Here is a 72,089-nt window from a genome sequence, read left to right as displayed (position 1 = left end):
ACACAACCCACATTCCTTTGCAATCAAAATGCAACAGACAACCACATACAACCAACATCCCAGAGAGTTCAATATAGCAAGAATAGGAACCCATTTACACTTCAGTACACACATTGCACAACATACAAAACACACACAATAGCACTGCAAACAACCCACAACACCTGTCACCCACTCGCATCCGAGCACCTACACCTCACCATTTACCTAACTCTGCAACCATTCACTTTGACACAACCACACCACGTTTCACGGATGAGGATCTGGTCATCCTGGTGGATGACATTGTAAGGGTAGAGCCACACCTGTTTGGAGCACAGGTCCAACAAACATCTATTGCCAGGAAAATGGAGTTGTGGCAAAGGATAGTCGACAGAGTCAATTCTGTATGCAGTTTTCCACGCACAACGGAGGACATCAGGAAGAGGTGGAATTACCTCATGGGGAAGGTACGGTCTATGGCAGCCAGACACCAACTAGCGGTATTGAAGACTGGCCATGGGCCCCCACCTCCTCCCCCTACTTTGATATCTTGGGAGGAGAAGGTCTTGAACATCCTGCATCCTGAGGGCCTGACAGGAATACCTGGGGGAGTGGAGTCTGATAAGTGCAACCAATATTCATGTCACACATTTGTCTTGTACTGCATGCTCCTTCACCACCTATACCAACCCCAATTTACACACCACCCACTACAACTCTCTCCTAATCACCTAATATGCCTTCCTGGAATGCCACATGCCTACAAAACTCATTTGGCCCCACAGCCCTTGGAAATTGCATGTAAAGTACTTGCTAATTATAGCACTACATCTTCCAGAATGCAATATCCCAACATTTTCAAAACCAGTATACTGCACCATATATTACTTGTCATGCATGTCAAACCAATTTCCTATCCAGCCCATCTTGATTGTTCTAGAAAGGAACAGTACATGGCAATGACAGTAATGCAATGGCTCACTCACACTAGATCCCAAGCAAAATACAGCTATAGCTGAGTGCCCGTATATAATGGCCACAGATCAAAGATCCCAAGCTAGAAATATACTCATATGGTTTTGGAAAGTCAGATGGCTGAATGGATGCACATGCAGTACAGCTTGATACAGATAAATGTCCATTACAAACTTAAATACCGTATTTCTAGAAGGACACCAATGTGCATTGTACAACTCTTATTTGTGCCTGTTATCATACCAGATGGTTCACTAGGTAACAGAGGTGAACAGCCATGTCAATTATCAGACAATATCAGATGCCATCAGCAGTACAATCACTACCAACATAGTTTACCAGCATAAAACATGGTGTATGGATTTGAAGTTACAAAGTTTCATGTTGTACTAAGTTACATAGTGCAGCAACTGTCAATGTCATTGCTGGAGATCATGTTAAGGCACTGTCTGCATCTCACGCAATCGCTACAATACCCTCATTGTAACCTGACCTCTGTGTTCCACTCCCTCCACAGGTAACCTTGCCAGTGTCACCATGGAGAGGGTACCAGAGACTGTCACTACCCCTCTGGATGAAGGCTCAGTGAGGACAACAACCCTGGATATCCGGACAGTGACGAAGAACCTGGCCTATCTGGGACACATGATGAGTCAACAACTGTTAGCCTCATCTTACCCACATCAACTCCTCCCAGCCCTGTGACATCTCACCTACCAACCTGTGTCCAAAGGACTGTTTCATCCATTGTGTGCCCCAAAGTACAGGTATCTGAGTCTCACCTTGCCACCCCTGACAATGATGGACCTGCCACCACTGGAAGTGGGCACACTGTGCCAGGGGTACAGGGATGTAGAGGCAGGGTGTGTTGGAGGTATGCTGTGGGACAGAGGATGACATCTCAAAGGGACACTACTGACAAGCAAACCATCTACCAAGTCTTTGGAGCCTACCAATGTTCCCAAGGCATGATGGGCCAAGTTATCATTATATTGGGGGAAATCTAAAAGCTACAGAGGGACAACCTCCAGGAAATCATGCAGCAGTGACAGGCACAAAATGCCCACTTGGCTTCCATTGCAGGGGTGCTGAGAGACATGAATACCACACTGAATAGGTTTTGTACCCAACGTCTGGCCCCCTCCACTAGCAATGATACATCAGGCCCTTATATATCTGCAGCTGCTAGTGGAATAGAGGCCCTGTCAGGGGAAGGACATGCCACAGACACCCCTCCCTCTGTACTTGAAGAACCCCCCCATCCCACAAACGTGGACATCCACTCAGACATCCAGCAGAAGCAGATGCTAAAACCAAACCCACTGCCAGGAAGTAAACCTCTCCTGAACTGTTCCCCTTGTGTGCCACAGATACACCTTTTGACTGTTCTGTAACCAATCTCCATTTTCCTATGGCACAAGGACACTAGACTTTTATTCCCAAATGGTGCTGCAGCTTCACTGATGATGTCATTCACCGTGACTAAAGCTATCACTGTTTTTGTGTGTGGTTTACGTAAATAGTCACATATGTTTTTTGTATTTCCACAATAAATCACACTTAAAAACAGGTCCTGTGTACGTCTCATTTATCATCCACGTACAATAGTTATACATGCCATCTCTAGTCTGATCATGTCCCTCTGTATTGTACACCCATTGTTATAGACCTCATACATGGACTCCATCAGCAGAATACTCATTACAATAGGATTGTAACAGGACAGATTCCAAATAGGCTGTAAACTACAACTATACACAATCAGTGATAGATATGCTAACAGCAAAAAGAACATGACTGAGAGTAGCATCAGAGTGTCTGCTAAGGTGTAACAAAATGCTAAACTATTCGATATAGAAGTTAAGGTCATGTAAGTCTACCAACAAGGCAGGAGGCACACAGATTGGTTCTTTGTAACACCTGGTAAAGCCTTGTCACATACTCACACCATAGCTTCCAAATATATATATCCCATGGTACAGACAGAGATCAGTACTGATTAACCCATTCCTAGAAATATTCACTTGCATTGGTCACATACCTGTGGGCTTGTCACTCACCTATGTCAGTCCACAGTGACATATACATTGGTCTCCAAAGTAGGAACACACTGACAGCTAGATACCAGGTAGATTACATACAACTGTTACCATTGTGATGGGAGAGGATATGGTCCTACATTTACACATGAATCAGACACAGATCCAGACACAAATGACAGAATTTAACAACCCCCTGAACCCTACAGGTGACCTTGATGGGAAACCACTTTCCACCCATGTGTCCTGATAGTCAAACAATGTTAGTCACACTCCACATAATCAAGACTCATAGTACCTAGTATCGGCCATGTCCACTTCTAATGGCTGCCTGCAATTCCCATCTGCTTCTGACACTGTCTGTCGTTTGCCAAGGTTGATGAGCCAAACAGGATCTAGGTACAGTATACACTCCTTAAATCAGAGAAGTCATGTCCACAAGTGTAACTTTGCAACTGCTATTACAATACATGATACTGTAGACCACTCTGTTCTGTACACAATACATATTTTAAGTTTGCATGCACAACTCTCTCATAGGCATTGGAGCTATCTACAAACCCACAGATGTTGCAAGAAAGGAGGTGACATGCTACCCATCTACTTTAGGTTGCAAATTGGAACCACAACAATATGGCTACTTCACATACCTTTTAGTCAATTGAAGTACTGATTGATGAGATCTGCCCTAGAGTCTTCTGCTTCATCTTCTTCTGGCTCTCCATCACTTGGCAAATCTGAATTTCCACCCACAGGTTCTGCCTGCTCCCCTTCATCTGGTATAAATGGTATCTGTCATCTTGAGGCAAGATTGTGGAGCATGTAGAAGGCAACTATTATATAGGAGGGCTCCTCCTGATATGTCCAAGCCACCTAACTCTTGCCATCAGGATCCCAAATGTCCGCTCAATGACACGCCTTGCCCTTCCATGGGCCTCATTGTCGTGGACTTCCCCTGGTGTGGTTGAGTACCTCAGGTTTTTTTGGATGGCCAGGGTCACCTGTGAACAAATTGGTAGAACAGCACACACATATATGTGGGACATGCAACATTGTGATGGCAGGAGTCACATATTGCAAACACACATTTCATTTCAGTTGTAACTTACCGACCAGTAAGTGGAGTCATGTCATCAGCAGTGGGACATTGCTCTTCCGCAAGATGAAGGAATCATGGACTGATCCTGAATACTTAGCAGTGACTTCTGAAATGTACTGGTCTGTCAGACACACCATCTGAACGTTTATGGAGTGGTAGTTTTTCCTGTTCCTATACACCTGTTCAATGGCACTGGGGGGAACCAAGGCTACATGGGTGCCATCTATTGCTCCAACCACATATGGAATGTGTCCCATAGCATAAAACTCAGCCTTCATGTTGGCCAAATACGTAGGTTGGGGAAACCTGATGTAGCTGTCCAGGTGTTTCAACAATGCACACAGTATATCCCTCAAAACCAGACTGAACATTGGATGAGACATTCCAGCAGTTAGGGCCACTGTATTCTGAAAGGACCCAGTGGACAGGAACTGTAGCACTGACAAGACTTGAACGATGAGAGGTATGCTATAGGGATTGCAAATGACAGGCATCAGATCGGGCTCCAATTAATCACAAAGATCCATGATAGTATGACAATTCAGCTGATATGTCTGGATACAATGTCTCACCTCAGTGGTGTGCAGGTCTACTAGTGGACAGTACACTGGTGGCTGTCATCCTCTCCTCATGGCAGGAAAACTGTGTGAAACAATGTCAACTAAGTATGTGACATGGTGCATGCAGATATCTTGTAAAGTCAGATCAACAACTCACACATATCTGCTGACGAGGTAGGCTTCAAACTCTGATATCTATAGTACAGCACATAGGTATGCTCCCGATGATACCCTCCTTGGTGCACATTCCTCCAAATAACTTTTGAACTACACATACAGTACATATTCAGCTGTTAATGCACATGGTTGTAAGCCCAAACAATTGGACATGTCTTACACATATTGTTGCACATTATCTATTTTTTTCAAATCACAGAGAAACATCTGAGTAGATGTATATTGCTATCACCACATGTCCTCTAGTAACACAGCATTTACTGCACAGATGCACAAATTGACAACTAAACATGAAGGCAGTGCTTACAGTTGTACTGTATGGTATGGGGTATAGTTAATTATGCAGATTATAAAACTCTCCCATACATGAAATGTGCTTAAAATGGAAGCTGTCTGACTTGCTCTACTGGACATATGGACGTGACCTAAGTCCACAGGCGGAAGTCGTCATGGCGGTAGGCCCCCACAACCATGGTGGAAATTGCCATTGGAAGACATTGCTGCCTTTGGTGGACTTGGGCCACTGGCGATGTCCGCCGGTGGTGACGGTCATGTACGTGGCAGACATGACCGCCATCTTCTGCAGTATTGCTCACTTGACTCTTGACACTGCTATCAGCAAGACCTTCACTATTTGAGCTGCTGTGTACTGCCTCTGGGAGCTATCATGCCACCTCCTGCAGGTGATAGGGCTGCAGCCTTCACCACTGAATAGCTGGATAGGTTCGTGGAAGAGGTCCTAGTCCTATATGAGCAGCTTTATGATGCACCAGAGGAGCAGGTGCAATACCAATGTGTGATAGGTGTGATGTAGGATGGTGTAAAGTAGTAAAGGTGTTCATGCACGCATATGATAATTTGTAAATGAATGTGAGTTGAGAGGATGGGAATGTGTGCCTAATTGCTGTCACTGAAGTGTACTGTCCACTAGTATTGGTATGGTGCATGTGGACATGACTTTTTACTTTTGTCTGTTTCATCCATGCGGGTCAACGCCCATCAGAAGAAGGAATTTTGAGTGCTATTGCCAAGCAAGTGCAAACACAGGGGTCCACAGCCGGTGAAGCACCCACTGCAGTAAGCAGTGGGAAGAACTGAGACGCTGGGCCCAGAAGGCCGCAGAGGCCGAGATGGGGATGTCCTTCCAACGAGGGTGGGGTGCCCATCGGACCTTGACCACCCCATAATTTCCTGCATTTTGGCAGTGGCCTTCCCTGAGGTGGATGGGCATCTGAGGACAGCAGAGCAGCCACAAGGGGGTAAGTACTGACAGAACCCATGTTCTTGCTCTGACAGTTGAGTGTATGATGTCTATGTATTACAGCTGTGATGATGTGGTAAGTGCTACAAGTATGGTGACTACTAGGAAGACATGATACTACAATTGCCAACATAAAAACACAGATGTGGACATTGTATTGTGCATGGAAAGATGTTAATCACCTTTGTCTACCAAATAGCATGACTGCATGTGGAGATGCACATGTGACTGTGTCATATGTGTAACTCTACTCAGCCATACATATTTGTAACCTCCTGTGTCATCCTTCCCACCTATTGTTCCCAAGTCCATTTACCCAAATGGCAACTTGTGTAGCTCTTTGGTCTCTGACCACTCCTATTCCACGGGGTCTGCTCTATGTGCAATATTAGGTCTGACAGATGAGTAACAGGACCAAGTAATCCTGTGCTCTGAAATACTTGGACACCTCATGTGAGGCTGTCATCCCAATCAGGCTTTTGGAATGGCCAACTTACCACTCTCCCTATCAGTTTTACGGAGGTGTCCCCATTGTCATGTCATATTCACACATTGCGAGATGTGACATTTGATCTGGGTGGACATCCTACAATGTAAAATTAATGTTAACAATATTACATTGAGATTTCATGGTTTTACATTGACTCTAGGTGTATGTGTAATTCATGGGTACATTAGTAATCAGTTGTGTAAGTGTTTGGTCTGGACTAAGGTAGTAGGAATCACAACTATGGACAGTTGTTAGTGTTGTAGGTGTTCAGATGTTGTCATTTAGAGGTTCTTAATGAGCATATATGGTGGAATGCTGTGAGCCCTTCATGCACATTGTTTGGTGTCCATTGTATTTTTGGTGTTACTATCCTCCCTGTGGTAGTCTGTGGATGTATCCTCTGTGCTACATAGGTCCCTATTAGAGTACATAGAAGTGTTGTCTTTGTGACAAGTAATTAGATAAGTGGGTTCAGATACTCCTAATGAATAATTACCCAATATTTAGATAGGTGTTTCAATGACATGCTATGTCATTTTGTGATGCACACTGTATGGGTATGTCATATATAGTGTGTTCATCTGAGGTGTTTGCCATTGTGCAAGTTGTGCACAGAACGATAAGTAAGGCATGTGATTGTAAACAACATCCTGTGTTGTATTTGAAGTGAGATGAGATTACTTTCTTGGAACATGACTACTGGTGATGGACTGGGCAGGTGTGGAGTAGGGAGACGCATGATATTGTGTTGTGATGGACAGTGATGATCGTACGGGGATAGATTTTAGATGTAGCCTATCCATCTTGTGCATAATGCTTTTTAAGCTACAGCTGAACTGATGGATTGTGATGTAGTGATCAGATGTTTGGCTTATTTTGTGGGTGAGACCACGGTCATATGGGAATGTTGGAAGTATCTTGTTGTGACATGATGTAGGCTCTGAATGGTTTGTAAATGGAGCTTTATTTGACATGATGTGTTGTTACTTTTGTGCATGTCATAATATATGTGTGTGAAAAGAATGTGATGACCCTCTCTCTATCCCTCTCTCTCTCTATCTCTGTTTGTGCATCACCATTGGCAGGAAAAGGAGATGTGGAACAGACAAGTGGAGAATCTACTGGCCACGGGATCTGGAGTGCTGAGACAACAAACACAGAGGGACCCAGTGGCCCGGAAGCAAGGGGAGTTCCATGAGGAAGGCAGGATCCATGTCTTTACCTTCAGAATCCTCCTCTAGTGGACAATCCCTGGTGGTGGCCGACCCATCTGGGACCAGCCCAGGACCATCTCTGTCCGCCACCCTCCTTACTACCACCACCCTCCCTGTAGTTCCCCATCTAGTTGGTTGTTTCCCCTGACTCAAGAGGGTGGGTAACTCCTTCGCCTCAGGCACCTCTGCCTCTGTCAGCCCTGCTGCCATCAGTGAGGAGGTTATTGACATCCTGAGATCAATTTCTGTGGGTCAGTAAACCATTGTGAAGGCCATCCAGGGGCTTGCAACTTAGATACAACAGAGCAATGCGTTCTTGGAGGCCATTCACCGTGCACTGGCTGGCCTGCAGAGATCCTTTCAGGCTTTGGCCTCTGCACTGACGGTAGCCAGTCACCCTTTGTTTTCCATCCCCCCTCCACCTTGCTCTTCCCAATCCCAAACCCCTCTTCCCCGACTCAATCAAAGCACACAAACAGACAAGCATGCATCCACCTCAGCATCCAAGGGTAGCTCAGACAAACACAAGCACCACAAGACACACCACCGGCATGCACACAAGCAACATACACCTGTACACACTTCAACAGTCACAACCTGCCCTGACACCCCCACCACCCCAGCACCACAGATACAACTCCTGACACACCTGCAGACACCACACCAACATTCAAAGATCCAGCCACTACACCTATCTTACCCAGAGACAGCATGACTGCAAACCCTCAGACATCCACCCTAGTCACTACATTCGCAGACACTACTACCACAGACATGCGTACATACAGCAAATCCACTTTATCTTCAGTCAGTATCCCAACACTCACCCACTCACCACGGCATCTCCCTACGCCTCCACCACCTTATCCCAAGACACATAAATGTCCACACTCACCCACCCAACAGACACCCACCACCCACAAGCATACCTCGTACAAACATGCACCCAAGACATCCATATCAACACCTCTTACAGCCACTCCTTCTCCTTCCACACCCAAACCCTTTTGCTATGACTATCCCCGTGAGTATAAGAAAGCTTGTCTTTCAGATTTTGCCCTTTTCCCTACTCATCTTCTACCCCGTGATACCCCTAAATGTTCCGTGCACCATTCCCAAGTTCGGCCCTTCCACCTCCAAGCCCTCCCCTGCTCCCTTTGCAAATTCCCATGCCCCTCCACGGATGAGAAGTCACACCTAAAAGCAAGCCATCCCCCAAACCTAAGTCCAGGGCCAACCCCCCTCAAAGGTCTGATCCCTCCAAAACCCAACCCCTCCTCCGCCCCCCAGATAACTCCTGAGGTGTCTGCCTGCCCCATTGATGCCACTTTTTGTGGACGTTACATGGCAGGCAGGTTTCAAGTTTGGGGGCACACATCTGTGCACTGTGTGCATGCAGCATGTCTGCATTGTGGACTGGCCTATGGCCTTTGTTATGAATACATTGTGTTTTAAAAAAAATAATAAGTACTTGAACAAACTATTGGCTGGTTTCCTGGTTACATCTTTGTCATGCATTTCTTTTCCTAGTATGGAGTTGTTCCAGGCTGACACTAGTGGTGTGTTTGTGTGTGTGTGTGTGTATGTTCTGCTTAGGCTAAGTGTGTTGTTTGTGCAGTATGTGTGGTTGTGTCCTGTTTTTTTTATCCAAAAGTGGTCGGGTATGTGTTGTGTCATGGACATTTGTGTGTTCAAGGGATTAGTTGTGTTGGTATTGTGTGTTGTTGGTGCGGTGATGTGTTTTTTGGTGTGTTGTGTGGATTTGTGTGCATTGAATGTGTGAGCATTATGTGCATGAAATGTTGAACACGGTGTTCTTTGCAGGTCTATTAGTAGGAAGTATGATAGTATATTTGTATGTGTGTTTTGCATGTTGGTGTTACATTGTAAAGTTTATGTGATGTGTCCCCGGGTAGTGTTCCCGGTGTGTCTCTACCAAGTGATTGTAGTTGGTGAGGATGTGTTGTTTGTGTAACTTTTTGCTGTGTTGTGTGGTAGTGTGTGAGTGTGAGCCTGCGCGGTGTTTCTGTGCATACCTGAGTGTGTTTGTGATGATTGTGTGTGTGTGTTTGGTGGCCGTGGCATGTTTGTTGTTTATATGAGAGTGTATGTGGCTGTCTGTGAGTGTGCGTGTTGTTGTGCAGTTACATGTGAGTATCGCCCTAGCACCCCCTTCCCGAATGTATGTTGTGGGTGTGTACAGAAATTGGCGATATACAACAATAACAATGTGTACTTACAGTTGCTGTTGTCACAGATTCCATAGTCGTTGGGTGAGCAGGAGCAGCAGGAAGAAGTTTCGTTCAGGTTCTACGAAGGCTCAAGATGACTATGGCTTCCTAAAGGTGAGTGTCTCTTTTTACACAGTTGTTTTCTGCCTAGGTTTCCATGGTAGTGCGAATGCAGCGGAAACATTGGCGGTGTGCAACTTGTAACATGTCCAGCATAAACATGGTCTCTGACGGCCTGCAGGTGACTACCATCGTCCGTGGGGGTTAGACCGCACTGGAGGTGCCGGCGGTGCTTTGGCTCTATTCTGTTGGAATACCACCATGGTTATAATATGTCAGTCTTCTCCACCAGCCTGTTGGCAGTGTGACTCCCACTACCAACATAGCGGTCCTGGTACCGCCAAACTCATAATGAGGCCCAAAGTGTTGCGGTGAGAAGTACTCTCCAAAGTAAATCATCATTTGTGTTGAAACATTGCCTAAAGTAATAGAAAGTAATGCTAGATGCTACTTTGTGGCAAAGGGGCCTACCATAGGTGGTATGCCAGCATTCCCATTCTACCAGCCCTTCCTACTAACATCTGTAGACAGGGATTTGCTCCAAAATGATTATTTCTAAAAGCAAGTGGAATGGTGTTTTTTTTTAAATGTTCCAGTTTTTTCCACTTTTGCATAAGTGCTGCACTATGCAGGACACATGCAAAGTGGATATTGTATTAACGTATAGATTTTGTACTGGAAAGGTACTATTGCTACAAAATCTATGCTTGATAGAGCACATAAAACCCTTGCACTATAGCACAAGAGTGTGTGTCTGTGTGTGTGTTTGTGTGTGTGTGTGTGTTGGTGCATAAAAGCATAAAGTGCACCAGAACAGGGACAGAGAAAAGCAGCCCTACATCTTAGTAAATATGGGGCCAGATGTAGCAAGGTTTTTTGCTTTCGCAAACGGTGCGAATGCCCGTTTGCGAATGCAAAAAGCCAGTTCAGAATGTATGAAAGACATTCTGAACCCAATTTTAAGGAATCGCAAAAATATTGATTCCTTAAAATTGCGAATCTCTAAATAAGAAATTGCAAATAAGGATTCCTTATTTGCGATTTCTTAGCACATGTATGAAGCCATTCCTAAATGCGATTTGGGCATTTAGGAATCGCTAATTACCACCATGTCAAACTTGGTGGTAACCATGTGCAAAAAGTAAAAATGCATTTGAAATGCATTTTTAAAATGTACATGTAAAGCACACACGCCCTTTTGGCATGTGTGCACCTTACATGTCCCCCAAAAAATGTTTGGGGGCAGCAGAGGGGGCCTTAGGCCCCCAGCACCCTCGGGTTTTGCATTTCCAAAATTGCGATTTCTGGTTGAGAAATCGCAATTTTGGAAATGCAAAAAATTTGCAGATATGGGCCAACAGGCCCATAGGTGCGAATGGGGACAGATTCTCTATTTGTAATTCGGTAATAGCATTTGCGATTTTTAAGAAATCTCTATTACTGAATCACAAAAATCATACATACCTTTTTGCATTTCTGAAATAGCGATTTTTTAAAAATCGCTATTTGAGAATCGCAAATTGGTTGTATGATACATCTGGCCCTTGGTTCTCTCACCTTTTTCCAATGCAGCACAGTAACTTTGGTTGCTGAGATGTGCTGCACCAAAACTTAGCAAATCTGCTCCAAAGTCTCCCTCCATACACTCTAGAGTCCTCTTCCAGGTTTTATACTTATCAAACACATAAGTTCAGATCACTGTCAGAATATGATCCAACAGTTTCCTCACATGTTTGAGGACTAGACATCTTGTCTTATTGTCACTTAAGTAAGTACAGTATTTTGACAAGAATACTTTATGAAGTGCAACACAGACCTCTAGAGAAAGCCTAGGCATTGAACTATGTGAACAAATGTGATTAAATGCTTTATCCAGATTGTGATACCATATATAAAGTTAGATTCATCAGGCTATTGATGACGACCTTAGACAACCTGTCATCTCATTTTTGATAGCAGTAGCTTCATTTTGGGTGAGGTCATGTTCTCTTTCCTCCTTAAAAACGCATAGCTCTCTAGAGTGAAAGATTAACCTAATTGCAAATACATTTGTTAAATAAACTTCAGAGTACTTTGACGTCTATGAACAATTTCAACTCTAATTCTACATAGCCTGAAGTAACACTCAAACCTTAATAACACATTGAATAACATTTTTGAGAATTAGTCAAATGTGTTTTTGTTAAACGATACAGAATGTATGTTAACCGCTTGTGTGCCTAGGACGCTGGTTCCCCGGTGCCGAGAATGAGACCACCTCCCCTCCCCTGGGCAGGGATGGAAGGGGAATCGTTTCCCCTTCAACCCCCACCCCCCTTGTGACTCCCCTGTGGCATCTGATTTTGCCCCAAATGTCCAGCTAAGGGAATGTCGTGGGCTAGAGTTAGGAGGAACTTTCTGTACTCCTGAGGAATCACCAATCTCCTGGCAGCTCCAGGTTTTGGATCCCTTGCTTCAGTGTACAAGTGGTTGTCCTCCCAGTAAACTCTGTGAGAGTCACTGACATCCCCATTTGCTTGTTTGACAGCTTGCTGCCTTAGACCCTCTAGCGTGGGACAGGTATGCTGTGCCACACTCAGCTCCTCCCTGGCAGGCCCCCCCTTCACCCAAAAGCTCAGCAGTGTCTGCTTCCAGCTCCTCTGGTGTAGATTCTGCACAGAGTGGAAATTCTTCTTCCTCAGAATAAGAATCCACTGTAGAGGGAGGGATAGTAGGTAGAGCTTTACTTCTACTAGCCCTCGCTTTAGGGAGCACTTGGTCCATTCTTCCAGGATCCAAGTCACCCTGTCCTTTTTGCTTTTTGGCCTGAGCCCTGGTTAAAGCAAAAATATGCCCTGGAATGTCCAGCATTGCTACATGAGCCTCCAACTCCACTTCTGCCCAAGCTGATCTAAATCATTCCCTAATAGACAGTCTACAGGTAAATCTGAGGCAACCACAACTTTCTTTGGAACAGTAACCCCCCCCCAGTTGAGATTCACAACAGCCATGGGGTGGCTAAGTGTGTTGTTGTGAGCATCGGTTACTTGGTACTGGTGACCAAGTAGGTGTTGTTCAGGGTGGACCAGTTTCTCTATTACCATTGTAACACTGGCACCTGTGTCCCTGTAGGCCTGAACCTCAACACCATGTATTAGGGGTAGTTGCGTGTACTTATCCATGTTAAGGGGACAAGCAACTAAGGTGGCTAAATCAATAGCCCCCTCAGAGACTAACACAGCCTCTGTGGTCTCCCTAACAAGACCAACCCCAACTAAGTTACCAAAAGTGAGCCCAGCTACTCCCTTGGATTGGCTATTAGTAGGTTTGCTCCCACCACCACTGCTATTACTAGGGGCACTAGGTGTAGCAGCAGGGGTTGTAGTGGTAGGAGGCTTGGTGCTTTTCTTTGGACAACGGGGATCTGTTGTCCAATGGCCTTTTATTTTACATAAATAGCACCTTGGTTTCTTTTCTTTGTTTTGATTTGAAGAGGGTTTGGGCCCACCACCCCCATCAGAATGTTTTTGTGGGCCTGATGAAGACTCATTTTTTGATTTGTCCCCACCCTTGTCAGAAGACTTACCATCCTTCTTCTTGCCATCTTTGTCACCCCCTGTATGAACTTTTCTGTTCACCCTTGTTCTGACCCATTTGTCTGCCTTCTTTCCCAATTCTTGGGGAGAGGTCAGATCAGAGTCCACCAGGTACTGGTGCAACAAATCAGACACACAATTATTAAGAATATGCTCACTCGGGATTAAGTTATACAGGCTTTCATAATCAGTAACTTTACTGCCATGTAACCACCCCTCCAAGGCCTTCACTGAATGGTCAACAAAGTCTACCCAGTCTTGTGAAGACTCCTTTTTGGTTTCTCTGAACTTCATCCTGTACTGTTCAGTGGTTAAGCCACACCCATCTAGGAGTGCATTCTTAAGAACTTTGAAATCATTGGCATCACTTTTTTTTACAGTAAGGAGCCTATCCCTACCCTTTCCACTAAATGATAGCCATAGGATAGCAGCCCACTGCCTTTGAGGGACATCCTGTACAACACAGGCACTCTCAAGTGCAGCAAACCACTTGTTAATGTCATCCCCCTCCTTATAAGGGGGAACTATCTTATGCAGATTCCTAGAATCATGCTCTCTTGCAGGATGACTATTGGGAATACTGCTGCTGCCACCATGGGGTTCTAACCCAATGTTCTGTCTTTCTCTTTCTATTTCTAAGGACTGCCTATCTAAATCCAGCTGTTGCTTCTTGAGCTTCAGTCTGGTTTGTTCCACTCTCAATCTATTGAGCTCCCTTTCTAACACTCTGTCATCAGGGTGGGTGGGTGGGACATGCCTTGAAACAGAAGTGTGGTGAGAATGAACAGAAGGAGACCTGTCCCTAACAGATGGCACTCTAACAGCCTGGCTAACAGAAACAGCACTTCTACTATGATGAGAAGGAATACTCTTACTGTGATGTGAGGCAACACTATTACTGTGATGTGACTCTACATCAGTACCAGCTATGCTAGGTGGTCTGCTAATGGGCAGGCTAGGAAGTTTCCCTTCTAAATCTTTTGCTAGGGGTGCCCCAGGGTCAGATTGGGAACCATCAGCTAATTTCTCACCAGAAGTGCCACCTCTGGCTTTATCTTGTTCAACAAGCATATTAACCAACAGTTCTCTAGAGGGATTCTTACTTACACTTAAACCTCTTTCTATGCAGAGACTCTTTGCTCCTTTCCAGCTAAGGTGATCATAAGCAAGTTTGGACAGATCAACAGTTTGGCCTGTGCCAGACATTTTAGAAAGTGTTTAAGGGATAGAAAAAGTGAGAAACAAGTTTTTCAGAACTTTTGGAAAGACAGAAAAAAAAAACTTTAAAAACTTTTGAAGAACTTTTTAGAAAGTTTAGAGGTACTTTTCAGCACTTAGAAAAGAAGTGAGTAAAGAAAAGCAAAACTTGTTGGTTAGGTGTACATACACTGAACTTGTTTTGTATATTTTTCTCTTATGAAAAGTACAATGACAAAAGTGGTAAGTAGTTGCAAAGTACTTATCCCACCGCTGCACAACCAATGTAGGAGGCTGGACTGGCTTGTAGTGAGTACCAAGGGGTACTTACACCTTGCACCAGGCCCAGGTATCCCTTATTAGTGTATAGGGGTGTCTAGCAGCTTAGGCTTATAGAAAAGGTAGCTTAGCAGAGCAGCTTAGGCTGAACTAGGAGACGAGTGAAGCTCCTACAGTACCACTAGTGTCATATGCACAATATCATAAGAAAACACAATACACAGATATACTAAAAATAAAGGTACTTTATTTTTATGACAATATGCCAAAGTATCTCAGTGAGTACCCTCAGTATGAGGATAGCAAATATACACAAGATATATGTACACAATACCAAAAATATGCAGTATAGTATTAGAAAACAGTGCAAACAATGTATAATTACAATAGGATGCAATGGGGGCACATAGGGATACGGGCAACACAAACCATATGCTCCAAAAGTGGAATGCGAACCACAAATGGACCCCAAACCTATGTGACCTTGTAGAGGGTCGCTGGGACTGTAAGAAAACAGTGAGGGTTAGAAAAATAGCCCTGAAAAGTGAGTGCAAAGTGCACTAAAGTTCCCCAAAGAGCACAGAAGTTGTGATAGGGGAATTCTGCAGGAAAGACCAAAACCAGCAATGCAACAACAATGGATTTCCAGACGAGGGACCTGTGGAAGAAGGGGACCAAGTCCAAAAGTCACGATCAAGTCGAGAGTGGGCAGATGCCCAGGAAATGCCAGCTGTGGGTGCAAAGAAGCTGCTACTGGACAGTAGAAGCTGAGGAGTCTGCAAGAACGACAAGGGCTAGAAACTTCCCCTTTAGAGGATAGATGTCCCACGCCGTGGAGAGTTGAGCAGAAGTGTTTTCCTGCGGAAAGACCATAAATAAGCCTTGCTAGCTGCAAAGCTCGTGATTAAGGTTTTTGGGTGCTGCTGTGGCCCAGGAGGGACCAGGATGTCGCCAATTGCGTCAGGGGACAGAGGGGGTGCCCAGCAAGACAAGGAGCCCTCTAAGAAGCAGGCAGCACCCGCAGAAGTGCCGGAACAGGCACTATGAAGTGGAGTGAAATGGTGCTCACCCGAAGTTGCACAAGAGAGTCCCACGCCGCCGGAGGACAACTCAGGAGGTCGTGCAATGCAGGTTAGAGTGCCGTGGACCCAGGCTTGGCTGTGCACAAAGGAAATCTTCGTGAAGTGCACAGGAGCCGGAGTAGCTGCAAAACACGCGGTTCCCAGCAATGCAGTCTGGCGTGGGGAAGCAAGGACTTACCTCCACCAAACTTGGACTGAAGAGTCACTGGACTGTAGGAGTCACTTGGACAGAGTTGCTGAGTTCAAGGGACCTCGCTCGTTGTGCTGAGAGGAGACCCAGAGGACCGGTGATGCAGTTCTTTGGTGCCTGCGGTTGCAGGGGGAAGATTCCGTCGACCCACGGGAGATTTCTTCGGAGCTTCTAGTGCAGACAGAAGGCAGACTACCCCCACAGCATGCACCACCAGGAAAACAGTCGAGAAGGCGGCTGGATCAGCGTTACAGTGTCGCAGTAGTAGTCGTTGCTACTTTGTTGCAGTTTTGAAGGCTTCCAGCGCGGTCAGCAGTCGATTCCTTGGCAGAAGGTGAAGAGAGAGATGCAGAGGAACTCGGATGAGCTCTTGCATTCGTTATCTAAGGAAATCCCCAAAGCAGAGACCCTAAATAGCCAGAAAAGAGGGTTTGGCTACTTAGGAGAGAAGATAGGCTAGCAACACCTGAAGGAGCCTATCAGAAGGAGTCTCTGACGTCACCTGCTGGCCCTGGCCACTCAGAGCAGTTCAGTGTGCCAGCAGCACCTCTGTTTCCAAGATGGCAGAGGTCTGGAGCACACTGGAGGAGCTCTGGGCACCTCCCAGGGGAGGTGCAGGTCAGGGGAGTGGTCACTCCCCTTTCCTTTGTCCAGTTTTGCGCCAGAGCAGGGCTGAGGGGTCCCTGAACCGGTGTAGACTGGCTTATGCAGAAATGGGCACCATCTGTGCCCATGAAAGCATTTCCAGAGGCTGGGGGAGGCTACTCCTCCCCAGCCCTGACACCTTTTTCCAAAGGGAGAGGGTGTAACACCCTCTCTCTGAGGAAGTCCTTTGTTCTGCCTTCCTGGGCCAAGCCTGGCTGGACCCCAGGAGGGCAGAAACCTGTCTGAGGGGTTGGCAGCAGCTGCAGTGAAACCCTTGAAAAGGCAATTTGGCAGTACCCGGGTCTGTGCTACAGACCCGTGGGATCATGGGATTGTGCCAACAATGCCAGGATGGCATTGAGGGGGCAATTCCATGATCATAGACATGTTACATGGCCATATTCGGAGTTACCATTGTGAAGCTACACATAGGTAGTGACCTATTTGTAGTGCACGCGTGTAATGGTGTCCCCGCACTCACAAAGTCCGGGGAATTTGCCCTGAACTATGTGGGGGCACCTTGGCTAGTAACTTAGCACCCAACCTTTACCAGGTAAAGGTTAGACATATAGGTGACTTATAAGTTACTTAAGTGCAGTGTAAAATGGCTGTGAAATAACGTGGACATTATTTCACTCAGGCTGCAGTGGCAGGCCTGTGTAAGAATTGTCAGAGCTCCCTATGGATGGCAAAAGAAATGCTGCAGCCCATAGGGATCTCCTGGAACCCCAATACCCTGGGTACCTCAGTACCATATACTAGGGAATTATAAGGGTGTTCCAGTATGCCAATGTGAATTGGTAAAATTGGTCACTAGCCTGTTAGTGACAATTTAGAAAGAAGTGAGAGAGCATAACCACTGAGGTTCTGATTAGCAGAGCCTCAGTGAGACAGTTAGTCTTAACACAGGTAACACATACAGGGCACACTTATGAGCACTGGGGCCCTGGCTGGCAGGGTCCCAGTGACACATACAACTAAAACAACATATATACAGTGAAATATGGGGGTAACATGCCAGGCAAGATGGTACTTTCCTACAGTCAGCACGCTTTCGTGTGCTGACCTCATCAGAGGCCTTCCCCTCGCTTCCAGCGCTGATCGGAGGATCAGGTGGAGGGGACAGAGAAACCTGAAAGGAGAGGAAAGCCCTTTCCTCTCCTTTCAGGCTTCTCTGAGCATTTCTGCTGGCCGATCGTGATGTGATCGGGCAGCAGAAATGCCACTAGACACCAGGGAATTTTTTATTTTATTTATTTATTTCATAAGGAGAGCGGACCCTTGGGCAAGGGCCGCTCTCCAGGGGGGCAATGTGTTTTTTGGCTGTTTCTGCCCCCCCTGGGGGCAGAGGAAACCCCCCTAGGCACCAGGGATCATTTTTATTTTTTTTGTGTGTTTTTTTATTTGTGGGGAGCGACCCCTTAGGCAAGGGTCGCTCCCCTGGGGGCAACATTTTTTCTAGGCCATTTCTGCCCCCGTCGGGGGCAGATTAGCCTTTTTTTATTAGGCCAATCTGCCCCCAAGGGGGGGCAGAAACCACTAGACACCAGGGTTTTTTTTTTTTATATGTACACATAAGGGGTGCGACCCCTTGGGCAAGGGCCGCTCCCCAGGGTAGCAACTAATTTTACAGCTGTTTCTGCCTCCCCTGGGGGCAGATTGGCCTAATATAATTAGGCAGATGGGGCAGAAACCCTCTAGACACCAGGTATTTTTTTTGTTTTTTGTTTTAATTTTTTTATATGTGGGGAGCGACCCATTAGGCAAGGGTCGCTCCCCTGGGGGCAAAATTATCTTTGGGCCATTTCTGCCCCCCTTGGGGGCAGATTGGCCTATTTTTATTAGGCCGATCTGCCACGGGGAGGGCAGAAACCACTAGACACCAGAGATTTTTATTTTTTTGCGCCAATTTCACACAAGGGGAGCGACCCCTTAGGCAAGGGTCGCTCCCCAGGGGGGTCAAATTTATTTTAGGTCATTTCTGCTCCCCTTGGCGGCAGATCGGCCTATTTCTATTAGGCCAATCTGCCCCCGGGGGGCAGAAACCACTTAGGCACCAGGGATTGGTGTGTGTGTTTTGTTTGGGGGGGCAGCCCCTTGGGCAAGGGTCGCTCCCCATCAGGGCACATTACTGTTGGCCATATCTTTGGCTTACTTTTGGAAGGCCCATCTGCCCCCAAGGGGGGCAGAAAGCCCACCAGAGACCAGGGAAGATTTTTTCAATTTAAGAGGATTAGGGTATGGCCATACCGCCACCGCAAATAAATGGGGTCAAAGTTGTTCTGCCCAACAGTGGGCAGATGGGGCAATTACCCCCGATCCTGGGGGCAGGAAGTCTACTAAATGTGAGGGAATTTAAAAAAAAAATAGTGGGGGTGGTGGCTACCAACCAGTATGGGCATGGTTATGCCCCCACCCCAACTGAAGGGGGTAACAATCTTTCAGCTCTCCCCCGCACACTAAAACATTTTATCCCACGACAAGCAAGTGGACATTTTATTATTTGGGTTTTGGTTTTACATTTGGGCCATGAGAGCTTGGATAAGTCTCAAAATCGTCCCACTTGGAATGGTGAGGGCTGCAATTTTTTGACTTTGGGACGCTGCCATGTAGAAAAATACACAAGACCTAGACACCTCTGAAAACTAAACATCTGGGTGAGTCCAGGGTGGTGTGCTTCACATGCACCCCGCACCATTTCCTTACCCACAATGCCCTGAAAACCTCCAACTTTGCTGGAAATCACACATTTTTACCACATTTTTGTGATGGAACCTACTGTTATCTGCAGGAATCCACAAAATTCCTACCACCCAGCATTGTCTCATCTATATGGATAGAAATTCTGCCCCACTTGTCACCCTAAATATTTTTTTTCCAAACTGCCCTTTTGGACCCGCTTTGGTTACCCCTCATTTTAGACTTGTTTTTGGCTCTTCCCTGTCACAGGCACTTGGCCCACCTACACAAGTGAGGTATAAATTTTACCGGGAGACTGAGGGGAACGTTGGGTGGTAGGACATTTGTCCCAGTGCGGTGATCCCACACATAAATGTGGGGAAATTTGAGGTTTGCTGAGGATTCTGGGTAGGAAAACACTGGGGTGTCCACGCAAGTCACATCTCCCTGGACTCCATCGGGTGTCTAGTTTTCAGAAATGTCTGGGTTTGGTAGGTTTCCCTGTATGGCTGCTGCACCCAGGACCAAAAACACAGGTGCCCCCCGCAAAAACAGGTAGTTTTATATTTGATCATTTTGATGTGTCCCGATAGTGTTTTGGGGCATTTCCTTTCGCGGGCACTGGGCCTACCCACACAAGTGAGGTACCATTCTTATCAGAAGACTTGAGGGAACACTGGGTGGAAGGAAATTTGTGGATCCTCTCAGATTCCAGAACTTTCTGTCACCGAAATGTGAGGAAAAAGTGTTTTTTTAAGCCAAATTTTGATGTTTGCAATGGCTTCTGGGTAACATAACCTGGTGAGAGCCCCACAAGTCACCCCGTCTTGGATTCCCCTCGGTCTCTAGTTTTCAAAAATGCACACGTTTGGTAGGTTTCCCTAGGTGCCGGCTGAGCTAGAGGCCAAAATCCAGAGGTAGGCACTTTGCAAAAAACACCTTGGTTATCTGTATAAAAATGTGATGTGTCCACGTTGTGTTTCGGAGCATTTCCTGTTGCGGGCAGTATGCCTACCCACACAAGTGAGGTACCATTTTTATCTGGAGACTTGGGGGAACGCTGGGTGGAAGGAAATGTGTGGGTCCTCTCAGATTCCAGAAATCTCTGTCACCAGAATGTGAGGAAAAAGTGTTTTTTTAAGCCAAATTTTGAGGTTTGCAAAGGATTCTGGGTAACAGAACCTGGTGAGAGCCCCACAAGTCACCCCATCTTGGATTCCCCTGGGTGTCTAGTTTTCAGAAATGCGCAGGTTTGGTAGATTTCCCTAGGTGCTGGCTGAGCTAGAGGCCAAAATCCACAGGTAGGCACTTTGCAAAAAACACCTCTGTTTTCTGTATAAAAATGTGATGTGTCCACGTTGTGTTTCGGAGCATTTCCTGTTGCAGGCATTATGCCTACCCACACAAGTGAGGTACCATTTTTATCTGGAGACTTGGGGGAACGCTGGGTGAAAGGAAATGTGTGGCTCCTCTCAGATTCCAGAACTCCCTGTCACCAAAATGTGAGGAAAAAGTGTTTTTTTTTAGCCAAATTTAGAGGGTTGCAAAGGATTCTAGGTAACAGAACCTGGTGAGAGTCCCACAAGTCACCCCGTCTTGGATTTCCCTAGGTCTCTAGTTTTAAAAAATGCGCAGGTTTGGTAGGTTTCCCTAGGTGCCGGCTGAGCTAGAGGCCAAAATCCGCAGGTAGGCACTTTGCAAAAAACACCTCTGTTTTCTGTAGAAAAATGTAATGTATCCATGTGTTGTTTTGGAGCATTTCCTGTCGCGGGCGCTATGCCAACCCACACAAGTGAGGTACCATTTTTGTCGGGAGACTTTGGGGAACGCTGGGTGGGAGGAAATTTGTGGCTCCTCTCAGATTCCAGAACTCTCTGTCACCGAAATGTGAGGAAAAAGTGTTTTTTAGCCAAATTTTGAGGTTTGCAAAGGATTCTAGGTAAGAGAACCTGGTGAGAGCCCCACAAGTCACCCCATCCTAGATTCCCCTAGGCCTCTAGTTTTCAAACATGCACAGGTTTGGTAGGTTTCGCAAGGTGCCGGCTGAGCTAGAGGCCAAAATCCACAGGTAGGCACTTTGCAAAATATAAAACCTCTGTTTTCTGTGGAAAAATGTGATGTGTCCAAGTTGTGTTTTTGGGCATTTCATGTCACAGGCACTAGGACTACCCACACAAGTGAGGTACCATTTTTATCGGGAGACTTGGGGTAACATAGAATAGTGTTATTGCCTCTTGTCTTTCTCTACATTTTTTCATTCCAAATATAAGACAGTTTGTAAAAAATACATCTATTTGAGAAATGCCCTGTAAATCACATGCTAGTATGGGCACCACAGAATTCAGAGATGTGCAAATAACCACTGCTCCTCAACACCTTATCTTGTGCCCATTTTGGAAATACAAAGGTTTTCTTGATACCCATTTTTGACTCTTTATATTTCAGCAAATGAATTGCTGTATACCCGGTATAGAATGAAAACCCACAGCAAGGTGCAGCTCATTTATTGGCTCTGGGTGCCTAGGGTTCTTGATGAACCTACAAGCCCTATATATCCCCGCAACCAGAAGAGTCCTGCGGACATAACAGTATATTGCTCTCAAACATCTGATATTGCAGGAAAAAGTTACTGAGTAAAACGTAGAGAAAAATGGCTGTTTTTTTCACCTCAATTTCAATATGTGTTTATTTCAGTTGTTATTTTCTGCAGGAAACCCTTGTAGGATCTACACAAATTACCCATTGCTGAATTCAGAATTTTGTCTACTTTCCAGAAATGTTTAGGTTTCTGGGATCCAGCATTGGTTTCAGACCCATTTCTGTCACTGACTGGAAGGAGGTTGAAATCACAAAAAATCGTAAAAATGGGGTATGTCCCAGTAAAATGCCAAAATTGTGTTGAAAAATTGGGTTTTCTGATTCAAGTCTTCCTCTTCCTTAAAGCTGGGAAGCTGGTGATTTTAGCATCACAAACCCTTTGTTGATGCCAGTTTCAGGGGAAAAAACCACAAGCCTTCTTCTGCAGCCTTTTATCCCCATTTTTTTTTTTAAACTAAATTTTCACTGTAATTTGGCTAATTTCTTGGCCTCCTTCAGGGGAACCCACAAAGTCTGGGTTCCTCTAGAATCCCTAGGATGTTGAAAAAAAAGGACGCAAATTTGGCGTGGGTAGCTTTTGTGGACAAACAGTTATGAGGGCCTAAGCGAGAACTATTCCAAATAGCCAAAAAAAGGCCTGGCACAGAAGGCGGAAAAGGACTGGCAACGAAGGGGTTAAAAAGCAGCATTAGACAGCAGAGCAGAATCCCACAAGTCACACTGCATTTGTGTTTTCTTGTGAAAGAGAATCACATGCATTCTTTGCAAACATTACAGTATCAAACCAAGGAGTAAACAGCAGTTTATCCTCCCAGTAGTACTGCACATGAATTCGTAAAGTGACAAGGCCTTTGCACTCACTCTATTCTCCTAGAAGATCCGTGCCATAATAAAGAGTGTATTACACGACCTTTGAGTTTTGAAGCACTGACTGCAAAAATTAACATATCAAAGTATTATTATTTATCATTATTTGTCAGGTAGATCTTTTCAAATGTGACACAATAACTGAATGGAACATTTTTAAAACAAGTAACAATGGTGGTCATTACAACCCTGGCGGACGGTGTTAAAGCGGCGGTAAGACCGCCAACAGGCCGTCTGTAAAAAATTTGGAATTACGACCGTGGCGGAAACCGCCAACAAAGACAGCCACTTTAACACTCCGACAGCCACGGCAGTACAAACAAACAGCTTGGCAGACACCGCCAACAGACAGGCGGAGGACAAAGTACCGCCCACAGTATCACAACCTACCAATCCGGCACCTTTCAGGGGCGGATTCACCGCAGGCAAAAACACGGCAGAAACAGGACCTCTAAGGGAAAACGCTCACCTCTACACACCCCACGAGGAACCAGGACGCCATATGGAGCCAGAGCTGCAGATTCTGCCAGCCCTTATCTTCTTGCTCCTCTACCCGGAGCACGAATGCCGGCGGCGAACACCACGGTGAGTACTGCACCTATGACACAGGGGAGGGGGAAGGGAAAAAACAGGGACACACACATGCAACACGCAACACGCAACACCCCCACCCCACCCTCACCCACGACAACACCCACACTATTACATCATGATACATTATAGTTACACCCCCCTAACCCCCCCCCGGAAGAATGCAAAGACCAAAGAAAATGAGTGTAACCATTGTAATATATTAAAATGTAGTACGCAAAAATATACATATATATACTATTAACAAAGTATACACCAAGAATAGTAGTCCAGGTAGTGCTCCATTGAAGTCCGTGGAACACTGGGCCCACACAGTATGGGCGAGGCCCACACAAGATTGCCGACCATGACGGAGAGTACACTGCAGGGGCATCAGATACCAATAAAACAGGCACCTCAGGGGGAGGGAAAGGAGGGTCACCTCAGCCGGCTGAGTGCACGACACCAAATCCACGAGGGGGCCACATGCCCACTGTTCAATCCTGGGGAGTGTAAAGCCACAGTCTCTCAAGTCTCTACAGTGGGTGGTTTGACCACTGTTCAATCCTGGGGAGTGCAAAGCCACAGTCTCTCAAGTCTCTACAGTGGGTGGTTTGCCCACTGCTTCATCCTGGGGAGTGCAAAGCCACAGTCTCTCAAGTCTTTACAGTGGGTGGTTTGCCCACTGCTTCCTCCTGGGGAGTGCAAAGACACAGTCCCTCAAGTCTCTACAGTGGGTGGTTTGCCCACTGCTTCATCCTGGGGAGTGCAAAGCCACAGTCTCTCAAGTCTCTACAGTGGGTGGTGTGCCCACTGTTCAATCCTGGGGAGTGCAAAGCTACAGTCTCTCAAGTGGATGACAGTCTCCACTGGTTCTGGAGGGGGCTTGGTGCCCAGAGTGCTTCATCCTGCCAAGAACTGAGGTAGTGGATGTATCTCTCCACTGGTTCTGGAGGGGGCCTTGTGCCCAGAGTGTTTCATCCTGCCAAGGACTGAGGTAGTGGATGTATCTCTCCACTGGTTCTGGGGGGGGGGGGGGCTTGTGCCCAGAGTGCTTCATCCTGCCAAGGACTGAGGTAGTGGATGTATCTCTCCACTGGTTCTGGAGGGGTCTTGGTGCCCAGAGTCCTTCATCCTGCTTGTGGCGGACTCAGTAGCATCAGTGCCCTTAGCGCTCATGGGCCAGCGGTGCATGTGGCGGCGGTGCCCTGTTCAGCGGTGCTTGTGGCAGCGGTGCCCTGTTCAGTGGTGCTTGTGGTGGCGGTGCCCTGTTCAGCGGTGCTTGTTGCGGCGGTGCCCTGTTCAGCGGTGCTTGTGGTGGCGGTGCTTGTTGTGGCGGGGTCCTTTGCAGTGACTCAGCTGCTGGCGGTTCTTCATGGCCCAGCGGGGCTGGTGCTGGCAGTCCTGTCTGGGCCAGCGGGGCTAGTGCTGGCAGTCCTGTCTGACACAGTGGGGCTGGTGCTGGCGGTCCTCTCTGGCCCAGTGGGGATGGTGCTGGCGGTCCTGTCTGGGCCAGCGGGGCTGGTGCTGGCGATCCTGTCTGGCCCAGCGGGGCTGGTGCTGGCGGTCCTGTCTGGCCCAGCGGGGCTGGTGCTGGCAGTCCTGTCCTGGGCAGCAGGGTTGGTGGCGGCGGCCTGTTGGGCAGCAGGGTGTGTACTGCGGTGGCCTCCTGGGAAGCGGGATGATGGCGGTGGCCTCTTGGGCAGTGGGGCTGGTGGCAGTGGCCTCTTGGGCAGCAGGGCAGGTGCTGGCGGTGGCCTCCTGGGCAGTGGTGAAGATGGTGGTGGCCTACTGGGAAGCGGGATGATGGCGGTGGCCTCCTGGGCAGCGGGCTGGGGCCGGTGGCCTGTTGGGCAGCAGGGCAGGTGCAGGCCTCCTGAGCAGCGGGGATGATGGCGGTGGCCTCCTGGGAAGTGGGGATGATGGCGGTGGCCTCCTGGGCAGCGGGGCTGATGGCGGTGGCCTCTTGGGCAGCAGGGCAGATGCTGGCGGTGGCATCCTGGGCAGTGGGGATGATGGCGGTGGCCTACTGGGCAGCGGGGATGATAGCGTTGGCCTCCTGGGCAGCGGGGATGATGGCGGTCTTCTCTGCCGTGCTGCTATTCCCAGACCTACTGACTTTCTTGTGGCCCTTCCCCACCTTGGAAGGTGTTGCAGCTGACTCCACACTCCCACCTGTACCCCTGGGAGCGGATTTGGTGGCTGGAGTCTTCCCCCTCTCCCACCGGGCACTGGCCAACTTTTGATGCTTCACAGGTGGGGGACTGTCCGTGCTGTGGCTCTGTGCCACACTGGTGCCCTGGTGGCCAGTGCAGTCCAGATTCTGGTGACTACAGGCACCACTTGTCCCAGAGATCTTGTGGCTGAGGTGCTAGGTTGGGATCTGGAGAGTCGGGCTCTAGGATACGGACGGGGTGGGGGAGGTGTGGGAAAGAGGTCAAGGTTGGACAGGAAAGGTTTTTTGGAAACACTGGGACGGGTAGCTCAAGGGGGTTTGGGAGAGGAGGAAGAGGTTGTGGTTGTAGGAGGTGTTTGTTTGGTGACTTTGGGTGAAGGTGCATGCACTGGAGGCTGTCGTGAGTTGTATGGCTGTTGGGAGGGTGTGTGCCTGCATTTATGTATCTTGGGAGGTGGCATCACAGACACACTGGGAGAGGACACAGGAGATGTGTGAATGGCAGTGGGGGTGGTGACTGCACGTGAGCGGGGTGTGTGGTGTGTGTGCTGGTGATGGCAGTAGTGGTTGTAGATGTAGTGCATGCAGGTGTGAGTGTAGACGAGAGGTAGAGGGGATTGGGTCTGGGTGGAGGAAGTTGGATGGGGGAGGCTAGACACAGGGACAATGGCTGCCATCAGTGCTGAGGCCAGAGTCTGAAAAGCTCACTGAAGGGCCGCCTGACCAGAATGCATGCCCTCCAGGAATGCATATGTTTGTGTCAACTGCCTTTCTACACCCTGGATGGCATTCGAAATGGTAGACTGCCCAACAGTGAGGGACCTGAGGAGGTCAATGGCCTCCTCACTGAGGGCAGCAGGGGTGACTGGGGCAGGGGCTGAGGTGCCTGGGATGAAGGTGATGCCCACCCTCCTGGGTGAGCGGGCACGGGGCAAAGGCTGAGGGGCTGCTGGGAGGGCGGTTCTGGTAGAGGGGGTGGTGGCTGTAGCTGAAGATGTGGGGGGCACAGATGTTGCTGCCACCACAAGGGAGCTCCCATCAGAGGATGAGTCCGTGTCACTGGTGTCAGCTCCTGTCCCCACCGTGGAGCTCCCCTCGCCCTCCGTCCCACTGGTGAACTCCGAGTCCGTTGTCTTGGCCTCCAAGGCCATGTGGGATGCAGCACCCTCCTGCTCCGGTGCCACTGCTCCTCTGCCTGATGATGCTAATGCACACAAGAACAGGGAGACCACAAAAAGGGGGGGAAGACAGAAGAAAGACATGTTGAGTGCATGCATTACCGCTACCGTTGGCGGACACGACAGACACAGAAGCCCCCTGCACTACGCCGCACACTTGGGCTCCAATGTTCAATCCCTAGGACATGGCCTACAAGGCTATGGACGACATCTCCACACATGGATGACACAGGAGCCTGACTAGGTGTACTTGGCACTGTACACAGGTGGGGTGGGGTGCCACAGGGTCTGCCAGAACAAGGGGACCTTGCCTAATAAACTCGCCCTGGCCTAGGGAAACCCACAGCCCACCTCACCCACCCAGACACCTCCACTGCACGCAAGATCAGCAGAATGAGAGTGTACTCACCCCCTTGTGGCTGCTGTAATGCCCCTAAGCGCCCATCTAACTACAGGTACACCACCGCCAGGATCCTGATCATCAGGGGTGTTATGGTGCGACGGGCACCCCTCCCACGTTGGGAGGCCATCCCCAGCTTGGCCTCTGCCGTCTTATTGCTCCAGTGGCGAATGTCCTCCCATCTCTTACGGCAGTGGGTGCTCTGTCTGTGGTAGACCCCCAGGGTCCGGACGTCCTTGGCGATGGCACACCAAATATCTTTTTTCTGGTGGGCGCTGACCTACATGAATAGTACAGGGGGAAAAGAAAAGTTATTACCAAATGCACCGTCACAGTCATTGGCCCCCATCCCTACCCTTGCCATGATGCACATACACTCACCGTCGTTTCATGCACGCCTCAATCTTTCATCTACCCGACTCCACACAGGCATAGGTTCACGTGCCTCCATATGACAGGTGGATCCCTATTCTACCCACCAAAGAAGGTGTGCCAGAACATCGTGGCCTGCTGTTTGCTTCACAACTTAGCTTTGTGACAACAGGTGCCTTTTCTGCAGGAGGATGGTCCAGATGGCAGTGTTGTTGCAGATGTGGAGCCTGTGGACAGAGAAGAGGAGGAAGCAGAAGAAGAGGACATGGACAACAGGAACTCAGTGATCCGGCAATATTTCCAGTGAGACACAGGTAAGAATACAAACCTGCCTACTACATGTACTTTAACACTACTTCCTCTCTACTGTCTGTCATTTTCACCCAGTGTATGGTCACTGAGTTGTCACTTTCCCTTCCGATTTCACAGATCTGTGTCCCATAGTGTGACATCTGCTTTGTTTCCTCATGGACTAGAGCTATGTGACATAGGTATGTTGACATTACATTTGAAAGAGCATTTTGCCACTGTAATTGCTAATACACTATTTCGAATTCACAGACAGACTCCAGATTGTTTTGTGCTTCAAGGGTGTTTATTTAAGTGCTCAATATTGGAGGGGGTTATAAAATGGTGAGGGATGATGGTGGAGGAATGTCCATGGCAGAGTCCAGTCTATTAGTCTCACAGATGCATTGCCCAAATGGGCATAGGAAGTGGAGCTGGGGCAGTTTGAGGATGGACAGGGTGACAAGGTGGGACAGAAGGATGACAATCAGGGTGGTCTAATTTCTTGGTGGGGGTCTTGGCATCGTTCTCTGTCTTTGTCCTGGATCTCAGGGGCCGTTTGCGGGGTGGTTCTCCCTCTGCAGGGGGTGGGGTGCTGGTGTGGTGGTCCTGTGGCGGTGCCTCCTGTCCACTAGCGCCGGTGGAGGTGATGGGCAGTTCATCGTCCATGCTAGTGTCAGGGGCCCCTTGTTGTCCCACAGTGTCCCTCCTGGTGTTGAGTACTTCCTTCAGCACCCTTACGATGGTGCCCAGGGTGGAATTGATGGCTCTGAGTTCCTCTCTGAAGCCCAAATACTGGTCTTCCTGCAGGGGCTGGGTCTCCTGAAACTTGGGCTGTACCATTGCCATTGTCTCCTGGGAGTGGTGGTAGGCTCCCCTGATGGAGGAGAGGGCCTCGTGGAGAGTGGGTTCCCTTGGCCTGTCCTCCCCCTGTCGCACCGCAACCCTACCAGTTCCCCTGTGTTCCTGGCCTCTGTCCCCTGGACCTTGTGCCCACTACCACTGCCCCCAGGTCCCTGTTGTTGTTGGGGTGGTGGGTTAGCCTGGGTTCCCTGTAGTGGTGGACACACTGGTGATTGACGTGTCCTGGGGACAGAGGTATGGGGCCGCTGAGTGGGTGATGTGCTGGTGTTTCCAGAGGGGGGAGGGTCTGTAGTGGCCTGTGACTGTGTGAGGGGAACCGACTGTCCCGATGTCCCCGATAGGCCGGGCTGGTGATCTAGATCCAGTTGGACAGAGCTGCTGTCATCACTATGGGCCTCTTCTGTTGGTGGTGTGGACATGTGTGGACCCTCCTGTCCGGTGACGTTGGGTAGGGGACCTGCAGGGGTATAAAAGAATGTTTAATACATCTGTGTGTGCCATGGTGTGCAATAGGTGGGTGTCCGTGTACCCCAGTGCTTGCATTCTTGTGTGGGACCTTGTGTGATGGTGATTTAGGGGGGTGTATGGATATGTGCAGTGGGCATGCTTTGGTGATGGGTGTCCATGCTTTGTTGTTGCATGCAGGGCTTGGTGTTGGGATGGGTGGGTTGTGATAGTGGGACATTTGTGAGGAGTAGGACTGATGGGGGTGAGGGTGGGGGTATGTGATGGCATGCAGGTAGGGTGGGGGATGTAATAGTAAAGCTTTGACTTACCAGAGTCCATTCCTCCATCTACTCCTGCAAGGCCAAGACCTGCTCCTCCCATGTTGTTAGTTGTGGGGGAGGAGGTGGGGGTCCGCCGCCAGTCCGCTGAACCGCAAGGTGGTGTCTTGAGACCACGGAACACACCTTCCCCTGTAGGTCGTTCCACCTCTTCCTGATGTCATCTCAATTTCTTGGGTACCGTCCCACTGCGTTAACCCTGTCCACTATTCTTCGCCATAGCTCCATCTTCCTAGCAATGGAGGTGTGCTGCACCTGTGATCCGAATAGCTGTGGCTCTACCCGGACGATTTCCTCCACCATGACCCTGAGCTCCTCCTCGGAGAACCTGGGGTGTCTTTGCCGTGCCATGGAATGGTGTGGGTGATGTGTGGGGTGGTGTGTCTAGTGATAAGTGGGGTGCTATTTAGTGGTGTGTTGTGTGAGGTGCGTGGAAGTAATGTGGGTGATGGTATTGTGTGCCTGTGGATGCTTGGTAGTTGTTTGTAGTGTCTCTCTCTGGCCTTCTCTCGGTACTTGTGGTCGTAGGGGTTTGTGGGTGATGTGGGTGTGTGTTTTATATTGTATCGGGTGTGCGGGAGTGGTGTGTGTATGTGTATCAGGTGTGTGTATTTTGAATTGTCCAATGTGGTTGTGTTTTGTAAATGTGTGTGTATTTTGAGCACGGCGGTGTGTACCGCCAATGGAATACCGCAGTTGAAAAACCGCCACGTGGATTCGTGTGTTGTGATAGTGTGGGCGTATTTCTGTTGGCGTGTCGGTGGAGGTTTTGTTTTCTCCAGTTTATCACTGACCTTTGGTGTGGCAGACTTGTGTGGGTGTCTGAATTTTGGCGGATTTCTTGCTGTGGGTCATGTTGCCGACAATGTTGTAGTGAGGGCCATTATATTTTATATACATATCCAAGTGATGTGTTTTGTGACTCATGACGCCTGTCCTGATTGGTGTGCCATACACATTGAAAGAATAGGAAATCAAACTTTTATCCTAAAACTATGATAAACCTTTCTTTGTTTTGCTTGGGGGGTGATTTTTAAAAATTTTTATTTTTGGGGCTCAGACAAACTGCCTCTACAACTTGGAAGAAAGTGTTCACCTAGAACAGTCACACTACCTGAAAGAACTCTCTGCTTCTAGTATCCGATTATCTATCGTGCTCTTTCTGCAAAACAAGAGAGAAGCAATAGGAACTACAAGGAATTCGTGAACATGCCTTTATATTAGAAGTGCAGTGTAAATTTTGTTAAGTATGCATAATCTTTCTATAGAGCACCAGGACTGAAAGTGAAAAATACATTACAAATAATTTCCAATAGTGTTTATTTATCCTTAGAACTGCTATGTAAAAGCAAATAAAAACCTGCCACTACCATATAGTTCAGTAAGAGGTTGCAAGAGGTAACGTGTTCATTCCGAATGACATTTTTGTAGCCTGCCACTGGCCTTGCCACCCATGTATTTAGAAGTCATGAAAGCATCAGTAAGAACACAAAGCAAGCAGGACACCAAAAACCATATGTACGCACTGTAGTCTTCATTCAGTTGCATTCCTTTGGCCCTTCATGATCAAATAGGATGCTATTGCCAGACTATGGGGGTCATTATGACCCTAGCGGAAGGCAGAGAACCGGGGGTAAGACCACCAACAGGCTGGCGGTCTTACTTTGTGGAATTATGACCATGGCGGTTACCGCCATGGTCATCCGCCGGTTCTCCATTCTGCCCGCCAGGGGGGAGACGACCGCTGGGCTGGAGACCTGGCTCTCCAGCCCGGCTGCCATCACTAGACCGCTGGCGGTATTTGGACCCGGTTTACCGCTGTGGATTTCCAGCAGTTTGAACCGCCATGAAATCCATGGTGGTAAGCACTATCAGTGCCAGGGAATTCCTTCCCTGGCACTGATAGGGGTCTCACCCACCCCCCACCCCCACCCGACTCCCTCCCCTAACCCCCACCACCCCTGCCACCCCCCAAAGGTGGCAGGGCCCCCCTCCCCACCCCGACCCTCAACATCACATCACCCATACCCACATGACACGCAGGCAGGCACCACCTACACACTTACACGCACACACGCTGACATACATGCCTACATCCACACACACAGTCAGACATGCACACCCACATTCAAACATACACGCACTCATTCCCATACACACAACACCCCCGCAAGCATACACGCACTCACACACCCCCTCTACATACGCACACGCACACCCCCATGCACCCACACAACACACAACACCGCCCCACCCCCCTCCCCTCACGGACGATCGACTTACCTGGTCCGCCGATCCTCCGGGAGGAGACGGGAGCCATGGGGGCAGCTCTGCCGACACCACACCACCAACAGAACACCGCCACAGCGAATCACAGGACATGATTCGCTGGGCGGTGTTCTGTTGGCGTGCCAGTGGAGGTGGAGCAACCTTCACGTCCCAGCCTCCCGCCAGTATGGCTGTTGGCAGCTCTCCGTCCCTAAAAGGACGGAGAGCTGCCAACAGTCATATTAGGCCGAGTGATAAACTGCCACCACTGGCGGTCTTCCGCTCGGCGGTCCCTCGACGGTATTTAAAAAAAAACGCTGAGGTCAAAATTACCCCCTATATGTCAGATAAAGCACCAGCTATGTCATCACAGACAGTGGTTTCACGATATTACTTCCTTCACCCCTGGCACTTTGGTAAATTAACATCCATAGGCATTTCCAGGAAAAAGGCCAAAGGCAGGGCTTAACAATTTTTAGGACGAATATAGAAACCAGATATTACTTGTTATACCTCTTCATCTGCAGTCAAATCGTAGAATGAGTATCTAATTTTTCAGCATGCTCTCCCCTTACATGTCCATTTCTGCACAGTATAGGTCCCTCACTCCTCTTACACAGAAGAGTAGAACAAGAGGTTCATCTGAGAAGTAAAGGAGAAACCTGATTTCCAAAAAGTGTAACTTTTAGCCAAATGTTACAGCATTAAGTATAAAAGGACAGAACAAATCCTTCATCAGACAGACCATGAAAATGCATCTTGAAAATGCTGCTGAGCAGCCTGCTGTCATCATCTGAATATGTCCGAAAGAAAGGAAAAGGTACTTTCTAAGCAGTAACTTTGCAACAGTGACATTTTACCAGACAAAATAACAATGAATTAGAACATTCACCACTGATACTCTTAGACATCTTCAAATATAGAAAAAACTAAGTGGTGTTACACTTCTAGTTAATAATCCTCAATCACCCCTAGTTTGTGGGGCTCTTGTAATGAAAGTGACCAGTCAATGAGGGAAATATTCTTTTCATCCAGGGAACACGCTCACATTTACATGAAACTCTTATAAAAAGAATTTAAATTGTTAGAGTTACAAGATAAGTTTAATAAATCCATACAACCACTTCATGGACTTTCAGTAACTTTTCAAATTAATTTTTCAATCATCTTTTATATAGCACAATATCAACCACTCAATGCACTTTGGGCAAGATAATGAACATCAGAGGAAAAATCCCCACAAAGAAATAAAGCAGAAATAAGTAAAATATATTCTTTGATCTTTTCAAGTCCAGACCAAATTTACAATATGTTTCAAGAGTTTCACGTCTTACCCTTTTTTTGTGTCAGAAAATTAGGCAATTTTAGTAAATCCTGCAGGTAAAAAGGTCTCAAGAAAATCTCACCATTACTTGATCTATGCTATCTTCATTTAAATTGTATACAATATATGATATAATTTTCCAGATATCAAATTTACATTCCATTTCCTATCCTAAAATATAAATTGAACTTCATGTTCTTAAAGAGTTAACAGATCGATAAACTATATAAACTACAAAAAGATACTGCTATACAACAAAACCCCTTGGCTATGTTTAGTAAGTACCATTGCCTTCCACATGTAAAATGAAAGAATATGCTTGTTTCTGTTAAAAATAATACCACAGGAACTAGGGGCCAGATGTAGGTACAAAAAAAGGAGCGACTCGCAATTTGCGAGCATGTGCGACTCGCAAATTGCGTGTCGCTAATAGGAATGCAGGTACAATTTCCGTGGACAATTTGCGACTCACACCCGGAGTCGCAATGCAGATAGCGAGTCTGCTGTCTGCGAGGTCGCTTTTTGCGACCGCGCAAAAAACGGACTCACAATTTGCGAGTGGGTGTCGCAAATTGCGAGTACCATGTAAATTGATTGCAGGTGCTGCAGAACACTCCAGAACACTCTGGAAACACTTCCTGGCACATGATGATGACATCACAGCCAGGAAGTTTACTAATACACCTGGGAGGAGGGAGGACCACACCCATTTTAAACTGCTGAACAGCCAACAGGAGGAACAGCAGCTACAATGGCAGAAACACCCAGAAAGAAGAAATTAAAATTTTCTGAGAAGGAGCTGGAGGTGCTGACAGAAGAATGCTGTCAGCACTATGATGATCTTTTTGGGAAGGCAGCCCTCAGTGTGCCAGACTCAACAAAAAAACAACTCTGGCTGGAAATTCAGGAAAAAGTGAACTCCCTGGGGGTCAGCCACAGGAGTGTGGACGAAATCAAAAAGAGGTGGTATGACCTCCGCTCCCGGACCAAGGAGAGGGTGGCAGAAAGGCTCCGGGAGATGAGAGGCACAGGAGGGGGACCATCATCCGTACCACCACCCACACCCCTGGAGAAAAAGTTTGGAGGAGACCCTGGAGCAGGAGGCAGTGACAGGATTTGGAGATCTGGACACCTCTGAGCCGGTGAGTACCATGTGATATGCCTGTACCCCCATCAATACCCCCACCCAACATGTACACAGGGGCATGCACAACCAAGATAGCTCCATTTCAGGGTAGCAAACACCAGAATGATGCATTATGGGCAATGTAGTCAAGTAGGGAGTCAATAGGCAAATGTTTATTAGGAAGTGTGCAACAGATAGTAGACACTGACAGTCTGTTCCCCATGTCCCACAGGTCTCCCACAAGACACCACCACAAGCCACAGCAGCCAGGTGCCAACAGTCAGCCAGCCCCATGAGGAAAGGACAGGAGCTGCCACCACTCCCACCTGCACCACCAACACCATCCCCTTGATGACCACACCTGCTGAAACAGTGGTTCCGGAGGCTGCGCCAGCAACAGCCAGGGGTGCCACGGTACAGCTCACAGGGCATCCACCGCTGCGCAGGCGACGCAGGTTGAGGAGAGCAGGGCTGCAGGCGGAGTCCGGGCGTCCATCGACCACCATGACCGAGGCACAACTGCTACGTGGTCAGCGCCTGCAGAACCAAATGTTAGGGAGAATTAGTGGGGTTCTGCACCGCTTTGTGAGGAGCAATGAGACCAGCATGCAGCAGCTCCATGCACAATTGGACGTCATTGGCACAAACACTGGGGACCTAGCCCTGTCCATGCGGGAACTGGTGGCTGGACTACTGTCACAGAGCGAGGGTGGGCGACGCAGGGACCGCCAGCTGCTCCAGAGGCTGGACAGGATGGCCTCATCAATTGGCAGACTGGCAGTCAACACCACTGGCCTGTCAAGAAGGACAGTCGGCTTCCAAGTGGAAATGGGCCACTTTGCAGGGGATGTGGCAAGAGGCCTGGGCAGGATCACCCATGTGATCGATCTAATGGAGGCACGGCATGTGTCCAGGGGTACAGGGGACACCCCCCAGGGCAGCGAAGAGGGCTCCACTGTGAGCAGTGTCTCTGCTGGTGACACTAGGATGCTCCGGAGTGGGAGTACCAGGCAGAGCACTGCAGAACAACCTGGGACCAGCCAGGCTGGCAGAGGCCGCCGTAGGTCATAGACAAAACCCTGTCCCTGATGTTGGGGCACATGACGGCAATGTGCCCCATGCATGGTTGGCTTTTTGAAGTCCCTGAACATTTTGTCATTGTAATTAGTACAATTTCTGCACATATTAAATAGTTTTTTGTTCCACTTAACAAATGGAGTTTTTGGTCAATAGGTGAGTATGGTTGAAGTTGACACGTACCTTCCAAAGTATTGGTTTGCAATGTATTCCCGTCTCAGTCTGCCTTGATTTGTGATGCTCCGATCCCCATGATGGCGCTGTGGTTGCTCCTGCTCTTCATCCTCAGAATCTGGGTCTGCAGGGGTGAGAGGTAGCCCACGTCGGGTGGCAATATTGTGCAGGATGGCGCATGTGACAACAATTTTGAATGCTGTAATGGGGGTATACTGGAGGGCACCTCCACTGCGGTGGAGGCATCTGAACCTTGCTTTCAGCAATCCGAAGGTGCGTTCAATCATGTTCCTGGTCCTCTTATGTGCACTGTTATATCGCCTCTCACATTCATTGCTGGGTCTTAAGAAAGGAGTCATTATCCATGGCTGTAGTGCATATGCACTGTCACCTGTTGGGCACAAACAGTACACTGTTAGAAAGTCCTGGTTGGTGTGCACATTGATCTGTGTGTATGTCTTCAAGGTGTATGCAGCTCTACCTAGGAGGTATCCGTCTCCAAACTCCCCACGTTCCAGGCGTTGGTGTATCCCACTGTGCCTAAAAATGTAGGAGTCATGGGTACTGCCTGGAAGTTTTGCGACAATGTCAGTGATGACATAATGGGTGTCACAAACAACCTGAATATTGAGTGAGTGGGTACACTTTCTGTTGCGGAAAAGATATTCCAGGTTTTCAGGGGGGCATATTTGAATATGTGTCCCATCTACACACCCTATGACATGGGGAAAGTTGGCAATCCGGTAAAAGTCCAGCTTGGTGCTGTTAATTTCTGCCTCATTCCTGGGTAGGTATATGAAGTGAGACATGTGTGTGAGTATGGCATCTAGGAATGCCCTGAGGAACCTTGATAGTGTACTTTGAGATACCCCACCTGCCACAGCAATGACCCCCTGATAGCTCCCCGAGGCCAAGAGGTGCAGTGAGCATAGCACTTGCACATGCGTAGGTATGGCGCAGCCACGCAGAGTCTAGCGTTCTAGCTGTGGTTTGAGTAATTCAATTAATTCAAGTATGGCTGCGCTGCTAAGTCGGTATTTGTCGTAGATGTCGTAGATCTCTTCCTCAGTTTGCTGAAAAAGAGTCTGCCTTGTTCTGTAAATCTTCTCCTGTCTCTGGCTCCTCCTCCTCCTCTGCTGGGCTGCGTTGACTCTCCTCCTCACTGCTATCAGGTATATCTCCGCCATCTTGAGTAACCCAGATGCCTTCTGGGTCTCCTTTTATACTTTGGTAATGATTACCACCTGCTCTGAGTTAGTGGTAAATGGGACATGCAAACTGGGCTTTTTGCGACTAGTCGCAATTTGTGAGTTGCAATTGCATAAGGTTTGCGACTCGCAAAATGCGACTTCCTATTTGCGGGTCGCAAAATGGGGTTGCACATTTTGCGAGTCGCTAATGGCTCGCATCGCTTTTTGCGAGTCGGAAATGGGATTTTTGCATCCCATTTCCGATTTTGCGCAGTCGCAAATAGCGATTCGGGCCATTTGCGACTCACAAACCTTTGCTACATCTGGCCCTTGGTTACTGCCAGTCAAAAAGAACCAAAATTACCTAACACATGGTATTGGCAGTGTCTGTGTATTTTGAAATCCTGATTAAATCAGCTGTCAGTTGGATATGCATTGTGAATATAATGTGATATAATATGGCATTATAGCAACTGCAGATGTCATCTTCCCAAAATATAGACATGAGAACACAGGACAGGATCTGTAACAATGGAGTAGGCCTTTAACTACCAGTACAGCCCTTGGCAGAAGGAGCATAATACTGTTCCAATTATATACCCACAAAGGGTAGAATATTACAAAATAAAAAAGGAGAAATAAAAAGCCCATCAATGGAATGTTAGAGCCGACGGTCTATATCAGACAATTGTCAGCCCTGGGCCACTTACTTATCTTTAATGAAGCTCCCAACATTCCAGTGTGCTAATTAAGCAGTATCCAGGAGAGCGAGTGTAATATAGAATCCAAGGCCGGATTCCATTTTAACCCAATGAGGTAGCCTGTCTACCTTTGTCCTATATGCCTCTTGTCATTACCTTTCACTGAACTTATGAAAGTGTCATATCATTCAAATGATCACATTGATAAACTCCTAAAGCAACATAAATCTGCAAACCAGTTCCCTGAAATCTATGTTGCAATTTCAGACAGTGAACCATGTAATCCAAATAGACATACTTTTGTAATGCAGGTTGATACCCGTTATGCCTTGGACAGCCATACTGGTTTATACCGGTTATGTCTGGAACATGGAGGAAAGTCAGCAGGCAGCAGTGACAGCGACTCCTCCTCTGATGGGATCTCTCTTGCGGTGGTGGGCACCACTGTGCCCACCGCATCAACAGGTACAGCCGCCACCCCCCCTACAAGCACCGCCCTCCCAACAGCCCCTCAGCATTTGCCCTGTGCCCGCTCACCCTGGAGGGTGGGCATCTCCTTCGCCCCAGGCACCTCAGGTCCTGCCCTAGTCAGCCCTGCTGCCCTCAGTGAGGAGGCTATTGACCTCCTCAGATCCCTCACTGTTGGGCAATCTACCATTGTGATTCCCATCCAGGGTGTAGAGAGGCATTTGCAACAAACAAATGCATACCTGGAGGGCATTAATTCTGGGCAGGCAGCCCAACAGAGTTCATTTCAGGCTCTGGCCTCAGCCCTGATGGCAGCCATTGTCCCTGTGTCCAGTATCCCCTCTTTAACTTCCTCCACCCAGACCCAATCCCCTGTACCTCAGCCTATCCAAAGCACACCATCAGACCAGCATGCACACTCATCAAAACACAAGAGTTGCTCAGGCAAACATAAGCACCACACATCCCACAGGTACTCACACAAGCACCATCCCCATGCAGACACAGCAACATCCACTGCCTCAACTGTGTCGTCCTCCTCCACGTCCTCCTCCTCCCTCCCTGTCTCGTCTCCACTCACACCTGCATGTGGTACATCCTCAGCCACTGCCTCCATCACCTGCACGCCCATCACCACACACCGCTCATGTGCACTCACCACCCCCACTACCAATCATACATCCCCAGTGTCCTCTCCAAGTGTGTCAGTGAGTCCTCCTCCCAAAGATCACAAAAGCCATCCACCTCACAACAGCCTTCGCCCCATACAGCTTCACCCACATTCAGCAGACATACACCTCCTACAACCACTACCTCTACCTCCACTCCCAAACCTCCTCCATCTTCCCGTCCCAGTGTGTCTAAAAAACTCTTCTTGGCTAACATTAACCTCTTCCCTACACCTCCCCCCCAGTCCTTCCCCTTGGGCCAGGCTTTCCAGGTCCCAGCCCAGCACCTCAGCCACCAAATCCCCAGGCACAGTGGTGCCAGCAACTGCAGGGTCATCGAGTGCGCCACCCATCAGGGCTGCCAGTGTGCCACGTAGCGAGGGCAAGGACATTCCGCCACCTGCCAAGGTGAAAAAGGTGCCGACATCCCAGAGGGAGAAGTCGAAAGTACCAGCCACCAAGGGCTCATCAAAAACCAAACGGGATAGAGGCAAGACAACTGCAGCACCATCAAAGCTGGGGAAGGGCCAAAAGCTGAAGAGCAGGTCAGGAGAGGGCATGGTGGCACCGACTGAGGGACCAATGTCACACTTTCTGTCCATGACCACGCCAACCTGTACGGCGGCGAACACCGCTAGCTGCCCCGTCACCAAAACGCCACCTGCACCGCCCCCGGCACATCTACAACCTCAGCGACAGTCCTCAGGCTCTTCCCCAGTGGGCAGCCATCCGATGCTGCAGGAGACGTCCTGCTGGGTCCCTCAGCAGGTGCTGACCCATGCACCGCCTCCTGCAGCGCCGCAACAGACACCGCCGCAAGAACCGCCGCGAGAGACACCGCAGCAAGCACCGCTGCGACAGACACAGCCGCAAGCACCCCTGTTGTAGTTTAGTAGCAATTAGATTAAGCATTAGCAGAAGACATCTGTATTTTGTAACTATTGTGAACATTTCGCGGAATCCATTTTGTATTCATGGCAGCCATTTTGTCTGCCATGTGCTCACCATGTGCTCTGTCCTACCTTTCTGTTAACTACTTTTGAAATCTGCCTTGTGACAAGTTATATTTAGCACCTCCCACTTTCGCACATGCTCAGTAAGGTCTGCAGCTGTTAGTCCTTGAAAACTGTTAGCTCCTCCTACCTGTCGACTGTGCATTTTCCACATGACCTTACATGTATACAAGTCTTGCTTCTATAATTGTACCACCTCCTTTTAGCCCCTGCGTGGGTATAAAAGGACCATGCTCTCTCAGTTCAGTGTGCTACTTCAAGCATTGCCTAAGGGTGCTGTTTGAACTGTAGTACCACCTCATGAGGTTAATAAACTTTGTCTTTCATTTCAGTTCCTGTGCCAACTTCTTCCTACATGGACTGAGGACTTTGTGCAGAGAAAGGTGAACCCCTTGCACTAGTAGGCCTTGCTGAGGCTTACTTCAATAAATTGGCGCCCGAACAGGGACTCATCGGTGACTCGGATGCCCAACGGATTGGTCGCGACGAAGGATTGGGATCTCGCTGCGGACGATCAATGCCTGAGGAGACCCGAGTCTTGGCAACCACGGCGTTTTTCCCTTCTTTCTGATTTGACCATCCAGGTGGCGCCGGTCCTCGACTGAGATCCTTTTTGTTCATTCGTCATGCAGTGACCATTTGGTCGATTTTAGAACTTGGCAGTTGGAACCTGGACACCCTGTGATTGGTAAGAGCCGTTTTACGGCACTTGCTGTGGGTTTTGATGCCTTTGTTTGGTAATGTAGTGTATCACTACTTACTGTGGCTCTCGTGTTTTGGGTGACTAGTCAATTTGTATCCTTTGAATTGATATATAAATTGCAATTTATATAGGCAGATAATGAGGAGAATTTTCTCCAATTTAATTTTGATTTGAATGGCACCTTAAGTGCTACTTTGATTATAATATTGCATATTTTGCACTATTTTTGGCAGGCCTGTTTTTAGCGCACTTCGTAGGATGTGTTGCTTTTGTAATGGTACCAATTTGAGACTGGAAGAATCGCAACCGGCACCCCCAGATGGGACGCCAAATAGAGATATGTATGTTAAACATGGTCTTTCGTCTATAATGTACAGCACATTATGGAATAAATACACTCGTGCGGATCCTGAGTTACTTTGGCCTATGCATGGGTCATTTGATTTGCGAAAGATTGAGTATGTGGAACAATGTATGTGTAAGCGAAAGTCTAGGCAAGATATGTTTGACTGTGTACGAATGTGGGAGAAAGAAGTGCGTGGACGAGTGAAGCGTGAGCAAGCCTTGCTTGAAAAAGAGCAGGGGAAGAATGTATATGTGAAAGCATTGGAAATGAGAAAGAAAGAAATAAATGACTTAAAGGAGCTAGAAGAGAAAGAACGTAAATTACAAGTAACTGGCCAATACACCGTTAGGCAACCTCTCTATCCTATCCTTAATAAACCACATGATGATTTATTGTTACAAGATCGCCCTCCACCTCCGTATGTCGTCCCTTCTGCCCCTCATGAGTTAGTTAAGGCCTCCAGTTCAGAGCAACAGAAGATGCGAGACAGTCGCTCTATGTTGCCTGCTGACCGTGCGTCTGAGCTTAGATCTATTGCTCGTGAAACAATTTCTAGCATTGTCCCTGCTTCTGAACTTTTATACAACATGAAAGGGTGGACGGAAAAGGAGCAACTATATTTTACTGAGGCATTTGGCTCAGAAGTTATTGAACTATGTCGGAAATATTGTGATGAGTTAGAGCCCGATGATGTAGCAGCTGATCATAAGCAAATGGGTGATGGTCTTTTTGTTTTCTCCCAGGTGGCTGATGCAATCAGGCGTTTAATGAAATTATGTGTTACGGCAGTCCGTTTGCAAGAGGAGAAAAGGGATGTGGACGTAGTTGCACGGACATCTCAGACCGGTGGGGTGCAAGCTTCCATCTTCGGAACAGATAAGACTATGATAGTTCACGCGAAACCAATGCGGGAGGCCGCGCCTTTGTATGTTCCTCCTAAAGGATTGGGTACAAGTGATGATAAAACTTCTGTTGATGCTAAGGGTTATTTTATTTATAATTGGGTGTACACTCCTTGGAATAAGGCAGATGTAATGGCACTTAAAACAGCATTACCTGACCCGCGGAAAAATCCAGCCGCCTTTTATGAGGACATTGAGGGAGCAATTAGTTCTTGTACTATGACTTTGGCTGACATTGATTTATTTTTCGGATTGATATTACCGCCAGATATGTGGAGAACTGTTCGTAAAACTGATGATCGTGCAGTTTTTGGGGCGTCATGGAAAGAATTAGAACAGAGGGACGGGATAGGGAACCTGCGAAAAAGCCATATCAGTTGATTCTAGGTCTTCCTGCAGCCATATTAATTAAGTTAAAAACGATTATTCCCCCTAAAAAGATAGATTGGACTGTTTTAGCATCTTGTAAGCAAAAGGCAGATGAATCGGTCTCTGATTTCTTTACACGCTTTGAAGAAGCATTTCATGATTTTGGCGGTTAGTTATTGTCAGATGATACAGGCAGACATTTGTTTGTCGATAAATATGGCGCAAATCTGTTACCAGGAATAGCTAGTCGTCTAAAAGCTAGTGAAAGTTCATGGACTACCTCTACTCCGGTTTCTCTTTTGACTATGGCTCAGTATTATGAACGTCAGGAATTAGAAGCAAAAGGTAGCGAGGACAAAAAGATTAAAGAATTAAAGACAAAGGTTATGTTGGCTCAAGCTTATGGTCCGCCATTTAGAGGTAGTGATAGAGGTGGACGTGGATCTTATGGTTCTTCTTACACTTGTTCGAATTTGTATTGTAAGAAATTTGGGCATTGGGCTGCTGATTGTCCAGCACTACGTGTTCAGCAGTGTTCATGTGGTCGGGGACAAATGAGAAATCGCTCAGGATATTCAGGACCTAGAAGAAGCACGAATGATCATGCTAGGGTTGATGCTAATGTACGAGGAAAGGATGGGTTTAACACTTTTGATAGACGGAACCAATACCAGATGTCTGACCATGTGCAGCCTGATTTCCAAGATTCTGCTTATGCATAGGATTGCCTAGGATGGGGTAAGGAATCAGTTGAAGTTCCAGTAGATCAGAGGGGTCCCTATGTTACAGCACATGTTTTGGGTTCTACTGATCAGTTTCTGGTTGATACAGGAGCTACTCGTAGCGCCTTGTCTAAACAATTGATTCCAAGGGCTCCCCTGTCTGGCTTAACCATTACATCGATAGGTTTCGATGGAACACCTTCCCCTAGCCCATTGTCACAACCACTTGCATTCCATGTTGATAAATTTACTGCTCCATGTCCATTTTTGCTTTCTCCAAATACACCAGACAATATTGTGGGTCTTGATATGCTCAAGTATTTCAGGGCTACAATACGATGCTCTCCTGAAGGGGTGCATGTTATTTTAAATGATAATCATCCTGTGATGGAAAGAGTTTGTCTTGTTAAAGAGGATATTGTATTAGCTTCACTCCCTAGTACTTTGTGGGCTACTTCAGATACTGATGTGGGACAAATGATTATTCCACCGGTACATATTAGTGTTAAGGAGGGAGCTGTATTGCCACGTTTGCCTCAATACAAAATTTCACAGGAGGGTGAAGAAGCACTCACACGAATTGTGTGTGATCTTATTGCAGTTGGAGTTGTTCTGTGTTATGTTTGTAACAGTCCGATTCTTCCTATTCTGAAAAAGGATACTGATACTAGGATTTACCGATTCATTATTGATTTACGAGAAGTCAATAAGATTGTGATACCACAATATCCTGTGGTATCTGACATCACAACACTTTATACTTTGGTTCCCCCGACAGCAACTAGGTTCTCTGTGATAGACTTGAAGAATGCTTTCTTTTCGATCCCTATTCATCCTGACAGCCGATATTAGTTTGGTTTTACTTCGAATAAACGATCATATAGATTTTGCAGAGTTCCTCAAGGCTATATGGAGATTCCAAGTATTTATAGTCAAGCGTTAAAACGACAACTTGATTCTTTTGTTTTGCCTGAAGGTGTGGCTCTCATACAATATGTCGATGATATTTTGTTGGCGGCTGATACCCCTGAGCAATGTAAAAAGTGCACTTTGTCTTTACTTTCTTTTCTTGCTTCACACCATCATAAAGTGTCACGAAAGAAATTGCAATATTGTAGACCAAAGGTAACCTATTTAGGTCACCTTTTGTCTAACGAGGGCAGTGCACTTACATCAGATCGTATTCAAGCAATTTTAGACACACCAGTACCCTCTACTCCGAAAGATGTTCGGGCATTCCTTGGTCTTACTTCCTTTTGTAGGCAATGGATATTAGGGTTTTCACACATTGTCAAACCTTTGCTAGCACTTTTGACTAAAGATACTCCAATGCCCCTCCCATGGACAGATGAACGTGAGACTGCTTTCAGGCAGCTGCAACAAGCCCTTTGTTCCGCACCAGTGTTAGGTACTCCAGATTACATGAAGCCTTTTGCACTTTACGTACATGAGAAAGATGGATGTGCATTGTCAGTTTTAGTACAGACACATCCGTCCCTGTGCATATTTTTCAGCAGTACTTGATCCTGTCGCTCGAGCGTTGCCTGGGTGTTTTCGTTCAGTTGCCGCAACAGCTGTGTCAATACGTCAGAGTGAAGGGATAGTTTTGTCACATAAGCTGTTGGTGTTAGTACCCCATGCGGTTGATGCTCTTTTAAATCAAACAAAAACACAACATTTAACCAGCGCCCGTATCACAGGATATGAGTTGACATTGCTGGCTCCTCACATTACACTGAAGAGATGTGCAACACTAAATCCAGCCACTTTGTTGCCATATCCGGTGACTCAGCCTCAGTCACAAGAAGCACATGATTGTATATTCCTTACCGAAGAACAGACAAAGGGTCGTATTGATTTACAAGATACGCCCCTTTTAGATGTAGACGGGGAATTGTGGGTTGATGGGTCTTGTTTGAAGTTGCCAGATGTTACGACCTCAGCTGCATATTCAATCACCACAATACACACAGTAGTGGAGACAGCTCGTATACCACAGAAGTCAGCTCAAGCAGCTGAACTAATAGCTTTGACACAAGCATGTGAGTTTAGTACTGAGTTATGTGTGAACATTTATACAGACAGCCGCTATGCTTTGGGAGTGGCTCATGATTTTGGTTTGCTTTGGAAGGAGAAAGGCTTTCTCACATCCCACGGGATGCAGATAATGCACGGAGAATTAGTGCATAACCTCTTTACTGCATTGACATATCCAAAGAAACTAGCTATTGTGAAATGTAGTGCACATAAGAAAGTGACCGATAAGATAGGGCAAGGTAATGCTTTTGCAGACCGCGTAGCACGTGAGACTGTGATGCAGCGAAGTACTACTTCTATGTATGTAGTGAAGTCACAAGCTGAACGTTGGCATAATGCTAGACAAGACGTATTAGATATACAGAAATCTGCTTCTGTGAAGGAACGTGAGCAATGGTCTGAAGATGGAGAATTGGATGATGAGGGCTGTTGGCGGAATAAGCAGATGGATAAATGGAAATTGCCTATAGCTATGGTTCAGATGGCACATGGGCTGGCATGTGTTGGAGCTTCAACAATAACGAAGTTGCTTGTGCAAGTTTGGGAGCATCCAGAAATTTCCAGAACAGCTAAGAGAGTAGTACAGTCTTGTTTTCTCTGTTTACAATACAATCCTGGAAAAGGGACACATACTCCTGCGGGAGGGTTTGCTACACCAACTGCACCTTTTGAAGTTCTACAAATGGATTATATTCAGCTAGAACGCTGCAACAATTTAAAGTATGTTTTGGTGGTGGTTTGTGCCTTCAGTAAATAGATAGAGGCGTACCCCACAAAGGATAATACTGCCATTACCACAGTGAAGGTGCTTTTGAAAGAATTTTTCCCTAGGTTTGGTGTTTGCAGACTTTTATGGAGTGATAACGGACCTCATTTTGTTGGGGAAGTTATTAAGTATGTCCTGAAAGGATTAGGTATCAAACAGAAGTTCCATGCGGTTTTCCACCCACAATCAGCAGGGTTAGTGGAAAGGTATAATGCTACTTTGAAGCTGAAGTTAGCGAAGATACAGGCTTCCACATCCTTAAATTGGCCGGATGCATTACCGTTGGCATTATTGTCTATTAGGTCAGTGCCACACACTCGAACTGGCCTGACCCCATATGAAGTTGTATTCGGGAGGCCAATGAATATTTGGGGAGTTCCTAAGCCAAAATCCATATATGATGTACCTTGTGTCCTGATGAATGATTATTTGGCACAGTTAACCGACAATTTGGTTTCTATTCATCAACAGGTTCGAGAAGCACTTCCTGACAGATCTACAGGTGAAGGCCATGAACTCTGACCTGGTGACCAGGTGATGATTAAGGGGGTTATTCTGACTTTGGCGGGCGGCGGAGGCCGACCGCCAAAGTCCCGCCGTCAGAATACCGCTGCGCGGTCAAAAGACCACCGCAGTAATTCTGATTTTCCCGCTGGGCTGGCGGGCGACCGCCAGAAGGCCGCCCGCCATCCCAGCGGGAAACCCCCTTCCATGAGGATGCCGGCTCCGAATGGAGCCGGCGGAGTCGAAGGGGTGCGACGGGTGCAGTTGCACCCGTCACGATTTTCAGTGTCTGCTTGGCAGACACTGAAAATCTTGGTGGGGCCCTGTTAGGGGGCCCCTGCAGTGCCCATGCCAGTGGCATGGGCACTACAGGGGCCCCCAGGTGCCCCGCGACACCCGTTACCGCCATCCAGGTTCTGGCGGTCAGAACCGCCAGAGCCAGGCTGGCGGTACTGGGGTCGGAATCCCCATGGCGGTGCTGCCTGCAGCGCCGCCATGGAGGATTCCCCAGGGCAGCGGGAAACTGGTGGGACACCGCTGGTTTTCCGTTTCTGACCGCGGCGGTACCGCCGCGGTCAGAATGCCCATGGATGCACCGCCAGCCTGTTGGCGGTGCATCCGCGGTCGTTGGCCTGGCGGTAGTCTACCGCCAGGGTCAGAATGACCCCCTAAGTCTTTTGAAAGATCATGCAGCTTGGAACCAAGGTGGCGAGGCCCAGAACAGGTGCTCCTTGCGACAAGGACAGCAGTTCGAGTGACGAACCGAAAGAATTGGGTCCATAGTACTCACTGCAAGAGAGTGCTACCTACCTTGGTGGAACCTGCTGTGCTGACCGAGATATTTTGACTACGGAGAAAGGCCATGCTATATCACCTGACGAATCTGCAGAGGTCTTCCCGGACCATACGACTTCTGGAGTGTCGCGATATAATTTGAGACCGAGGAAAGAATCTGAAAATGTTTTGAAAAAACTGGTTGAGCTACCCCCCTGGGTTAGTGAAACGGAGAGCCAATGTGGCAAGGGGGGGGATCAGCCATGCATTAGAGTAGTGACACCTGTCTTGGCCCGTGGTGAAGAAATCAGTGGCTGCCCAGGGATAAGAGCTCCAATGATTGTTTTTAATCCATTTCTGAAAGGGTCGATTATCACTGTTGCTAAAATGAATAACAAACTGATCATTAGTACTATGGGGTTTGTTGTTGTTTTGGTGGTTACAGCAACAATCACCTGGTTTGTTGAAAAGAAGGCTCCTGCTCGTGAGTTTTTTGTTGCCACTACTCCAGTACCAGAGGATCACTATTACTTTACACTTCCCTATCAGGAGCAGAAGCACCGTCAATCGTACTTCAATAATACTTTCATTCAGATGTTGCATCATACTCATAATGCTACAAATACTACTAACTGTTGGGTATGTGGAATGATACCTGCGCATCAAAAGAAAGGAGGAACACCTTTCATTCCTCTTCCTTTTTCACACAATGGTTCTTGTCAAGCTTGGTACACGCTTTTGTTTGCATCTGGAAAACGTACAGAGGGCGGACTTCTTTTTCGCCTTAATAAAGTATGCCACCAAGACAAAGATGGGTATCTCCAAGCCAAAGGAACTAAATGGGAAGAGTATCAACCGGACAATGTTTCAATACCATATGTCTTCACAAATATAAGAGACTCTGACAAGAAAGAACAATTTGTGATTTCTGTTACAAAAACTAAAGCAGATTTACGTATACGTAGCACTGGACGAATTCCAGTAGGGATAAGCGATTGTACCTTGATTTTAACTATTGAGGGTGTAAATAATATCAGTTTTACAGCTTCACATAATACATATTTTGTTTGTGGTAACTATGGATATTACCAACTACCTGTTGGGTGGTCAGGTGTGTGTTATGTATCTTTTCTATTACCCCCTGTGTTTTTGGCCCCTGCATCATATCACCGACATTTAAAACTGTTCAATGACATCATTAACAATAGATATGAAAGGGAAATAAGTACAAATGAGGTAGACCAAACGGATACTAGCCTGCAACAATATGTTGATTTTAATTTAGGATTGTTCCCCTTTGTGGGTGCTGCGTTAAACAGTAGGAAAGTGAGACGATTGACTAGGGTTGTGGAAGCTGTTACCAATCAGGCAGCTCTGGCACTTGGGAATATTACGGAGGAGCTCCAAATTGCGAGGATTGTAGCGCTCCAAAATCGTATGGTACTAGATGTGATATTAGCTAACCGAGGTGGTGCATGTCGCATCATCGGTAGTAGTTGCTGTGTTTTTATTCCTGATCACTCACCTTCAGTATATGATGCAATATCTAAATTGCATAAAATTGCTGCAGAAATCCACACAGAGACTGGTACTTGGACTTTTTCTGGATGGTTTTGGGCTCTTGTTTCCGCCTGGGGCTGGAAACTACTGACTATCCTGTGTGTAATGATTGCAATATTTTTCACATGCTGTATCTGTATTCAGTGTGGTCCAATGTTCTGCTCCATGTGTATTACTCCATGTATGCCTACCAAAAGAAATATTACAGAAATTAAAGCACAACATATGTTAGATAAAGAAATAGCTGAAATGATGAGCATAAATATACAAAATTTATATTTAGATTATCCCAGAAAGACGAATGTCTTCAGCTAATGCTGAAAGGGTCGTCTGTTGTAGTTTGGCAGTGATTAGATTAAGCATTAGCAGAAGACATCAGTATTTTGTAACTATTGTGAACATTTCGCGGAATCCATTTTGTATTCATGGCAGCCATTTTCTCTTTCATGTGCTCACCATGTACTCTGTCCTACCTTTCTGTTAACTACTCTTGAAATCTGCCTAGTGACAAGTTATATTTAGCATCTCCCACTTTCGCACATGCTCAGTAAGGTCTGCAGCTGTTAGTCCTTGAAAACTGTTAGCTCCTCCTACCTGTCGACTGTGCATTTTCCACATGACCTTACATGTATACAAGTCTTGCTTCTATAATTGTACCACCTCCTTTTAGCCCCTGCGTGGGTATAAAAGGACCATGCTCTCTCAGTTCAGTGTGCTACTTCAAGCATTGCCTAAGGGTGCCGTTTGAACTGTAGTACCACCTAATGAGGTTAATAAACTTTGTCTTTTATTTCAGTTCCTGTGCCAACTTCTTCCTACATGGTCTGAGGACTTTGTGCAGAGAAAGGTGAACCCCTTGCACTAGTAGGCCTTGCTGAGGCTTACTTCAACACCGCCACCTGCTCCGCGGCATCCTCGGACACAGGCACCACCGCTGACATGGCTACCATCCCCAGTGGTCAGTCTTCTGAGGCTGGAGGAGAGTTCCTGGACCCTGGGCAGCTTCCATGAGGCATTTCTTCCATCACTGTTTGCACCTGCAGGTGAAGGTGCAGCCGCAGCAGTGTGGGGTATGTCTCTGCCGCCATGGCGTATCATGCTACCTGAACCTCGCAAATCTCCTGGCACGCACACACAAGTGAGGGAATTGTACCGGCGACACTGCACGTGGAGCGCTCTGGGCACCATGCCCCCTCCAGAACCAGTGGAGTATCACATCCACTACCTCAGTACTTGGCAGGATGAAGCACTCTGGGCACAAAGCCCCCTCCAGAACCACTGGAGTATCACATCCACTACCTCAGTCCTTGACAGGATGAAACACTCTGGGCACCAGGCCCCCTACAGAACCAGTGGAGACTGTTATCCACTTGAGAGACCACGGCTTTGCACTCCCCAGGATAAAGCAGTGGCAAACCACCCACTGAACAGACTTGAGAGACTGTGGCTTTGCACTCCCCAGGATAAAGCAGTGGGGAAAGCACCCACTGGAGAGACTTGGGAGACTGTGGCTATGAACTCCCCAGGATACAGCAGTGGGCAATCCACCCACTGGAGAGACTTAAGAGACTGTGGCTTTGCACTCCCCAAGATACAGCAATGGGCATGGTGCCCCCTCGTGCAGCAGTGGTGTCGTGTGTTCATCAGGCTGAGGTGCCCCCCTCCCACTGAGGTGCCTGTATATTTTTGATCTGATGCCCAGCAGTGTTCTCTCCATTTCCAGTCAGGTATCATGTGTGGGCCTCGCCCATACATTTTGGGCCCAGTGGTCCACAGCCAATGATTAGTACACTATACGGACTTGTGTAGTTGGTTTACATATTTGTATATACTGAATTTGGAGTTTTGACTAATGGATTTTTAATGATTACAATCATTACAATCATTTCCTTTTGTCCTTGCGTTCTTCCAGGGGGTGGGGGGTGTATATGTAATGTTGCTGCATGTATTTGTGTGTATGTTGTTGTGGGTGAGGGTGGGGATGTTGCGTGTTGGGTGTGTGTGTCACTCTCTTTCCTACCCCCCTGTTTTGTAGGTGCAGTACTCACTGTGGTCGCCGCCGCCGCCGTTCATACTCCTGGTAGAAGAGGATGTAAACCAACATGGGTAACACCTGAAGTTCGGGCTCCATGGCGTCCTGGTTCCTCGTTGGGTCTCGAGAGGTGAGTGTTTTCCCTTCTGTGTACTGTTTCTACCGTGCTTTTGATAGCGTAGGTTACACCCTGAAAAAGGTGCCGGATAGGCCTCTTGTAATACAGTGGGCGGTACTTTGTCTCCCGCCTGTATGTTGGCGGTGTCCGCGACGCTGTTTGTTTCTACCGCCGTGGCGCTAGGAGTGTTAAAGTTTTAAATAGTGCAGACTTGACCCAAAGGTACTGCAGTGATTTACACAAACACAGTTACATTCACAAGGACACATTCATTTTGATTTTAGGCATGGGGAGATTAAGGGGGTCATTACGACCCTGGCGGTCGGAGACCGCCAGGGGTAATGTGGCGTCCGTACCACCAACAGGCTGGCGGTACGGAGACCCGTATCACGACCACGGCGGTAGCGCCGTGGTCGCACCCTGGGGGCCGGCGGTTTCCCGCCGTTTTAGCCCCGGCAGTGATAATCCGCCAGGGCAGCACTGCAAGCAGCCCTGCCCTGGGGATTATGATTCCCTACCGCCAGACTGCTTCTGGCGGTTTGCACTGCCAGGAAGAGGCTGGTGGTAAGGGGAGTCCTGGGGCCCCTGGGAGCCCCTGCACTGCCCATGCCACTGGCATGGGCAGTGCAGGGGCCCCCTAACAGGACCCTGTCTCGCTTTTCACTGTCTGCATAGCAGACAGTGAAAAGCGAGACGGGTGCTACTGCACCCGTCACACAGCCGCAACACCGCCGGCTCCATTAGGAGCCGGCTCCTATGTTGCGGCCTCATCCCCACTGGGCCAGCGGGCGTAAACTAGGTTTGCGCCGGCCGGCCCAGCGGGGATGTTGTAATGGGGTCCAATGCGGCCAAACAGCAGTTACCGCTTGGCGGGTGGAGGTAGCCACCCACCAAGCTTGTAATGACCCCCTAAGTAATTTGCCAAAAATCACAGTATGTCAAGCTGACTCTGAAACTCAACTGGTACTGCAGTTGCAAAGTCTGCAGCTGTGGCTGAAACACCCCATCCTCTCCCTTAAGTGTAACAAATAACCAAGGGGGGTATTACAACTTTGGAGGAGGTGTTAATCCGTCCCAAAAGTGACGGTAAAGTGACGGATATACCACCAGCCGTATTACGAGTCCATTATATCCTATGGAACTCGTAATACGGCTGGTGGTATATCCGTCACTTTACCGTCACTTTTGGGACGGATTAACACCTCCTCCAAAGTTGTAATAACCCCCTTGCTAGTGATCAAATGGATAAAAAACATCAAGATAGCAAATAAATTAAAAGTGCTTTGTCGCTAGTTGAGAACTTAGAAAATGTTACCTCATTTTATTTTTTAAAGCACTAACTATAGTTTCTATCGGAATTATACCCTCTCATTTGTATATTTACTAAAGAAAATGCTTTAGGTATTACAGTTTTGGGTAAATCAAGCTTATGTCAGGTCTGCTGGCACGTCTGTAAGAAATATAATCCAATATTTCTTTTGGTGCAAAACTGGGCAGGTTTTGCACCAAAAAGTTTACCGCCATCTTGTGTTATTACAAAGCACCAGCTGGGTGCCAAATTTATGGAATGCCGCAAGCCAGCGCTAAGCTTGAGCTACTGTCAGAAAAAATTACTTTAGCTGGATGGAGCTGGCAGTAGGGGTGAAGGGGGATTTGATTAAAAAAATGACACTAGGCTGGTTAGAGGTAAAAAACAAAAAATGCAGTTAACCAAACTAGCATCATTTCATGATGTGCAACCATCCTCAAACATGACTCCTGTCTTAGAAAAGGTCCCCTAACACCTGGTCTCAAGCAGGGTTAGCGCCATTATTTAGACCCGCCTCCCACCCATGCACCATTTTTGCACTGGAGGATAAATAAATTGCTACAGGCTTAGGGTCATTTATTTGACAGGAATGCCTACCTTGCATCTCATTGATGCAAGGTGGGTTCATACATCCCAAAAATGATGTTACCTCCTATATTTTGATGCTAGATGGGTCTAGCTTCAAAAAAGAAATATGGAGTTAAGTTTGCACCATTTTGCGTAAAACAAATGATACACAAATGGTGCAAACAGAGTATAAATTTGCCCCATAGAATGTTAGCAATCTTGCTGTTTGTGAGAGAACAGGGCTGATTGCAGAGGCCCCCTAACTTTTTACCTAATTTTCCACTTTTTGCTTGTGTTTTCCTGACTCTGACATTTAAGTCACCCCTAAGGTGTGCCCTATGTGCCCCTAGGGCTGGCTGCCATGTAACTATAAGCAGGGACCTTTTAAATAGGTTTGTAAGCCCTAGTGAGGTAAAACAGCAAAATTTGTTCTTCCCTCATTGTAGTGAATGGCCTCCATAGGATAGAATGGGGAGACTTTATTTTAATTTTTAAAGTCCCCCTAAGTAACAGATACCAGGAGTTTGGTTTCAAATTAATTGACTGGAATTTGTAGGATTTATTATAACTTGTTCAGGTAAAGAGTTTTAAACTCAGCCCGTCAGTGTTTATGATGCTGTGCTCTGATTGGCCAGCCTCTGGCAGCCTGGCGAGGCAGCCTTGATGAGATGTGAAGTGGCCTGGCTTCACACAAAGAAATTGTGCCTGTGAGAGGAGATCTCCCCTCAGCAGATGGTGAGGCAGGAAGGGGGAGGGCTGCCAAACTGGTCTTCAAAGGCAGAGAAGGACATTTGGAGCAACCCAGCAACACCCCCACATCCTGCACACCCAGACAATTAGGTGCCCCCTTGATTAAATTAGGCGAGGGCAGGAGAGGGGTGTGTTTAAGATTTTTAGCCACACCAGTGGGTGGGCTCAGCCAGATGTAACCTCCAAAAATCACTTTCAACCATGATGAATTTTGAGGAATGCTGCATCCTGGGATTGATTTTTGCCACACATCCAAGGAAGTGGTCATCAAAGGGGGAAGGACCCTGCCCCTGATTGGAGAACCAGGACCCCCCTGTTTTTTACCCAGGAGCAGGGATAAAACTGGCAGACCTGCACCCACACCTCAGATCCCCATCAGATTTCCAACAAGGATGAACCACAGGACAAGAAGGACTGCCCTGCTGGACCCCTGGCCTGCACCTGGATCCTGTACTCTGGAGAACTGCACCAGCCGCACACTTGGGCTTCACCACAAGAAGGACTTTGCCTGGATTCAACTGGTTCAAGGAGGGACTCCCTGTTTGCTACAGTTGAAAACTTGCTAACCAGAGTCCCCTGCACTAACTCCTGACAAAACCAACCAGCTGACCACTGTCCAGTGGCCAAATAGGAGTTTGTGTCCGGTGCATTCTGGGAGTTGTAGTCCATGACCCCTAAGATCATCTCAGAGCTTCTGGAACCTTGGGGTGAGCTGTGGACCCCAAAAGAACCTTAAAGGAACATCTGGAAGAAGATCCAGAAGTTTGGAGAAGTTTGGAGAACTTTTGAAAAAAAGCTCCATAGAGAGACCGACCTGCAGCCTCAACTCTAGCCGGCTTGCCTCAACCGCGACCCAGCCTGACTTGCAGGTCCCGGTGAAGAAAATCTCCATAAAAGAGCCTAAGTCCGAACGTAGGAAGTTGACCGGGACCTTCCAGCCAGCGTATCCGAGGAGGGCTCCAAGGACGTCAGATCAAGATCCAGGTTTGCCTTGGTCAAAGGATTTTCACCATGAAAAAATGACTAAGACCGAAGGTAAAAATCTCCACAAGGGCTCCCACGACGCGTATCCAGAGAAGAGTTCCAGGAGGTTGGATTGGACTGGCAGGTTCGTCCCGCTGAAGAAAATCTTCAGAAAAACAGCTAAGTCTGAAAGTAAACTTTTGACGGAGGCCTCCAGCGGGCAGTAGCCAAGCCGGGCTCTAACGCCCTCGGCCTTAAACTTTGACTTTGCCACGGTCGAGGTGCGACCAGATGACCAGATTTGCACTTTTTGTTTCCAGGCGCTAGAAAACAATAATTCTTTAAAAATTCATATCTCCGGTTCCCCTTATCCGATTTTATTCATTTCTGTGTCATTTTAAAGATAAAAATATAATCTATTTTCTAAATTAGTATTGAATTTTCAAACTGTATCCTGTGTTTTATTCAATTACTGTTTTGTGATAGTTGAATGCTTTCCACTGTGTCTCCTAAGTTAAGCCTTGTCGCTCGTTGCCAAGCTACCAAGGGTTGAGCTGGGTACAATTTACTGATACCTAAGTGGAGGTTAGTGGCCTATTGCTGAGTGTAGGTACCTACCTGCCCTTACCAATAACCCATTTTCCAACACTGTTCAATAGGATACTGTGGAGAGGCAGAGGTCAGGTGAACAGACTTGGACAATTGAGGGCAGGCAGGTGGGTGCGGTGCCAACAAGCTGACCACGCTGGGCAGGCGGGAGGGGAAGTGTCAGGACAATGGACCATGGAGGGCAGCAGAAAAGGGGGTAGGGGAAACAAACCAACCATGCAGGACAGACTGTGGCAATGAAACAGACCATTGAGGGCAGAAGAAAGAGGCAGTACAACCACGCATGATAACAGACCCAATTCAGATACGAGAACATTGATGTTTTTAAGCCCTAATCAGTTCCCCAGGTTTTCTTTTCAAAATCTCCCTCTTACCAAATTCAAAGTTTTGGCAAAAATGGTACCTTGGATAATGAAGGGCAGGAGGAATGGGGTGGGGACATGGAGTCCTATAACAGAGGGCAGGAGGGAGATGGGGAAGGGCACTAAACTTACCTTACAGGGCAAGCGTCAGGGGTAACAGCCACACAATACACCACAGAGGGCAAGCATGAGGGCAATGCACTACAGAGCGCAGTGCAGCACATCTGACCATGGAAAGCAATAGGAAGGGGACACAGCCATGCACATGGACAACAGAGTGCAGAGGAGAAAGAGACAAGGGCAACAAGATGACCATACCTGAAATACAGTAGTGAAAGTTGCAGCAGAACAGTCCATGAAGGGCAGGAGGGTGAAGGTAGTAGCACCACCATGTAGGACAGGAGGAAGGGGGCTGGTGTATGGTCTCAGACAACAGGGGGTAGGAAGATGGTGGATGTGGCAGCAAGCTAACTATTCAGGCCAGGTGGAAAGGGCAGTGGCTGTAAGGATGGTGCAGGGGCCTGGACTTGGATAATAGATGACAAGGAGGAAGGAGGGCAGAAGCAGCAAGCTTGGATGGGGGCAGCACAATGGTAGGCCAGGCCCTGCGCCATCCCCCCTGTCGTGCATTATGATGGGCATCGTACTTAATGTTAAATCAACCTAGAACTTCACTGAAAAAAACAAAGGTTACAGGGATGTTATAGTTAGGAAAGAGAATAAAAAACACATTAGAAATTCACTGGAAAAACAAAGGTTACAGTGATGTTATAGTTAGACTCATATTTCACTCATACAAACACAGTGACATTCAGCAGTTATATTTACCTGAGCTAACTATAACTTGTGCCCCCACAATCCACTGCTTATGACCTCATATATTACACCACTCATGACATGGTCAGTGACATCACATATTACATCACTCATGACATGGTCAGTGGCATCAAATTGAATACTTTCTGTACTACTAATGAGTGATACTATTCCTAACATATATTGGTGGTCATTACAACCCTGGTGGAGGGTGTTAAAGGTGCGGTAATACCGCAAACAGGCCGGCGAACAAAAAAAGGGAATCATGACCGTGGCGGAAACCTCCAACAAAGACAGCCACTTTACCACACCGCCCGCCACGGCGGTACAGACAAGCAGCGCGGCGGTCACCGCCAACAGACAGGCGGAAGACAATGTACCGCCCACAGTATCACAACCCGCCAATCTGCCACCTATTCCGGGGCGGATTCACCGTGGATAAAAACATGGCAGAAACAGTTTCTGCAATGGGAAAACGCTCACCTTAACACATCCCACGAGGAAGGAGGACACCATGGAGCCGGAATTACAAATCCTACCTGCCCTTCTCTTCCTACTCATCTACGAAGACCAGCGCTGGTCGCGGCGAACACAACGGTGAGTACTGCACCTACGACATAGGGGAGGGGGGAGGCAAAAGTCAGGGGGACACACACGAAACACCCCCACCCCCACCCTCGCATATTACAACACACACACCAATGCATTTACAAACATCACTGTAACAACCCACAACCCCCCCGGAAGAATGCAAAGACAAAATGAAATCATTTCAAACATTGTAATGTATCAATATACATGTGTCAAATATATACAGATATATATAAACTCATACAAAGGTATATACATTACGAGAAGTAGTGCAGATATGCACATCTCAATGTCCGTGCACCACTAGGCCAAAAATGCATGGGCGAGGCCCACACAAGATACCTGTCCACAAACGGAGAGAACACTGCCGGGGCATCAGAGAGAAAAACAACAGGCACCTCAGGGGGAAGGGAAGGTGGGGGCACCTCAGCCAGAGTACAGCACCATGCCACATCCACGACGGGGCTCCATGCCCATTGATGTATCCTGGGGAGTGCAAAGCCACAGTCTCACAAGTCTCTACAGTGGGTGGGTTGCCCACTGTTCAATCCTGGGGAGTGCAAAGCCACAGTCTCACAAGTCTCTACAGTGGGTGGGTTGCCCACTGTTCAATCCTGGGGAGTTCAAAGCCACAGTCTCACAAGTAGATAACAGCCTCCACTGGTTCTGGAGGGGGACTGGTGCCCAGAGTGCTTCATCCTGTGAAGGACAGAGGTAGTGGATGACAGTCTCCACTGGTTCTGGAGGGGGAATGGTGCCCAGAGTGCTTCATCCTGTGAAGGACAAAGGTAGTGGATGACAGTCTCCACTGGTTCTGGAGGGGGAATGGTGCCCAGACTGGATTAGTCTCCCCCTGATAGTTCCTGTCCCATCACTGCCCCAGCTGCACATGGGATAACGATGCTTGATGTGGCGGTCTTTTCCTTCTTCAGCGGTGCATGCCCTGTTCAGCGGTGCTTTGCCATGGCGGTCTCTGGACTGTTCAGCGGTGCTTTGCCATGGCGGTCTCTGGACTGTTCAGCTGTGCTTTGCCATGGCGGTCTCTGGACTGTTCAGTGGTGCTTGCCCTGTTCAGCGGTGCATGCCCTGTTCAGCGATGCTTTGCCATGACGGTCTCTGGACTGTTCAGCGGTGCTTTGCCATGGCGGTCTCTGGACTGCTCAGCGGTGCTTGCCCTGTTCAGCGGTGCATGCCCTGTTCAGCGGTGCTTTGCCATGGCGGTCTCTGGACTGTTCAGCAGTGCTTTGCCATGGCGGTCTCTGGACTGTTCAGCGGTGCTTGCCCTGTTCAGAGGTGCATGCCCTGTTCAGCTATGCTTCGCCATGGCGGTCTCTGGACTGGGCATTGGTGTGTGGCATGACGGTCCCTCATTGACCAGTGGGGCTGTGGCTGCCGGGGCCCTCCTGGGCAATGACTATGGCGGTGGTCTCCTGACCAGTGACGATACTTGGGCCCTCCTGGGCAATGACTCTGGTGGTGGTCTCCTGACCAATGACGATACTTGGGCTCTCCTGGGCAATGCCTATGGCGGTGGTCTCCTGATTAGTGATGATACTTGGGCCCTGCTGGGCAATGCCTATGGCGGTGGTCTCCTGACCAGTGACAATACTTGGGCACTCCTGGGCAATGCCTATGGCGGTGGTCTCCTGACCAGTGACGATACTTGGGCCCTCCTGGGCAATGCCTATGGCGGTGGTCTCCTAACCAGTGACGATACTTGGGCCCTCCTGGGCAATGCCTATGGCGGTGGTCTCCTGACCAGTGACAATACTTGGGCCCTCCTGGGCAATGACTCTGGCAGTGGTCTCCTGACCAGTGACGACGGTGCTGGCGGTGGCGTCCCGGCTGCCGGGAAGGATGACGCCCTTCTCTGCCGTGATGCTCACACCAGGCTGTTCAGACTTCTTGTGGCCCTTCCCCACCTTTGGAGGAGTCACAGCTGTCTCTGCAATCCCCCTGGGACCCCTGTGAGTTGTTTTGCCTCCAGGAGTCTTCACCCGGTCCCGTCGGCCACTTTCCAACTTCAGAGCCTTTACAGGGGGAGGACTGGCAGTGCCTTGGCTCCGTGTCACACTGCCTGCCCTGGTGGCCGGTGCACTCCACACACCTTGAACACGCACCACTGGTACTGGAGGCTTTTTGGCTTAGGCGCTACGACGGGACTGATGAATTGGAGGGGTGGGGGCAAAAAGGTCAACTTTGCAGAGGGACAGTTTCTGACAAAAACTGGGATGGGTAGCTGGAGGGGATCTGGGAGTGGAAGAAGAGGAGGTGGTTGTAGAAGGTGTCACTTTATGTGTTTTGGGTGCAGGTGCAGGTACTGGAGGCTGTCGTGAGGTGGATGGATGTTGGGTGTGTGGGTGCCCGCGTTTGTATACTTTTGGAGGGGGCGTCACTGACACACTGGGAGAGGACACAGGAGACGTGTAAATGGGAGTGGAGGTGGTGAGTGCAGGTGAGCGGGGTGTGGTGCTGGGTGTTCTGGTGCGAGTCCTGGTGCCTGTAGATGTAGTGAATGCAGGTGAGAGTGTAGACGAGACTGGGAGGGAGGAGGCAGACGACGAGGAGGGGGACACAGTGGAGGCAGTGGATGTTGCTGTGTCTGCATGTGTGTGATGCTTGTGTGTGTGCCTGTGGGATGTGTGGTGCCTATGTTTGCCTGAGCTACTTTTGTGTGTTGAGGTGTATGCATACTTGTCTGATGGTGTGCTTGGGACAGGCTGGGGTACAGGGGATTGGGTCTGGATAGAGGACGTTGGAAGGGGGAGGCTGGAGACAAGGAGAATGGCTGCCATCATTGCTGAGGCCAGAGATTGCAGGGTTTGATGATGGGCAGCCTGACCAGAATGAATGCCCTCCAGGAATGCATTTGTGTGTTGCAACTGCCTTTCTACACCCTGGAAGGCATTCACAATGGTAGATTGCCCAACAGTGAGTGACCTGAGGAGGTCAATGTCCTCCTCACTGAGGGCAGCAGGGGTGACAGGGGCAGGGCCTGAGGTGCCTGGGGCGAAGGTGATGCCCACCCTCCAGGGTGAGCGGGCACAGGGCGAACGCTGAGGGGCTGCTGGGAGGGCGGTGCTGGTAGGGGAGGTGGCGCCTGTACCTGTAGAAGTGGGGGGCACAGATGGTGCCGCCATCACAAGGGAGCTCCCATCGGCGGACGAGTCCGTGTCGCTGGCTGGTGATCCGGTGACCGACGTGTAGCTCCCCTCGCCCTCCGTCCCACTGGTGCATTCTGAGTCCGTGGTGTGGCCCTCCATGGCCATGTGGGATGCAGCTCCCTCATGCCCCGTTGCCACTCTACCTCCGCCTGATGATGCTGATGCACATAAGAACAGGGAGAGCAGAAAAAGGGGGAGGGGATGATAGAAGAAAGACAGGTTGCGTGCATGGCTTACCGCTACCGTTGGCGGACAATACAGACACAGCAGCCCCCTGCACTACGCCGTGCTCTTGGCCTCTTCAGAAGCAAATCCTGCGATCTGGCCTATATGCCTATGGTGGACATGTGCACACATGGATGCCACAGGGGCATCTATACCTGTACTTGGGCCACTACTGAGGTGGGGTGGAGTGCCACATGCCCTGCATTATGGAGGGGCCTAGCCTACGTATTTCTGCCTGGCCTAGGCTCACCCACAGCCCTCCTCCCTCAGCCAGCCCCTCAACTGCGCGCCAAGTACCCAGAATGAGGTTGTACTCACCCCCTTGTGTCTGCTGTGATGCCCTCAAGCCCCCATCCAACTCAGGGTAGGCCACCGCCAGGATCCGGAACATCAGGGGGGTCATGGTGCGACGGGCACCACTCCCACGTTGGGAGGCCATCCCCAGCTGAGCCTCCGCCGTCTTCTTGCTACAGCGGCGAATGTCCTCCTATCTTTTCCGGCAGTGGGTGCCCCGTCTCTGGTGGGGCCCCAGGGTCCGGACTTCCTTGGCGATGGCACGCCAAATGTCCTTCTTCTGGTGGGCGCTAACCTACTTGACATGCACAAGGGAAGAAGATAAGTCATTACCAACTGCACCGTCGATGTAAGTGTCCCCCCTCCCTACCCTTGCCATGTGGCACATGCATTCACATGCATTCATGTTCCCTGAACTCTGCCCACTTCCCTCTTACAACCAGCCCTCTCCACCCAGGCCTAGCCCATGCAACGTGCTCCCTGTGTACTTACCTGTTGGTCTGGAGGACCGTAGAGTAGCGTGTACTGGGGGAGGACCCCGTCTACTAGTTTCTCCAACTCCTGAGCAGTGAAGGCAGGGGCCCTTTCCCCAGACGCAGCAGCCATCGTCGCTTCCAGACCGAGGTCACAGCAGCACTTGCAGTGTAGGTCCTCTCCTGTCGAAGGTCAGGTATCGAGTGATTGAACAGATAGAAAATGGCAGTGACGTCCGCGGCGGTGACGTCCGCGGCGGTGCGTATCATCAACGCCGGCGCACTTGTTCATTGGCTCCTGGGACCCATAGGGTCCAATGTTAACCAATGCAGCATTGCGCCGCGGTGTACGACCGCCTACCGCGACTGTGTACAACGCCAGCGCAATTACCTCACAATACCATTGTCCCAGTTTAGAGGTCAGGCAGCCGCCATTTCAGGGGCCCACATGGCTTCATTTACTTCTGCGTCATACATAGCTAGGCCTACACTCAACACACATACAGGAAGGGTTTTGTGTTTGGTGTCGTGTTCTGTGTATCTGTGGGTACATACCTGGAAATTTGATGACTCTGTGGTCGCTGTTGTTCTTCCTAGGCACCGTCAGCTGGGACAATTGAGAAGATGGCGGAATCCTCCGGTGTACCGACCAGTGGTAGATCAGTTGACAATGGAGTAGCGACATTTACTCATCACCTACAGGTTTGACTGTGCCACTATACAGGAACTATGTACCCAGTTGGAGCCAGACCTGATGTCACCAATCCGCCATCCCACTGGAATCCCCCCTGACGTGCAGGTGCTGTCAGTGCTCCATTTCCTTGCAAGTGGGTCTTTTCAGACAACATGTCCCAGCCTATGTTTTCCAACGTGGTGTCCATAGTGTTGGCTGCCCAGCTGAAACACATAAGGAGATACATCATTTTCCCTGAGGTGGAAGATTTGGCTACAGTGAAAGGTGACTTCTATGCCCTTGGACATATCCTCAACATCATAGGTGCTATTGATGGGACCCATGTAGCTCTGGTCCCCCCCCACAGGAGTGAACAGGTGTACAGGAACCAGAAGAATTATCATTCGATGAATGTACAGATGGTATGTTTGGCAGACCAGTACATCTTGCAGGTAAATGCTATGTTCCCTGGCTCAGTGCACGATGTATACATCCTGCGGAATAGCAGCGTCCCTTATATGATGGGTCGCTCCAGAGGCACCGTGTGTGGCTATTAGGGGACTCTGGTTACCCCAACCTGTCCTGGCTATTGACCCCAGTAAGGAATCCCAGGACATTGAGGCCCATGGGCGGACTAGGAGGGTGATCGATCGCACCTTCGGCCTCCTGAAGGCCAGGTTCAGGTGCCTGCATATGACAGGTGGATCCCTATTCTACTCACCAAAGAAGGTGTGCCAGATCATCATCGCCTGCTCGATGCGTCACAATCTTGCTTTGCGACGCCAGGTGCCTTTTCTGCAGAAGGATGGTCCAGATGACGGTGTTGTGGCAGCTGTGGAGCCTGTGGAGCCTGTGGAGCCTGTGGACAGTGATGAGCAGGAAGCTGAGGAAGAAGACAACGACAACAGGGAGTCAGTCATACAGAAATATTTCCAGTGACACACAGGTGAGAACATTTTCATTTTTACCATTACATTCACTGTCACATGTCTTCCTCTATCCTGTGTGTAATTTCATAGCATTATTTGGTAACTGAGTTGTACCTTTCCATTACGGTTTCACAGGTGTGGTTACCAATGTATGTTATCTGCTTGCATCCTTCAAGGACTTGTGATGTGTGACATAGGTATGTTGGCTTTACAACTAGAAACGCATTTTGACACTGTCATTGATAATACATTTTACCAAATCACAGACTGACTCCAGATTGTTTTGTGGTTCAAGGGTGTTTATTTAAGTGCTCAAAAATGGAGGGGGGTTGTAATATGGTGATGGGGGACGGTGGAGGAATGTCCATGGCAGAGTCCAGTCCATTGGTCACACAGTTGCACTGGCCATATGGGCAAAGGAAGTGGAGCTGGGGCAGTTAAAGTATGGACAGGGTAACAAAGTGGGACAGTGGGAGGACAATCAGGGTGGTCTCATTTCCTGGCGGGGGTCTTGCCATCTTGCTCTTTCCTGTTCCTGGATCTCAGGGACCGCTTGCGTGGTGGTTGTCCGTCTGCAGGGGGTGGGGTGCTGGTGTGGTGGTCCTGTGGCAGGGCGTCCTGTCCACTAGCGCCGGCGGAGGTGGTGGGCAGTTCATCGTCCAGGCTAGTGTCAAGGGGCCCCTGGGAGTGCCACGGTGTCCCTTAAGGTCTGCTGTATGTTCTTCAGCACCCCTACGATGGTGCCCCGGGGCGGAGCTGATGGTCCTGAGCTCCTCCCTGAACCCCAAATACTGCTCCTCCTGCAGGTGCTGGGTGTCCTGAAACTTGGCCAGGACCGTCGCCATCGTCTCCTGGGAGTGGTGGTATGCTCCCATGATGGAGGATAGGGCCTTGTGGAGAGTGGGTTCCCTTGGCCTATATGCCCCCTGTCGCACAGCGGCCCTCCCAGTTCCCCTGTGTTCCTGTGCCTCCGTCCCCTGGACTGTGTGCCTACTACCACTGCCCCCAGGTCCCTGTTGTTGTTGGGGTGGTGGGTTATCCTGGGTTCCCTGTAGTGGTGGACACACCGCTGATTGACATGTCCTGGGTACGGAGGTATGGGCCCGCTGGGTGGGTGCTGTGCTGGTGTTACCAGAGGGTGGAAGGTCAGTGTTGGGCTGTGCCTGTGCAAGGGGAACCGACTGTCCCGAGGCCCACAATGGTCCGGGCTGGTCATCAGGATCCAGTAGGGCAGAGCTGCTGTCGTCACTGTGGGCCTCTTCTGTGGGTGGAGTTGTCTGGACCCTCCGGTGTGGTGACGGTCCTTTGTGATCCTGCAGGGGCATAAGTGCATGCTTATTGCATGTGTGTGTGTCATGGTGTGCAATTGGTGGCTCACTGTGTACACCAGTGCAAGCATTCCTGTGTGGGGGCTTGTGTGATGATGGTTGGGGGGATGTTATGGGTATGTGCAGTGAGCATGCTTTAGTGAGGGGTGACCATGCTTAGTTGTGTCATGCAGGACTTGGTGTTGGAATGGGTGGTTTGTGTTATTAGTACATTAGTGAGGAGTTGTAGTGACAGGGGAGGGTGTGAGGGTGGGGGTGTGTGATAGCATGCAGGTAGGGTGGGCGATATGATAGTTAAGATTTGACTTCCCAGTGTCCATTCCTCCACCGACTCCTCCGAGGCCCTCTGGATGCATGATGGTCAAGACTTGCTCCTCCCATGTTGTTAGTTGTGGGGGAGGAGGTGGGGGTCCGCCACCAGTCCACTGAACCGTGATGCTGTGCCTGGAGACCGCTGAATGCACCTTCCCCCGTAGGTCGTTCCCCCTTTTCCTGATGTGCTCCCAATTTCTTGGATGCTGTCCCACAGCGTTGACCCTGTCCACTATTCTGCGCCATAGCTCCATCTTCCTGGCTATGCTTGTGTGCTGCACCTGTGAGCCAAATAGCTGTGGCTCTACCCATAGGATTTCCTCCACCATGACCCTGAGCTCCTCCTCGGAAAACCGGGGGTGTCTTTGGAGTGACATGGGATGGTGTAGGGGATGTGTGGGGTGGTGTATGTGGTGATGAATGTGGTGATGTGTAGTGGTGTGTGGTGTTTTGTGTGTGGATGTTGTGTGGGTGATGGTGTTGTGTGCCTCAGTGTGGCGGGGTTGTCTATTCTGTGCTCTCTCTCTGGCCTTCGTCTCTAATTGTTGGGCGTAGGGGTTTGTGGGTGATGTGGGTTTGTGTTTTATATTGTGTTTGGTGTGTGGGAGTGTTGTTTGTATGTGTATCAGGTGTGTGTATTTGGAATTGTCCAATGTGGCGGTGTTTGGGAGAAGTGTGTGTATTTTGAGCGCGGCGGTGTGTACCGCCAATGGAATACTGCGGTTAAAAGACCGCCACGTGGATTCGTGGGTCGTAATAGCATGGGCGTGTTTCTGTTGTTGTGGAGGTTGAGGTTTTGTTTTCACCAGTTTAACACTGACCTTTGGTGTGGCAGACTTGTGTGGGTGTCTGGATTTCGGCGGATTCTGAGATGTTGGTCATAATAGCTGTGGCGGAATTCCACGGCCGCAGCGGTTATTGGCGGTCTTCTGCACGGCGGTAAGCGCCTTTTACCGCCAATGTTGTAATGACCCCCATTATGTGAGTGGCTGTGTGCCTTTGTGTTTCCGTGTGTGAGTCGGTGTCTGAGTCCCTGTATGTGTTTGTGAGTGGCAGTATGGGTGGATAAGTACGTATGTGAGTAACTGTATGAGTGAGTGAGTGAGTTTGTGAGTGACCATACTGATGAGTGACTGTCGGAGTCAGTGACTGTATGAGTGAGTGAGTGAGTGAGTGAGTGTATGAGTGGCAGCACGCATAAGTAAATGTCTGTTTCATTGACTGTATGGAAGAGTGAGTGAATGTATGAGCAGCTGTATCGGTGAGTGAGTGGGTGTGTGAGTGGGTGTACAAGTGTATAAGTGGCTATGAGAGTGGCTGTATGCATGAATGAGTGGCGATGTTTGTTGCTGTATGTGTGAGTGATGGCTTTGTCGTGACTGTATGGCTGAGTGTATGGGTAGGTGAGTGTTTGTATGAGTGATTGAATGAGTGTGTCAGTGGCTGTGTGGTTCTGTAAATGGGTATGTGAGTGATTGTACAGACGTATGAGTGGGTGTGTGAGTGGCTGTATAAGTCTGTAACTGGGCATGTGTGTGGCTTTATTGGTCTCTGAATAGATGGGTGAGTCCCATATGGATAACTGAGTGGTAATGTCAGTGGCTGTGTGAGTCAATGAGTAGCTGTGTGTCAATAATTGTAAAGATAATGTATTGATATGCGAGTATTTGTGTGTGAGTGTATGTTGTGGGAGGCTTGCTCTCTATATAGTGTATAAAAACAATGTGCACTATGTAGTGAATTCAAGCCACCCCCACCTTGGTATCCAGAGGTAAAAAGCAGACCACCTAAAGTTCTGTGTTTGTGATAGTGTGGGCAAGTAGTTAGGCTTATTTTGGAGATGTGCTAAACATTTGTTGTACTGACAGTATAAATAAATGTAGACACACATTCAAAAGAATACCTCAAGGCCAGTTTACAAAAATACTTCAGATTTTTAAGAAATTTTCAAGACCAAGAACAACAAATTCAGGTAAGTACTTTTTAAGTTACGATTTTTCAAAGTTTAGCAAAAATAGTCTTTTGTACTTAATTACACACCATAGAAATCAATTAGAAAAACTTAAAAATACATTTAAAATCAGGCAATGCTCTCACAAGTGTCCCCTTCTATTTTTAGGTCGAGGTCGTCGAGATGTCTTGTGGGCCTGACGGAGAAGTTCAGGCGGTTCCCAGTTCAAGCAGGAATTAAGGGGCATATTTATACTCTGTTTGCACCGAATTAGCGCCATTGACTTTAACTCCATAAATGTGGCGCTAGACGAGTCTAGCGCCAAAGTATAAATATGGAGTACGTTTTGCACCGAATGAGAGTAAAACAAAATGACGTTAATTCAGTGCAAACATAGTATAAATGTGCTCCTTAGCGTAAAAAAATTACACTAATCTGGTTAGAGTAATTTATTTTAACTCTAACCTGCCTAATGTCATTTTTTTTACGCTAGCCTACCCTTTGCAAGCCATTGCAAATCTTTTTGGTGCAAAACTGCGTTAGTGCAGTTTTGCACCAAAAAGTATAAATAAGGCCCTAAAAGTTTTGAAGCTGGTGCAGAACAGAGAAGGGGACCACTTGGAAACACATTGTAAAGGTGGGCTTAAAGGTATGTCTGGTGGGTCATCTTGGAGTGTAGGTGGTTGCAAGGGGTTAGGGACTCCTAGAGCACATCTGGTTTTCTGATGCAGGGGCTAGGGAGACCAGGTGCAGTGCAGATGGGCCAGCCAAGTGTTTGTGCATCAAGGAGATTTTGGAGGTAGGTGCAGTTCAATTTAAGGGTGGATTTCTGGTCAGGAGGGCCACTCTGGGGGTGGCTCTTAGGTGTCCTGAAGCCCCTTGACTGGTCCTTGCTTCTGGTCTTTGGAGAGTCTGGAGTGAACTTTTCTTCTCAGTGCCCGATGTTGGGAGTCAAGTACACTGGGCTATGGCACGTCTCAGCCACAGGAGGTTACAGTGCCACCAAACTTGTTAAACTGGCAGAGCATGTCTTGCTGGTCCATCAGGTGCAATATGGCCTGGCTGCTGTGTCCAGTTCATTGGCCAGCATCCTGTCAGTGAACTGGACTTCACTAGTTCTTGCCTTCTGAGTATAGGGAGCAATGCCTTCACTCTAGAGGAAGGTTCATGGCAATTCCTAGAAGGTTGAAGGTCCTCTTTGGTTTCTTAGAGGTCATCTGATGTCCAGTCTACCCCTCAGTGGTGATTGTCGAGTCCTGGGTACAGCAGGCAGGGTTTGACACCCTTTTTATTTTTGCAGCAGGACTTCTGTTCTTGAGCCTTGGGTCTTGTCTGTTACTGGTCTTCTTATACCTGTTGAATCTCATTAGCAGGTCTAGGGATGCCCATTAAATACTGTATTTAGTGGGCATTAACTGGAGTAACTTTTAGTGGCCATTGGGCCAATTACCTTAGGATGGCTACAACCACTATGTGAATACTGCCTGTGGTAAAGAGTCACACCCCTAACCCCGATAGGCTATTTTCCTGCCATCCAAGATGGAGGAAAATAAAATGGTGTGGTCACCTTGTCTGCCACACCTGGGGGAGGGTACAGACTGAGTGGAGTCACTCCTCTTACTCAGACTAAGTTTTCCCAAGCAAAGTGGGGAAAATACCATTGTGCAGCCACCTGCTTCTAGCATCTGAGTCAGAGGTCAGAGTTTGCAAAGGCGGTAAAGCCTTTGAAGCTGACCACTGGGCCCGGGTGTCTGCCTGTAACACCCCCAACCAGTGGCTCTCACCACAAGAATACATATTTATGTCTGGAAGTGGCAGGCTGGTAAAAACCAGTCAGCAACCATGCCAGGGCTGTTAGGTTTTGCAAGGGGAATCTCTAAGGTGCCATCTGGGTACCTGTTATAATAAATCTACCACTGGAAGCAGTGTGTGTTTATTATTCTGAATTGTCTGATTGGAAACAACCCAGTTTTCAGAGAGTGAGTGGCAGTATGGGTGGATAAGTAGGTATGTGAGTAACTGTATGAGTGAGTTTGTGAGTGACCATACTGATGAGTGACTGTCGGAGTCAGTGACTGTATGAGTGAGTGAGTGAGTGAGTGAGTGTATGAGTGGCAGCACGCATAAGTAAATGGCTGTTTCATTGACTGTATGGAAGAGTGAGTGAATGTATGAGCAGCTGTATCGGTGAGTGAGTGGGTGTGTGAGTGGGTGTACAAGTGTATAAGTGGCTGTGAGAGTGGCTGTATGCATGAATGAGTGGCGATGTTTGTTGCTGTATGTGTGAGTGATGGCTTTGTCGTGACTGTATGGCTGAGTGTATGGGTAGGACAGACCAGAGTTGAGGTATGTTTGATGATGATGGAGCAGAGGCCACACCATCTGGGTATGAGCTGGCTGCAAGCAAGCTCACTGTATTTCCAGTAGGCGTCCATCAGTGTAAAGGGACCCCATTGCATGTTTAAAATGTGCAGGATTGTGCCACAGTTTTTGTGCGTGCCCAGCAAAACGGTTCCTTTGCCTTGGAAACATAAGTAATTCAGTGTGGGTTTCAATAAGTTAGGGGTTGCTCCTTCCCTTCTATCCACATATTTATATTTCAGTGTCCCAGATTTCCTGACAAAGGGGTATCTTTGCTCGTATTCAACCCATCTCTACGAGGCACATTTCTCTTCATATCATCAAGGTGGATAGCCTTGCACTCCATGTCTGGAACCATTTGTTGTTAGCGAAAGTGGCCCCAGATACGCTAAGGCCTACCCTGGGACCACAGATGGAGGCAGGAGTGAATGTGTTTGTGCACTGGGTAGGTGGTTTTACTACCTTCTAAAAACTTTTTCAGGAATGCCTTGTGGCAAAACAGTATTTTCCCCTATGGTGCCTTTCCAGCACATCCTATCTAACTCAGTTTGCATATCACTAGACTCAGTGAGAAGGTACAATGCTGGGGAATTGGTCTGATAGCTGTCAGATTTGCTATAACCCTGTGGGGCTATATTCTATTAGGTTGCATTTTGGCCCTAATCCTACATAGGTACACGTGGAGAAGGCATTTTGCTTTTTCATGGGCTATCTCTTGAGATACGTATTGTCGTAGACTCATACTATAGCAGAAAGACTGCTGGATTTTGGGTGACAGCAGACTGAGGCCCTCATTCCGACCCTGGCGGTCAAAGACCGCCAGGGCCGGGGACGACGGAAGCACCGCCAACAGGCTGGCGGTGCTTCCTGGGCCATTCTGACCGCGGCGGTAAAGCCGCGGTCAGAAAAACGGGTCCGGCGGTTTCCCGCCGGATTTCCCCCGGTTGCCCAAATTCTGACCCCCTTCCCGCCATCCTGTTTCTGGCGGTTTTTACCGCCAGGAACAGGATGGCAGGAACGGGTGTCGAGGGGCCCCTGGGGGCCCCTGCACTGGCCATGCCACTGGCATGGGCAGTGCAGGGGCCCCCTAACAGGGCACCAGCCTGCTATTCACTGTCTGCCTAGCAGACAGTGAAAAGCGCGACGGGTGCAACTGCACCCGTCGCACACCTGCAACACCGCCGGCTCCATTCGGAGCCGGCTTCAGTGTTGCAGGCCTCTTTCCCGCTGGGACGGCGGGAAAGTTGGAATAGCACCAGTGGTCTTTTGACCGCGGTGCGGACAAATGGCGGTTCCCGCCAGGCGGGCGGTGACTGCCGCCCACCGGGGTCAGAATGACCCCCTGAGTAAGTTCCCACAATATGTGTCAGCTGTCAGCCTAACCCTTTTGGGTTGTGGTGGAAAAGATTGTGCACCTTTCTCTCATTTATACAGGTCTCATACATGCAAAGACAAACAGAAGCAGTATCTTCATTCAATATATATTTAATTTTAAGGAACTGCATTTGAGGTAAAGAAATCATGAATTGTGATTATAAGGAGAATGATACACAGCATTATCATAGCAGTGACCAGGAAAGTGAAACATAAGAAGAGACTCACCATCTTTTCACAACAGTGTCCCTAATATCCCTACCTACACTACTAAGGTGGTCATTACAACCCTGGCGGACGGTGTAAAGGGTGGGGTAATACCGCAAACAGGCCGGCGGACAAAAAAAGGGAATTACGACCCTGGCGGTAACCGCCAACAAAGACAGCCACTTTAACACTTCGCCCGCCACGGCGGTACAGACAAACAGCGTGGCGGTCACAGCCAACAGACAGGCGGGAGACAAAGTACCGCCCACACTATTACAACACACCAATCCGCCACCTTTTCCGGGACGGATTCACCGTGGATAAAAACACGGCGGAAACAGCCTTTGGTATGGGAAAACGCTCCCCTCAACACACTCCACGAGGAACGACGACTCCATGGAGCCGGAACTCCAAATACTACCTGCCTTTGTCTTTCTGCTCCTGTACGAACAACAGCAATGTAGGCGCAGAACATACCGGTGAGTACTGCATCTACGTCATGGGGAGGCAAAAGTTAGGGGGACATCCACCCAACACCCCCACCCCCACCCTCGCATAGTACAACATACACACCAATGCAGTCAAAAATATCACATTAACAACCCACAATCCCCCCGGAAGAATGCAAAGACAAAGCGAGATCTATTCAAATATTGTAATGTGCCAATATACATGTCATATAAAAATATACTGAATCATATCTCAGAATCTGTCATATTTATATATACAATACAAGAAGTAGTGCAGATATGTACACAACAATGTCCGTGCACCAACAGTCCAAAAATGCATGGGCAAGGCCCACAATAGATACCTGACCGAAATCCGAGAGAACACTGCCGGGGCATCAGATTGAAACACTACAGGCACCTCAGGGGGAAGGGATGGGGGGGCACCTCAGCCACATGACTGCAAAGCCAGATCCACGACGGGGCTCCATGCCCATTGATGTATCCTGGGGAGTGCAAAGCCACAGTCTCTCAAGTCTGTACAGTGGGTGGCTTGCCCACTGTGCCATCCTGGGGAGTGCAAAGCCACAGTCTCTCAAGTCTCTACAGTGGGTGGCTTGCCCACTGTTCAATCCTGTGGAGTGCAAAGCCACAGTCTCTCAAGTCTCTACAGTGGGTGGTTTGCCCACTGTGCCATCCTGGGGAGTGCAAAGCCACAGTCTCACAAGTCTCTACAGTGGGTGGTTTGCCCACTGCTTCATCCTGGGGAGTGCAAAGCCACAGTCTCTCAAGTCTCTACAGTGGGTGGCTTGCCCACTGTGCCATCCTGGGGAGTGCAAAGCCACAGTCTCTCAAGTCTTTACAGTGGGTGGGTTGCCCACTGGACCATCCTGGGGAGTGCAAAGCCACATTGACGCAAGTAGATGCAGTTCTCAACTGGTACTGGGTGGGATTGGTGGCCAGACTGGATGAATCTCCCCGTGAAAGTTCCTGTCCTGTCACTGTCCCAGCTGCACATGGGAGAAGGATGCCTGATGTGGCGGCCTCTTCATACCCACACGGTGTTTGCCCTGATCAGCGGTCTTCACCATGGCGGTCTTGGCCTTGTTCAGCGGTGCTTTGCCATGGCTGGCTATGGACTGTTCAGCGGTGCTTTGCCATGGCTGGCTATGGACTGTTCAGCGGTCTTCACCATGGCGGTCTTGCCCTTGTTCAGCGGTGCTTTGACATGGCTGGCTATGGACTGTTCAGCGGTAGCCTGAGATGGCGGTTCAGATACTGACATTGGTGTGTGGCATGACGAACTCCACACTGGACATTGGTGTGTGGCATGACGAACTCCACACTGGACATTGGGGTGTGGCATGACGAACTCCACACTGGACATTGGTGTGTGGCATGACGAACTCCACACTGGACATTGGGGTGTGGCATGACGTTCCATCGTCGCCCAGCGGGGCTGTTGGATCCTGGTCCCTCCTGGGCACTGACTCCGGCGGTGGTCTCCTGACCAGTGACGATACTCGGGCCCTCATGGGCACTGACTCTGGCGGTGGTCTCCTGACCAGTAACGATACTTGGGCCCTCCTGGGCAATGACTCTGGCAGTGGTCTCTGGACCAGTAACGACGGTGCTGGCGGTTGTGTCTGGACCGCCCGAAATGATGGCGCACTTCTCTGCCGTGACACTCACAACAGGCTGGGCAGA

Source organism: Pleurodeles waltl, chromosome 7 (assembly GCF_031143425.1).
Source record: "Pleurodeles waltl isolate 20211129_DDA chromosome 7, aPleWal1.hap1.20221129, whole genome shotgun sequence".
Taxonomy (NCBI): Eukaryota; Metazoa; Chordata; class Amphibia; order Caudata; family Salamandridae; genus Pleurodeles; species Pleurodeles waltl.
Note: the sequence above shows the minus strand (reverse complement) of the source record.